Below are 72089 nucleotides of genomic sequence, written 5' to 3' on the forward strand. Positions count from 1 at the left end.
AAACATTGATATTATATGATGTGCCAGATACAGTAGTACAATGGGGAACTTTATGGAAAGTAATACTATCCTTAAAAAGTGTATAAAAAGTAAGTCAACTTTAAGTGATACAGCTTTGGGCAAAATATTGTCAACTTTAATGACAGGGTGCATCTCATGGGCAATTCTATTAGGAAAGACAGGGTTGTGTTCATATAGCTTTCTTTTCATTTAAATGAAGAAAGCAGCTAGTATTTGCAAAGAAGCATATTTATGCTATCAAGTTAGTGAAATGCACAAGTGCTGACAGAGGCAGTAAATAAAAGGAACCAAAAACCAAATAATGTATTTATATGGATCCTTGACCCCAGAGTGGAATAATCAATAATGTAACTGTTTGATGAATAGTGCACAGACTCGTCTCAGCTATATACACCAAAATTCCACCATTGTTAAAATAAAGAGAACAGAAATGGAAGATTACATCACTGTTCCAGCCAGCTGGATAACAGTAGTTCTTGAAATGACTTTGTGTTGTATAATGGACTGTTAAAACAAGTTAAAGTGCATCAAACAATATGGAGAGACTTGTATATTATTTTAAACTGGACATTCCAGCAATCAACAGTGGGAAAACTGCAACTTCAGCAAGAATAACTGCAACTGGCCAAGGAATGATCCACAAAGGGGTCCAGAGAAAAGTGACTTGTGGAGGTAAGATGCTAAGCAGAGCAAAGCAGTCAGTGTTCCAGGTATGTCCCAAGATGGTTGTACCAACAGCTTTGGCATAATTTATGTTACACAAGTTGGTGTGACAAGATGTGTTGCTCACAGAGATTGGAAAATTCCAGTCTCAGTTGGAAGAACTCAAAAGCTGATATCCTGTTCTCTGATTGGATGGTGAAAGAACTACACTCATTTTGGCTGGACATTTCAAATCTTCAGAAGAAGTATGGGTCACCATCTGCTTAGTCCATCCCAACATCTTCAAGGAGAGGAACCAAGACAGATAACTCAGCAGAAACAGTGTAAAACAACCTGGAAGCTGAAAACCCATGAAAGAGAGACGACTGAGGTCCTGAGCTGGCCACTTGGTGACAACAAGTACCTATCTCGAATAAGCATCTTAACTGTCTCTTTTTTATTTTTCAGCAATTCAGGTTGCTCGCTAATGCATTGGGAAAAGACTACAGTCATGTCTTCCCTTTCTAGGGTGAACAGATACCAAGTGGGAAATTCGGGACACATTTTTTTGGGAGGGAGAGAGAGTGGTATAGTTGTGTATATAAGACAAAGCCCCTAATGTCTAGTCACCCTAGCCTTTTGCTCCATCTCTGTTTGCAGCATCAACTCCATCTGTGAATGATAACTGACCTGAAAGCTGAGGCTGAGCAAAGTTCTGGTGATAAGTAACACACAGACTTTGTCCCTTGGGAGATGGCCCAAATTAGTCAATTGGCCACTTCCTGAAGCGGAGTACCTAATTAGTAAGGAAGTGTACATACTTGTGTATGCATTTTAAAAAGACTGTAAGGGGAACAGTTTGTGTTTTTGTTTTGTAACAGTTTCCAATCAACAATGCAGCAAAGTTGCTTTAAAACAGGATAAGCTATTGTTCTTAACTAGGATTGTAGAACACACTACATGTGTGTACCACAGTCAGTGCTTAATTTGTGCCAGAGTTTGTCAGGGCTGAGCCTCAGCACCCCTAAGCTTGGTAGTTCATAGCCCCGGCACCTCTGGGCTCGCCATATCAGTTATGAAAGCAAAAATATTGCTTGAGCCCCGGCACCTCTTTCATTACAAATTAAGCACTTAACATAGTTAGTGGTTTAAAACCACCTTTCAATTTCTAGGTGTATATAGACAGGAAAATGTTTATTGGCATAGCAATGAGCAGTGCTGCTGATGGTCTTCATGGGCAGTGAATATTACACACCAAGAGCAAATCCAGTTGCCAGATAAGTTAAACCCATTATTTGTTCCTTCAGTGCTGTGTTAAACTGACAAGTTTTGAATGCAGTTCTGTGCTGCCATGTTTATATATGCTTGTATCTTTCCTGGACATCAAGTCAGGTGAAATAAAAAATGGCTTGGAATGAAAAAAAACATTCTAGCCACCCACTCTTCTTTGGAAGAGTTCAAACAGAAAGGGATCCCCATCTAATTAGGTGGCTGATTTTATAACTAGGCGCCAATGTGCTAGACTCTTCAATTGCTGTAAACAAAACTGGTGTTGTCAGAGAGAGATGTTGTAAGGGAGGGACTGATTCTAATTTGTTATAAACTACTGGTGCAGCCCTGCATACCCACAGACACCAGTTCAGGGCTATACGCACATACACACACGCCATCTGATCTTTTTGGAACTAGTAAATGGCCCCATATTATGACAGTATTTCATTTACAATTAGAAGTATCAGGACACATGTAAAAGCCAGCATTCCTAGAATTCATATATCTAACAGTGAAATACTAGTAATTCTATCAATGGCTCTTTGACACATGGGTTTTAAAGCTTGCTTTTTCCTATTTCTCCATGATCTACAGGTTTCCAAAGAGGGAAAGAGATGTATAGAAACCAGGTTCTGAACAGTAAAATCTCCAACTACCATCCATCTGTATGCAGTGGACAAAGCACAGAGTACTAGATAAGGGTCAAGCTCCTGGACAAATAGATATTAGCAGAATATTTGAATGGCTAGGATGAAACCCTGGGAAATAAGGACCATACACACACACACACACACACACACACACTTCAGAACAAAATGCAAGACTTGTCTCTTCAAGTTAGCCTCACCTCAGTACACTTTTCACATGCCCATCAACACAAAACTAAACCCTAATCAAGCATTTTTCCAATAGGCTGGAAATGAAGAGAAGGGTTGTTAAGGTTAGTTCTATTTTTAAATACTTGTGAGGAACTTGGATACTATAGTGATGAGGGCTGTATAACTTTTTTCAGTAGACAGCCCTCCACATGTCATGAGAAGACTGTGGGGAAGAGGGTGTAGTAGAGGGCTATGCTGACTGGGGACTCCTGGGTGGCACAAAGTAGTGGAACAGGGCAAAGAGCTTGTTCTAAACATCAGCTGCAGCCCCTTGACCTTTGTGAAAAAATTATATTCATACCTCAAGTTGCAAATTGTGTCCATACCTCACCTTGGGCATGACCGAAAGATAGCTTCTCTTTCTTGGCTAATCATTCCAAGTGTGGTCTGATAATACTCCCTTTTTTAATATTTCCAACAGGCTGGGGCATACGATTATTGCAGGTCCACAAAACAAGTCACCAGATGATCAGGAATAAGGGAAGCAATGAGCTGTGCTACACAGGGTCTGTGTAACTCCTTGTGCGGCCTCTGCACAGACTTTCTTCCAGCATAGTGGAATCATGTTCTTTGCACTGATATTCAGACCTTGAGAACCCATACAAAATTTGCCTCTGTACTAGCTACATAAATGGCATGTGCATCTTTGTTTATTTTCACATTTGCAGATTTCAGAGAATATTTTGTTATCTGTCTTCAGTATGTAATTTTCAAATGGTCATGTCTTTAGTAAAACAGACTTTTGCCTCCAAACTACATGAAGATACTTATCTCTACTGCCTTAAAGTGAAGACAATATTCATGCCAGTTTTCACGCCCAAATCATATTTGCTGTAATCCTGGTAAAAGAAAATATTGTTGGTGGTATTTGTTTTATTTTACACAATGGGAACAGTGATTCCCCACTGCCCATTAAACCAAAACTTCTAAAGAAATTTTGCTTACCTGGAGGCAGAGCCCAAGTGTGAAAGGTTTCAGCCTAAAAGGTGAAAGTTAACGAGGAAGCTTGGTCTTTTAAAATCTGGTTTCAATTTTCAGCTCTGTCGAAGATTTCCTGTGTGACCTTGGGCATGTCTCAATCTCTGTGCCTCAGTTCTCCATCAGTACAATGAGACTAGTAATACTCGCTCTCTCACACCTTCCATCTGTCTTGTCTATTTAAACTGTAAGCTCATCAGAGCAGGGACTGTCTCTTATTCTGCACAGTACCCAGCTTTGTGGGGCCTCAATCTCAGCTGCAATACAAATTAATAATTAAGTTTCAGACAGTTATGTGCATGTGAAAAGAGAAGGTTAAAATGTCCTCCATCAATATCTATAGCAGTGACTACTAGCATGATCTTACAGAAGAGTAATGAAAAGCAGTGGTTTTATTACTGAACTTTCCTGGACTGCAGTGTGATTAGTTTAAGCTTTAAGTAAAGGTTCAGTTTATTTCTTAATTCACCTGATTACATGCTCCTTAGAAATTATGGTGACAGAAACACTGCTGCAAAATGCTCACAATCAAAATTAAAATTGTTTGAACAAATAGAAAAACTTTTTCAGCACACTTGCTAGTGTCTGTTCATTAGTCACTTGTGCAACCACTCAATGTTTCAGATAAGAAGAAGAAAGCAGAAAGAAATCTAGATTTTCCATTCCTGATGCACTGGCATTATATTTAGCTGCCTAACGCCAATGGTCCACATATCCAACATGAACATGTATAGTAACTATGGCATAAATCATTTCCATGGTGATCAAAATAAAAAATACTGAAAAAAAATCATATTTCTCATGAAAAGAAAAAACCTCATTTTTTATTGAAATAACCCTCCTTTGCTGAAGAGGGGAATTGACTTTTAGAGGTCATCATGAGTCTAATGATTAAATCAATATGGACGTGTCAGAGACTTAATAGAACTGATAGTGAAACATTATCCACATTTTGAAACGCAGCTCCAGCTATCCCCAGCATTCCAGCGCACATATAAAACCTAGGTAGAATAAACTTATTCTACTTATCAATTAAGTAATGGTTAATATTGTGAATAATGGATGAAAAGGGTCTGGAATGTATCTTAGGTAATCAAAGCCAAATAGATGCACTATAGCAATAATGAACAACTGTAGGTAGGATTACTGTTCTAATACATTACTCAATATCATAATACAACTGTTCAGTGTCTTTGGATGCATTGTCATAGATTATTTTGCGAAAATAATCATTCTAGAATTAACTTGTGACTGGCATAATTATTTATTTCTAGGGCATTCACAAATGAATGAATCTTCTGATTATATGCTATTTTACTCAACTCCATTAACTAAACATTTTAAGCTGTGTCTGTCCCCAGTAAATCCAACATGGGACTAGATGACCCCTTGAGGTCCCTTCCAGCCTCACATTTCTATGATTCTATGAGAGTATTGTTTTTGTTCTGCTTCTTGAAGTCAGCTCTACTATAATTTCTCTAATGTCCATTCTACTTATTAGCAGCTATGAAAAAGAAAAGGTGGGAATGGTTAGGGGAAAACAGCATCAGCTTGTTTTAAGATGTGTTGTTGTAAATACAGCTCAAATGTTGAGGACTGTACAAAATTCATTACATTTTCTTCCTTCTGTAAAGAATTAAAGCAATGTAATCAACTTGTCTTAGTTCTGTCATATCAAGTGATTATGTTACACCAAATGAAGATGGTGAGCAGGCCTTGGTCAGACAGAGACTAAAAATCAATTATACTATTGGCCTGGTCTGTTATTTGTATTCACAGAACTCTAGTTAGCTAATGTATTACGTTTAAGACTCATGATACTTGATTCTTGAAAGTAGTTTCTTCAGTTCCTGCTGATTCAGGGCCTAGTGTTGCAATATTTACTAAGGAATATCTGCTATTAAATTCATAGAAAATTTTGCTTGACTTTACGACTACATTCTGAGTCAGCAGGATCTACACTAAGGAGTTCAGAAAATAGTGAATAAAGAATACTCTGAGTGGGCATCCATCCATTGCATAAATTGTTGAACTTTTGAAAGTAAAACTGAGATGGACCCAAGACATTTACCACAAGAGAGACACTCTGCTTCCTCATAAAATTACTAGAACTCTCAACATTCCTTAGCTCAAAAAAGCAAACCAGGATGAGAAACCCCCCCTCTGTCCATACATTTTTCATACCCAAAGTTCAGAAACCCTTTGCCCTAGCTCAAAACCTCTCCCAGTCCTGATCCCCCACTTTCCAGCTCCCGATCAGGCTCATAACTTTTCCTCCTCCCATCTAACTTACTTGATCTTGAAAAACTTCCACCAGATCTTTCTCGTCCAGATCTTTCTCAAACTTACCCCATCCCCTCCAGTTTAGAACCCCCCATTGCTGAGCCTGGAGAAGCCAGAATACACCCTGGCTGCAAGCAGTAGGAAAAGTTTGAGATGCTCCATACCCTCCTGGTAGTTTAAATTAGTCCAGTATTGGTCTGGAATCACAGCTCTGCAGCTTCTCCCCCCAGCTACATGCTGCAGAGAGTCCTGGTAAGCACTGTAACAGCTTCAACCCCTCCAAGGTATTACTGCACCCTAAATTACAGTAGCAACACTACAGATAGTGATTAGGCTTTGTTGGTGGGGTGTAGCTCCGCTAGCTCCTAATGAACAAACAATCCTGCTCAGGACCTTACAGGATAGGTTTAAGACTGTGTTCGTTTAAGAAGTATTTTTTTTTATAATCAGTGCAGACAACACCTCTATCTATAGATGGTGCTATATCTTTATCTTAGTGATAAGTTATTGTCTTGTTTTGATTGTTGTTGTTGTGTTGGTTCAGGGAAGTGGGGGACACTAGAAGGAAGTTAAATTCTGCCTGTGTTTGCTGGAGTTGTTATTTGCAGCATTCCAATAAATCCTTTGATTGCTATAAGCAAATATTACAGAATTTTATGTTCTTTCCCCTAATATATACTATCCTGCATATGGCTATACTTTTTTCCAATGCTCTAATATGTCTTTACATTATCTTTCTGTATATATTCATATTGAATAGGTGAATAGGAAAGCCTACAATATATGAATCTGTCCAATCTAGTGTGCACTGTATTTGTTTTATCTGATGCTGGCTGTTCTGCTGTGTGATGAGATTAAATTGTTGTCATTCTTATTTTCTAGGATATGATTTTAAGTTTATGTTGGAAACACTATTTCTGTCTTTTCCCCCATCCTTTACAGTTCAGTGGTAAATGTTTTTCCGTCAGTTTTGCAAGGGCTCTACAAACTTTTTCATTTAAATTTTCACTTTAATTGAAAATAAAAAACAAATGTACTTCAGTGTTTGATTTGTCTTTCATAAAAAGTGAAAGTATGAAGTGGTTCAAGCAGCCATTAATGTGCTTGTAGCAAGAATGGTCATTTTGACATCCAGAGTTCTTGATACAAATTTCAAAGATATATTATAAAAATATAAGATGTTCACAGATTTAAAAGAGAATAATTCAGTAGGAAAAACAATAGATAAAGATATTTCTCTTTTAATTAAGCAATAATGATCAAGGACCAGATAATTCCTTGGGGATTAATAACTGGCTTGCGGAAGCTGGTTGCCTGAGACACATAATACCCTGTGCCAAGGCATCTACTGCTAATATAAACTGAAAATTAATGAGAAACAAGCATATGGAGTTTTTTTCTTCTGGGTGATGCACTTACAATCGGTATGCAGAGGGCATTTACAGAATTAATACCCTGAAAATTAGCCAATGAAATTGATTGAAATCAGCCCTCAACATTCCACACAACTTCTAGTATTAAAGAAGAAATGTCCTGAAGGTTTGCTAAATGATTTTAAAACATAAAAAATTTCATTCTAATGTCAAAGTATGACATGCAAATGACTTCCAAGTGCTTTGAAAATGGAGAGAAATTGAGGTGCTTGCTGGAGCATTAAGCAAGTATACTGACATTCAGTCCACTTTTTTCAGTAGATGTGGTATTTTTTTCTAAAAAAGTGTGATGTTGAGTAATAAAATTTAAAAATAATGACAGTAAGTGGTCACTAGAAGTTTGACTAATAGTTGTTCATCCTGAAATATAAAGAGGAAGCATCATTTAGCAAATACTGGTAATATCTCTGCCACTCAGCAACACCTTTGGGACGTAAGCAAAACAAGGTCAGTACATCTGTAATGTACAATGGAGTCAGAACACATCAAAGAAATGTGAGGCATAATAGGTGTGTGTTTTCTAATGGGGGCATGCTAGCTGTAAGTGCAAATAAAGTAAAGTGAGAGGATTGGTTTATTATCTCAATCTAAACCCACTAACGCTAGCATGATAGACTTTCTACTTTTTAGATTAAAAATAAAATTCTTCCACCCTTCTATGTCAGCCACTCAGTGATGCTGTGAATTCTATGTAGCTTCAGTTTTTTTTTCTTGTGTGTGTACACTTAATTTTTTTTAAAAAAATATTACTCTTAGTGGTCACCAAAATGACTCCCACATCTCCTGCAATTAAAAAGATAGATCTACTAGGAGAAATAGGAGATATTACAATATACAGATTGTGTAAACTTATTTTACACAAATATACATATGTATAAACATGAGCTAGAGGACTGTACAGAAATATACAAAAATATTCCAGAGGATTTTGATTGCATCATGTAATCCACAAAACTGAGGCTCAGAGGATCATTGTGATTCTCCCCAAGCTAATGTCTCACTTTTTTTGTGAAAATAAATTCCACTAAAAAAAAAGTTTTAAGAAACACAAAACAGATGCTGAACTACGTGATTCATTTTGTAAGCTTGTTCATACCACATAAAAAGATATTCTCCAGAATGAATGCTTGTAATGTTGAAAGTAAAACACAAGAAAAAAATAATCAACTTGCCAGTCTACTAACTAGTTAGGCTTACTATTCTTCTGTATCTACCCTTAGATGTAAACGAATGGTAAGCTACTCTAACCAGTTTAACTGCTTTTTCAGTATCTAGTATATTATGAAATTCTGACCAGGCCAATCTAAATGTACTAAAATATAACTGATGGCTGAGGTGACTACAGTGCAATGTAGGTCTTTTAAAAACTGACAAAACTCTGAATTCAACTGTCCAGTCTTCTATGACTTAACTTACACTATTTCTCACCATTTTAATGCAGCAAACTGTGGTACAACTTCCTTTGCAAACTCTTTAGGGGTAGAAATCTAATTCTGAATGTTATAAAAGACATGAAGAATAAACAAATATACACCTCTACCTCGATATAACGCTGTCCTCGGGAGCCAAAAAATCTTACTACGTTATAGGTGAAACTGCATTATATCGAACTTGCTTTGATCCATCAGAGTGCGCAGCCCCGCTCCCCCCGAGCACTGCTTTACCGCGTTATATCCGAATTCGTGTTATATCGGGTCATGTTATATCGAGGTAGAGGTGTATTGCATTAACTGTAACCACTTTGTTCTTGATTTAACCTCTGATCTCTTCATTTGGAATCACTCATGTTCGCTAGGAAATGGATAGGTTGCATAGCTTCTCTGAATCATTTTTTTCAGTTTTCTCTTTAAATCATTCCATTTCTTTGTTGTGAATTAAATCAAGCCAGATTACCACTGAAATTGCAACAGTAGATCAGCAGGCCAAAATTGATCAAGCGCATTCAAAAACTCGTTCAATTGTTTTTGTAAGCTTAATGCCTCTTTATAGAGCCCATCTTTGCTATGTTTTGAACAAAGTCTCCCAAAGTGCTCAGATATCATGGTGATGGATGTAACAGAAGAACCAGAAACTTTAAACAATGAAGATTTCAACATACTCATCAGTTATGTAAACCGGATACCACAAAAATTGCTCCTTGGGTCAAGAGGCCATTTTCTGTGTCTCTTTTCTGTAAACATGCATAGTATATAAAGGGATGTGATTCTGGGGACTAGTTGGAAGAGTCCAGTGCTGCTAGCTGCTGCCCAGATTGGTTTGGTATGTGTAACCTTTCTGTCAGTCTTGTGCTGTGTACATTTTTGATGAATATTCTTTGATACATTCCAATTGAGCCAGTTATCTGACAGCTTGAATTATTATTAATTATTAAAATTGAAACAACACTCTGTGCAACTGACCTGTTTTCATTATTTACAAGTCTACCAATTCTCGTGTCATCTGAAAACTTATAGCCCCATCTTCTCCATCCCTGGACAACTTCATCATCAATGATTTTTTTTTATTTTTTTTTTATATATATATATAATATATTGTGACAAAGTTCCTCCTCTATCTTGGTGGGTCCTGCGCTTATTGGCGGATTTTCTTGCCTCAGAGATTCACCATGTGGATTGGGGAACAGCCCAGAGACCTTCCCCTCTGGAAGAACCCACAGTCCAGGTCAATTGGGAGGTTTGGGGGGAACCCGGGCCCGCTCTCTACTCCGGGTTCCAGCCCAGGGCTCTGTGGACTGCAGCTGTCTATAGTGCCTCCTGTAACAGCCGCATGACAGCTACAATTCCCTGGGCTACTTCCCCATGGCCTCCTCCAAACACCTTCCTCATTCTCACCACAGGACCTTCCTCCTGCTGTCTGATAACGCTTGTGCTCCTCAGTCCTCCAGCAGCACACCCTCTCACTCTCAGCTCCTTGTGCCTCTTGCTCCCAGCTCCTCACACTCGCACCACAAACTGAAGTGAGCTCCTTTTTTAAAACCCAGGTGCCCTGTTTAGCATGCCTTAATTGATTCTAGCAGTTTCTTCTTAATTGGCTCCAGGTGTCCTAATTAGCCTGCCTGCCTTAACTGGTTCTAGCAGGTTCCTGATTACTCTAGTGCAGCCCCTGCTCTGGTCACTCAGGGAACAGAAAACTACTCATCCAGTGACCAGTATATTTGCCCTCTACCAGACTCCTGTACCCCACTGGTCTGGGTCTGTCACTATATATATATATATATATATATATATATATATATATATATATATATATATATATATATATATATATATATATATATATATATATATATATATATATATATATATATATATATATGTGACAAAGCTGTCCTTGTCTCCATGGGTCCCGCGTTTTCCGATGATCCCACTTCTAACACCAGTCATGACAAAGCTCTGTCCTTGTCTCCGTGGGTCCCAGGTTTCCTGGCGGATTTCGCTAGCCTCAGAGGCTCACTGTGACCCTCCACGTAGCCCTTCTCTCTCTAGAGGCAAGGGTCACAACCTACTGAATCATTTTCATCATAAGCCAGCGAGGGAGGTGAGGAGAAACTATCCTCCCTTGCACAGTCTCTGTTGTCTCCCAGTCTCAGTGATTAGTCAGGGGGCAAAGTGGGGAGCCCGGGTCTGCCCTCTACTCCGGGCTCCAGCCCAGGGACCCTAATAGTATCAGCTATGGTAGCTGACCTTTTAGAAACAGGACGCGTACAATTTCCTGGGCTACTTCCCCATAGCAGCCCCCACTTCCTCAAGCTCCACTTCACCCTTACCTCGGGGCCTCCTTCCTTGTGCCTGATATGGTGTGTACAGCGCAACTTCCTCCCACACCTCCTGATATGCGCCCACCTGACTAACTGGGAGGTTTCTAACTAGTGTCAGCCAGCCCCTGATTGGCTTCAGGTGTCCCAATCAACCTAGCTGTCTCCACTACTTTCTGGAAGGATCTTAATTGGCCCCAGGTGTCTTGATTAACCGGGAGCAACTGCCATTTGGGTACCATGGTAACAGGGATTTGTTTAGCCTGGGGCTAACATACCTGTTTCTCACTACTTTCCTATAGCCATCTGGCCTTGCCCCGTCACAATATATATATACACACACACAATTGCTAAAGATATTGAATATCACTAAGCCAAGATCCGCTATCTGTGGGACACTATTAAAGCGCCTCATTTTGATGACTAGTCACTGTTACCATTACTTTGAGATCTATCAAGTTGCCAGTTTTAAATCAATTTAATATTAGCTTCATGAATTTTGCATAATTTTTAAATTCAGATTATAGTTAGAGACGTCTGAAGTTAAGAATTTCAAAAGTACCTAGGTCTCATTTTCAAAAGACATATAGGATCTTAAGTCCTGTTGATTTTCAATGCGGCTTAGGGTAATATTTTCAAAAGCATCTATGTTACTTAAAAGCTCAAAGACTTGAGAAGTCTAAGTGCCTAAGTCACTTTTGAAAAATAGACAAACTCATAAGTGATCGACCAGAGAGCATTCTGCTATCGATTTAGCGGGTCTTCACTAGACCCACTAAATTGACCCCTGCTGCAGTGTCAATCTTCCTGTAGTGAAGACCAGCTCATAGAAATGAATATGCTAATGCCCAGCTTAAGCCTCTGAATAGGGTCAGTGTTTCTAGAAAAGAGCTGGTTGTTCCCAAAGGCTTGAGGAAACTCAGACAAAGCTGAATGCTCATGTATTTAACATAAATGTTTTCTTTTCTGAAAAACCTAACTTTTGAGTGCTTGTTAAACAACAACAAAATGTCATGTTATACTGAACCAAAGTTTGAGCAATTACTTCCTTGCAAAAGATTAGCATCAACATAAGCAATTACTTTACATTTTTTAATCATGGGACTGTAGAGAAAGCATCTAAAGGGCTAGCTCTCAAATTTCTCCACAGAGATGCAGAATAGTTGAAGATATTTGATTATTTTATATAGGACAAAAGAGAAGACAAATTTAATCATCCGCTATGATAAATTGTCTAAGGCTACGTCTACACTACGGGTGGGGGGGATCGATTTCAGATACGCAAAGTCAGCTACGGGAATAGCGTAGCTGAATTCGACGTATCTGATCCAACTTACCCCGCTGTGAGGACGGCAGCAAATCGACCGCCGCGGCTCCCCCGTCGACGGCGCTTACTCCTACCTGGGCTGGTGGAGTACGCGCGTCGATTCAGGGATCGATTATCGCGTCCCGACGAGACGCGATAAATCGATACCCGAGAGATCGATTTTCTACCGCCGATCCGGGCGGGTAGTGAAGACCAGCCCTCAGAGGCATGGTAACCCCTAAAGCCCATTTTGAGACTTTGACGTTTTTATTCATAAATCAAGAGCTTTACAAAAAAGTAGATGTATGAGTTAGAGCTCAAATGTGTGACTTTGGGTAACCATGTCACTTCTTTAGTAAAAGAGAGACTCAAATTTGGAGTCCAAAGTGAACTTGTGAGGTGCAGACTGCTGCAGGAAACATGTTTTAACCTTCAAGGCATTGACATTTTTAGAGGCAGTGAAATTAATGAAATGTAGATGTGTGCTTTAAGTGACATAGTACAAAATGAACAGCTACTTAATGTGGCATCATTTCAAAGAGAAAATGAAGAAAAGAAAAATAACAAAATAGGGATAAAATATTTTCTGACAGAGAAAAATTCCTATGCACTTGCCATCATAGAGAATAAAATCCAAGAAATTACCTACCATTTGGTCAAATTATGAATACAATGGATTTTCCCCCCAAACACAAGTTGCACAGTTAAAGCCAAGAGTGTGCATTTGATTGGAATACAGCAAAACAGTGATATAGATTTTCACATTTAACTAAAAAAACCTCTAATGTACCTAAGGGATTTCCAATTCTAATTGATCAACACAAATTCACTCCAGGAAGTTTCTTCTCTAACCACAGCAGTACACACATTTCCTGTGTGCTTGCCGCTAAATTCTACAGTCAACAACTGAGGTCCCAATGTGTGGGAGATCAAAAACAGCAGATGTATATGTCATGGAGAACAAAGATATAAATTGTAGAAGAGAAACATGGTAGACAACATTTAATTTGCATAGCTTTTAGATAGGCTTGGTAGAATTCTATATTTTTAATGATTTGGATGTACAATATTGATGTTTATTTTTAAGCATTTTTTTATTTATCAATTTTCACAGCAGCAGGAAACTATGTGGGTCAGACAATAGAGGTGGAAGCAGGGCCGGCTCTGGCTTTTTTGCCGCCCCAGGCAAAAAAGCCTCTGGCCGCCCCCCTCCCCCCCCCCGCGGGGGGGGGGGCGGCGAGCCCCGGCGGGGGCTCCGCTCTCCCGCCGGGGGGAGGGCGGCCGGAGCCCCGGGCCGAGGGTGGCGAGCCCCGGTGGGGGCTCCGCTCTCCCCCCGCGGCCGGGGGCAGGGCGCCAGGGGGGAGGGCGGCGCGCCCCGGCGGGTGCGGTCAGAGCTCCGGCGGGGGCAGGGTGGCGAGCCCCGGCGGGGGCTCGGCTCTCCCCCCGGCGGCCAGAGCGCCGGGGGCAGGGTGGCGAGAGGGCGGCGAGCCGCGGCTCTCCCCCCGGCGGCCGGGGGGAGGGCGCGGGGGGGGGGAGGGCGGCCAGAGCGCCGGGGGGAGGGCGGCGAGCCCGGCTGTGGCCCCGCTCTCCCCGGCGGCCCGAGCGCCGCGCCGCCCCCCTCCAGGTGCCGCCCCAAGCACCAGCTTGGTTGCCTGGTGCCTGGAGCCGGCCCTGGGTGGAAGGTCAGACAATTATTGAATGACAGTAGAGGTTGAGATTCATAAAGCTTTATAGTTATTAAAACACCAATTGACAACATCACATGTCAAAATATACAAAGTAAATATCCTTAAATCAAACACTAATAAGTTCTCAGGCAGCATTTTTGTTGTGTTATTTTGTCTATCTGTAAATTTCAATCACCAATGGCAGTATTTTTTGTGTACACAGCAAAGTTGAGGTTTACTGACATTTACCCCAAAAGATCTAATCCTTCCAAGCCTAGTTTTAGAGTAACTATACCAGTTATTATTGGAAAGCCTGCCAACCAGATCACTGAACTGTTTTGTTCAAGGCAAATGTTAAATAGGTCTGTGCCAAAAATTTAATCTGGTCTGTTCCAGATGCCTCTGCCTCAGTTCAAATGTGAAAGATGGGGTGGGGTGGGGGGGAGGGGGAGATGCTAGAATGCTGGTTCAACCAGGAATGAGTTTAAACCAGGGTGATCACTTATTGTGCATCAGCTGAGCAAAGTATGCACTGGCTCCCTGAATATTTCCAAAACTGAGCCAAGTGTATGAAAATGCCTACTTGAAATCTGAGAGACAAGGTGGGTGAGCTAATATCTTTTATTGGACCCAATGTCTGTTGGTGAAAGAAACAAGCTTTCAAGCTATACAGAGCTCCTCTTCAGCCCTGAAAAAGAAGAGCTTTGAGTAGTTTGAAAGCTTGTGCCTTTCACCAACAGAAGTTGCTCCAATAAAAGCCATTACCTCACCAACCCTGTCTCTGATATTCTGGGACCAACACAGCTAGAACACCATTGCAAACAGCGACCTGAAATCTATTTCATTGATGTCAAGAGCATTATTGATTTAATTAAATGTATAGAAATATTTATTACAAATAGACAAAATGCCTAAAATGCTGGGGACTCTGGAACTGTCAGTTCTATTTACATTTGAAAATACATATTTAGCAGAGGCACATCATCACAGCTGATATGGCTAACTTGGCATCCTGCAACCTTGTTCCACAGTAGCACTGCTATGGAAAGTTTTCCATAACAAATCTCAGAACTTGGAAGACGTTTGCATCTGCAGCAACTCATAAGGATCATTCCTGAAGACCTTTGAACTCTTTCTCTGAGCAACCCATGTGTAGTGAAGTGACGACTCACCAGTGTGGCGTCTCCTGCTGATCGTCCTGGGAATTAGTTCTTTTCCAGTTCCGGAGCACCTCTGCCGGCTGATGTCTCGTCTGCCTCAGGCCCTGTGTCCCTCCCGGACCCCGGTGTCCTTTACCTTGGGGTTCTGCCCCAGCAGTACCCCACCACGCTCTGGGTCTCCCCTCCCAGGGGAACCCCCAGCCCTCTCACCCACCTTGCCTCAGTAGCTACTGCCAGTCATCATCTAGCCCCTGCTCACTGGGGCAAACTGCAGTCTGTAAAGGCCACTCATCACTGGCAAGGGGATCGGACCAGCTGCCTCTGCCTAAGCCCGGGCTGCAGCCTCTGCAACCCCAGTACCTGTTTTGGCCTTTTAGCAAGGCCCACAGCCTGGGGATTTACCAGGCTGGAGCTCCCCAGCTCCTCTTGTCTTTCCCCAGCCCTGCTCTGTTCCCTGTACCCTGAGCTCCCAGGCAGCCGGGTCCTTCTCCCTCTATGCCTGGAGAGAGCCTGTCCCAGCTCCTTCCTCAGCCCTTATAACAGGGCCAGGTGTGGCCTGACTAGGGCATGGCCCCAGCTGTGGCTGCTTCCCCAATCAGCCTAGCTTTTGTTCTAGGAGTGGGGTAACTTGGCCTGGGCTCCCCAAATCTGGCCCGCCAGGGCCACCCCTCCAGGTTTGCACGCTTCCTCTCTGAAGCCTCCCAGCTGCTGGCCATCTCCCGAGTGTGAGCCTCCGCCTTCCAGCGGGCCTGCTCTGCGGCCTCGAGCTATGCCCGTAGGTCCGCATCCCCTAGACCCTCCATCCTCAGGGTCCAGGTCCATTTGGTGGCCTGTTCCTTGACCATCTGGGTCCCGGCTTCTTGCTGGGCCCACTCAGTCTCAGTTTCTTTATTTATAACTGGCTCGGCGATGGTCTGGGTCCCAACCTCCCACTGGGTCCCCTCCGTCCCGGTTGCTGCCTCTGCTACCTCTTGTGGTTGGCCCAATTGCCGGTCAGCCATTAGTCCTGCCGCCTCCACCTTGTCCAGTTTTGCCCCTTCTGGGCCCCCAGGCACCTCCTTCGGCCACCCCTCAATTCCTTTGAGGGGGCAGTGCCTTCTAATGTGGCCCAGTGTATCGCAGCCCCAGCAGGTTCCCCACCTCTTTGCTCCCTTGGGTCTTTCACGGTCCCTCCTGGGTCCCACCCTTTCACCAGGGCAGACCTGGACCCTTCACTTCGGGCTTGGGCACACCCACTGCATGTGCCTTCGTCACCCACAGGCCCAACATGTCTGCAGCTGCCTGGGTTTCATCACCCAGCAGATTGTCTTAGGGACTTGCCCCTGTCCCTCCTCTGGGTGAGGCGCCCTGCTCCCATCCCAGTAGGGACAATCCCTTTTTAAATGTCCACTCCACCCGCAGACATAGCAAGCCCTGTGCTCTGCCAGAGGCCTCCTGGCCCTGGTGCTCAGCTTCTCACACCCTTCTCCACGATTCCTCCGAAACTCTTGTCTGAGGAGTTTTACCAGGGCCCGCTGTTCCCTTGCCAACTGCCCCAACTGTTCCTGTAGGGCACATTGTGCCTCACAATGCCTCTGCTGAGTCTCCCCAAGCTTTTGCACAAGTCTCTCAAGCCTCTCAGGCTGTTGGACTGCCCCTTTCCTCAGGGGACCAGACCCTGGAGCCCAGCCTGGAAGGGCGCAGGAACCCTCTGCGAAGAACACCTCCGTGTAAACTGGATCCATTATCCCTTTCTTTTCTGCTCGGCAATACTCCCAGTCCTTGCCTTGCCCCTTGTATCAGGGGCGGACCGCATGTGCCCGCATTCTCCACCACCTGTAGTGAAACAAGACTCACCAGTGTGGCGCCTCCTCCTGGTTATCCTGGGAATTAACTCTTTTCCAGCTCCGGAGCACCCTCTGCCAGCTGATGTCTCACCTGCCTACGGTCCCGTGTCCCTCCCGGACCCCGGTGCACTTTACCTTGGGGTTCCCCAGAAGTAGTTCAAACAGTCTTTCTGAGTACAAATAGCCTTATGGGGTTAATTTATTACCAAAGAAAGCCCCATACACAAACCATAACCCACTTCCGATAACCACAGTAAAGGCAGTACACAAAGTAGAGCCCTGGCATCTCTCACCATGCCTCAGCTCCCCACTACAGCTCCAGTGTCCCTCAACAGTACTCAGTTCTCCAGTATGGCTCTGGTGTCCCTCACAATGCTTTACTCCTAGCCTTCAGCCTTCTCTGGCCATCCAGCATCACCTTTCCAAGTTCAAGAGCCAGCAGTCATCTCTCTCTGTTGCTTTCAGCCTTCAGCTTTCTCCCACATTCTCTGGCATAGGAGGGTCAGCAGGCTAGCCCAACCACTCACATCCTGCTAATTCCTTCCAAGTTCCAGGGAGAGCCTTCAGAGAGCATTGTGATCTCTGCAGCTTACCCCCGAGACCTCCTCCAGTCTCCGGACTCCCAAGCAGCAATCACCTGCCCCTTTTCCTGACTAACTCACACTCTCTGCTCCTCACCTGTTTGCTTCCAACTCAGGGCTAGTCTACACTACACAGTTTTGTTGACATAAGGCAGCTTACATTGACCTAATTATGTCAGTGTCTACACTACAGCTTTCCTCCCACCCATGTAAATGTCCTACTACATTGAAATCATAACTCCATGTCCACGAGAGGCATAAGGCTTATGTTGTTATAGTTAGAGCAATTATGAAATTGATAAGAAAGTCCCTGCTCCCCAGGAGAGCTGGGTGGCTGGAACCCAATCCCAGTTCGGAGCTGGGACGAGAAGCCTGGAGCTGCTTCGGACCCCGATCCCAGCTGGGATCTGGGGTGAAAAGCCAGGATAGCTTTGGATCCTGATACCAGCTGGGACAAGAAGCCCACGGGACACCACCCAGGAGCCGATCAGCCTTGTCAATTTTACAGCTCAATTAGCTGTGAAATTGGCTAGGCTGCCGAGCTCCCTGAGGAGAGTGGTCGGGAGGGGGGACTGAGAAGCCCTGGGTGGCTTCTCCCCCTGCTCCCAGCAGGGAACTGGGGGTGAGAAGCCCCAGGCGGTTTCCCCCCACAACCAGTGGAGAACAGAGAGCAGGGGGGCAGGCTTTCCTGAGCCTGGGCGCGTGTGGGGCAACCAAGCTCCTGGCAGGGAGCTGCCAGCAGAGCTGAGAGCCCAGGCTCTCAGTTCCCCACACTGCCCCTCTTAGGTTACTGGAAGTGCTCCTGATGCAATGGCTGTAAGTTGACCTAATATAGGGTGATTTAGGTTTGTAGTGTTGACATACCCTTTGATTCTGTCTGATCCTTTATGGCCACAGGTGCTGCTCAGCACTCTTAATTGGCCAAACTAGAAGCACCTGTTCTGGGTCAGGGGAGTTGGACCTGCTTCATTTACAGAGGTCATCACCCTGTAACAGGTGACAATTATAACTTAGTGTGGTGCTGGTTTTTGTGATGTATACTCGTCCAGTTACCAGTGAAGAGACCTACCAACTCATTTTATATACACTCAGTTTTGCCAACTCCATGAATTTAAAAACTATGATATTAGCTTGGAATCATAATAACTGAAAAATAATACATTTTGTGTTCCTTTTATTTGCCTTGTGGTGTTTGAGACTTTAGGATCCACATTTTCAAGCTTTTCTCCACACCCATGAAAACTAGAAACTTACTTTCAAAACAAAACTACAAGCCCTGAGACACTCATGTAATCACCTTACCCCAGAAACTGGGGCTTTAAGAAAAACAACAAAACATCAAGATATTGGTAACATGGTGCTGGATGTCAGTGACAATTGATGAGATGGTGAACTTCCAATCATACTAAATTAGAATGGATTTAAACTAGCCATCTAGAGGTACCCATCTTATCAGACATCCAGCTAGTCCCTTTTTTTCTCATTTTAAGAAGAACATAAATGACTTTGTACAGTACCGAGACATGTTTATTGTTGCAATTTTGTAGAATGAGAAAAACAGATTTTTTTTATTCACTCTTAAATCACCCTACAAAATCAGAATTTCCCAAGTTTGAAATTATTTTTGTTCAATATCATTTAGAGAACAAAGCCGTAACCATAGTATTTGATCAGCTGGTTAAAATATGCTGCGCTATTAACACTAAATATTACTATCAAGAAAAAAAAAACCTTTGTTAAATGAAAGCTAAAGTTGCATTAATGCCGTTACTGAAATATAACTGTTAGACTTTACAAGAGTGTCAGCTTTTATCTATAGCATGTACAATTTATACTCCAGAAAAGTATTATTAGAGTCAGATCACTGAGAGGCTAATGGAAAAAGCCATCTGCACAGACGGGGGTTTTCATTTTAAAGGAAATCACAAAGATGACAACCACGGAAGGGGCTTTGTATGTATCAAGAGTTATTGCAGCCATGTTCAATTATGCTCTGTGATACAGAAAAATGTACTCGTTTTTATATGAAATAGTTTAAGTTCTATGACTTGTGTTTAACTCTCATTTTAAAAGGTACTAAAGCAGAGCCAATCATTATACATAACATAAAATGGCGGCTTATGAGGAGAATTTGATGAAATAGTAACCAAAAAAAGGCCCTTTACTAAAAAGAACTTTGTAAAAGAAATAGTTGAACAAGAAAACAGATCAAATTGTCAAAGCTAAATTACAAAAGCAATTGAACTGGGAAATCATATACATGGCTGATACTACATATTCAGAGATGTTTAGGAAAACAGTATCCTCTACTAAGGCCATGTCTACACTACAAAATTATGTCAAAATAAGTTGCATCAGTATACAGCTGCTGCAGTTATTACATCGCTTGTGCGTATGCACGCTTTGCTCCTTGTGTTAGCAGTATGCATCCTCACTGGGAGCACTTGTATTGATGCAGAATGCAGTGCACCATCTAGAACAGAGTGTTTGGGGCAGTTTTTGCAATGCCTAATGGGGCTGAAATGAATCACAGGTGTGACAGAGCCTGGAGTCAAATTCCCATAATGCAGTGTTCTCCATCCCATAATTTCATCTGCAGCACAATTTGCACTTTTGTAATGAGCATTGCAATCACAGTGTGAATGATCGTGCAGTATTTGCAGAACTGCAATAGGAGCCACAGGGAACAGGATGAGTCCTTGGAGGACGGATTGCTGTGGGACACAGAAAGAAACAATTCAAAAAGTTGTTGGTGGCATTCATGGAGCAGCTGGATATGGTGGAGCACCAGTTCTGAGCCCAAGAAACAAGCACTGAATGGTGGGATTGCACTGTCATGCAGGTTCAGGAAAAATAGCAGTGGCTGCAGAACTTTCAGATGCACAAGGCCACATTTCTGGATCTCTGCACCGAACTTGCCCCAACCCTCCAGCTCAGGGACAACAAGATGGGAGCCTCACTGCGACGTGAGCAGCGAGTGGTGATTGCACTGTGGAAACTTGCAATGTCAGTTGGGAATCAATTTGGAGTCAAGAAATCAACCGCAGGGGTTGTTGTCATGCTACACAGGATTGTGACTCTGGGCAACATGTGGGAAATAGCGGATGATTTTGCAGCAATGAGCTTCCTGAACTGTGGTGGGGTGAAACATGGCACACATATCCCTATTTTAGCACCAGACCACCTTGCCACAGAGATCATCAACAGAAAGGGCTACTTTTCTATGGTAATGTATACGCTGGTAGATCACCAGGGATGCTTTACCAACATCACTGTGGGCTGGTCAGGGAATGTGCATGACCCGTGCATCTTTAAGAACACAGGACTGTTCAGAAAGCTGCAAGCAGGGACTTTCCCAATAAGCGGATTACCACTGGGAATGTTGAAATGTCAGTAGTGATCCTTGGAGACCTAGCCTACCCCTTGCTCCCATGGCTCATGAAGCCGTACACAGACCACCTCAACAGCAGCCAGGAGTCCTTCAACTACAGGCTCAGCAGGCTGAATCATAGAATCATAGAATATCAGGGTTGGAAGGGACCTCAGGAGGTCATCTAGTCCAACCCCCTGCTCAAGAAGGACCTAATCCCCAACTAAATCATCCCAGCCAGGACTTTGTCAAACCTTACCTTAAAAACCTATAAGGAAGGAGACAACTGAATATGCTTTTAATCATTTGAAGGGTCACTGGCATTGTTTGCTTACAATATTGGACCTCAATGAGAAAAATATCCCAATAGTTATAGCTGCCTGCTGTGTCCTGCATAATATCTGTGAAGCAAAGAGGAAACATTTTGCAGAGGTGGAGGGACTGTCTGCTGAATTTGACCAGGCAGATACAAAGGCTATTAGAAGAGCTCAACGCAGAGCTATATGGCTCAGGGAGGCTTTGAAAGAACATTTTAATGGTGAGCCTGAGCAGTGTGTCTTGCTGTAGTGTGCCCTACCCAGCCTTGCTCTTTTGCAGTCCAGCATGAACCTTGGAGTGATGGCTGTGTATGTGGGACTGCAACATTGTCAATGCATCTATTAATATTGACTGTGAATGATGTTATGGATTCTGTATGGATTCAAAATAAAGTAATAGGAAATTGGTGGCTGTCATAACTGCTCAGCACCAGTTATGAACTAAAAAAAATGAACTTTGGTTAAAATATTCTGTCACATTAATGAGGTAATTAAATAATTTTTTAAAACTTAATAAATTAAGGGAACAGAACTTATGAAGGGGAAAGAACACTCCATTTCAGGTACACATACAACAACTAGGACTTTCATAGGTCAGCGTATGTGCAACTATGATGGTCTTCAATATCCCCCTGGGTGGAGTGGTAAGGGTAGTGCACAGACCCCAGATGCCACATGGAATGTTGAGGGGGAGGGATAGAGGGAGATCTCGATATCGAGTTCTCTATGGGCTGCAGAGGGAGGCGAGCATGGGATTGCTGACCCTGCAGGTCTACCAAAGTCTGCAGCATCTCAATTTGCTGTCAGACAAGCACAAGAATCTCCTGCTGCATGTCCCTCTCCTTTTTCTGCACCTTTCGTCTCTCCACTCTTTCCTTCTCCATGCTGTCTGCAAGGGTGATCCTCCGGGCCCTGGTCTCGTTCTGTGATATAGCATTGGCCAGCAGGATTTCCTGGAACATGTGATCCTGAGTCCTTTTCTTTTTCCTCCTTATCTGGCTCAGGCATTCTGTGGGTGTGGAGCGATGACCCCGAATGCCACAATGGCAGCAGCTGCAGGCACACAGAGGTACCATTGTCAGAGTATTCACGATGGAAATCGAAACTTAAATACCGAACTAACTCCCCTTCCGCCTCAAAAGCTGTAAGAATCACATTATCACAGCTGCTGGGGATTGACAGAGCACAGGGCCAGTCACAGCACCAACCATGGTAACCATGAAGGGGACTGGGGAAATGAGGGGTCATAGCTTGCTGGCATGATTCTAGTTGTACAGGGCAATGGAAATGAATACTTGCACGATTCTCCATAGGCAGTGGTGATTTTAGCTGATATCTCACTCCTGAAGGTAACAGAGGCAGAGAGAGCACAGATGCTGCTGGTGTTCTAATGCTGCCCAGGCCTGTATGCCGCAAGCATGGGTACTACAATGGTGCCCGCTGAAGTAATTGCTGAGTGGCATTGGAAAGTGTCCTACTGTGGTGGAAGAAATGTGGCGGAAGAAATAAGGCAGCCCTCCCCAGAAACCTTTGGCAGAGGATTGCAGAATACCTCCAAGAGGTCTCTGGAGGATTCGCAGAACATCCCAGGGCATACACAAACTGCTCTGTGTGGCCCCTTCTGCCCAACTCTAGAGAGGAATGAAAAGTAGATAGCAACTCTCCCTCTTGGTTGTTTCACTACCTCTTCTAGCACAAAAAAGGTAAATTAACAGATGTGTCCTGCTACTTTGGGGGCTCCATCCCCGTAATTTCAAAACCAACTGCCTGCTTACCAGAGGTTCCTTCCCCTGCATCAGGCTCACCTATGCTCACCTGTTGGGACTGGCTGGACTGTGGTGGAGTCAAAAACACATCCTGGCTCATGGCACAGATGGATCTCCTAGTCGCCTGTCCGCCATGCATCGCCTCTTGCTCATCCACCTCCTCCTCCTTGCTGTTCATGGCAGGTGCCTGTGACTCAGGCTTCCATAGGAGTTGTGGGGTCTCCGCCGAGGATGGCTTGCAGGTCTTTGTAAAAGCAGGTAGTCTATGGTTTTCCACTGGATTTATTGTTGATGTCCCTGGTCTTCTTGACACAGTTCCTGGGCTTTCACGCAGGACTGCTGCTGGTCCCTATTGTAGCCCTTCTCCTGCATCCCCTAAGCAATCTGCTCGTAGATGTCCACATTTCTATCAGGAGCTGTGCCTGCGCAGCCTCTTCTCCCCACAGACCCAGGAGAGCCAACACCGCCTGTGCACTCCAGGCAGGAGCACATCTACAGCATTTAGACTGCATGGTCAGCCGTGGAAAGCTCCTAGGTGTGCTTGCCAAGCCAGGCAACCAGGAAAAGGAATTTTAAAAATTCATGGGGCTGTAAATGGGAGGGTCAGCTTCCTGTCTACCTGTCCCTTGTGCAGTGGAGTTCACAGTAACAGTCAATGAAAGTAATGCATTGTCTACACTAACACTGCATTGACCAAGCTACATCAACCATGACTCTACACTGCTCAGGAAGGAGGTGTTTATAAGTCAGCATAGCGAGCACTTATGTTGGTGGAAGCCAAATTTACATGAAGACACATTCACAGTTAGGTTGACATAAGCTGCTTTCCGTCGACCTAACTGTGTAGGTGTGACCAGGCCTCAAATTACTGGAGTTACACCATAACTTCCGCTTTTTAGCAATGTATTAAATGAAGTTTCACTGTTTAGTGCATCATCACTGGAGATAGTAGAAAGATGAAGTAGTAGTAGCAGCTCAAACCTCTCTGATAGGGTTTTTTTTTATTACTATATAAGCTTCCAAACTTCATCAGCAGATTTTAGTCTCACAAGAACAGGTAGTAGTGAGCAGGTTGTTGTGGCTAAAGCACAGGTTTTATTTCCAGCTCTGTCACAAACTTCCCCTGTGATCGTGGGCACATCAGTTAAGCCTTTTATGCCTTGTTTTCTCCATCCATAAAACAGAGTCAATAACGTTTCTCCATTCTCAGCCGATTCCATAGATCCCCCTACACTTTAGGGACTGAGTGTCTTGAGCTTCAAATCATGTAAAAAACTGAGCTATAAACTTACTCCTTCATGAACCCAAATACTCAGTGCTAGGCTGTATAAGCATTGTAGCCCAAAATACCATCAGTTCTTTATGAGGGTCTTTGGACTATCATTTCATTTCAGAGCTTCTACACTGCAGGATCTTGAACATTTTCTTCCCTTTAGTAATTCTTAATCACTTTGTGCCAGTTAACAGGCACAAGTTGATCCTCAATCTAGTTTCAGGAGGTGATGTAAAGGTGGCTTAAAGACATAAGGTGCTTGCATGCAACCAAGTACCTGGCATCTGAGTCTCTTCTTCTCACCTGTTATACTAAAAAAAATTATAAAATTAATCATGAATTACTTTTTAAACAATTTTAATAATTATTCAATTAATTAATGGTAAATGTGCTAAACTGATTAAATGTTGGCACTGTTTCATAAAGGGATTCTTCTATGTACTCTCCAATCCTGTTAAATATTTATCTTTTAAATAACTGTGTCACGTTCATATCAAGATACCTGTGGTTATTCCAAATTTTCTGGACTTTATGCCTTTGATTTAGAAAGGGGTCACATTTACCCTTAATAAGAAATCAGATATGAAATATCTTTAAAGAAATAACTTCTCCTTTAAACAATTTTTTGCACTAAATATGGTAAAACTTCACTGGATTTATATACAGGTAAAGGTTTCATCTGCAACTGACCAAATACAAAGGGTATGGCTACATAGCAAAAAAAATAACCCACAACAGCGAGACTTGGGCTTGTGCTATGGTACTAATAGGCATGTAAGCATTCTGGCTTGGGCTTTCAAACCCAGGGGCATGGTAAAACAGGAAAATCAGCCTAAGCGGGTGAGTGAGAGAGAGAGAGAGAGAGAGAGAGAGATTGGGGGACAAAGATACAATGTGCTCCCTTCCAATCCAGTGGTCCCCGAAGTGGGAGTGGAAAGATAACCACCATAGAATTGGAGTAAATTCTGTGCTGCATTAGGCTCAAAATATTCTGATATGTCACGAGTGCAATTGTATCAATTTCAGTTTTTATAATACCCCCAACTTTTTTTGTTTTAAGTTCCTTTTACAAGTGAAGTTGTAGCACATATAAGCAGACTTGAAAAGCTATAGTTAGGAACTCCTCTGAGTATTTTAAAATGCAAGACTATCAATCATTTAAGGACCATGAAAAAAACAAGTGTCACTTAATATAGGGTTATGCAACAGGAAACAAATTTAAGGACTCAAAGCCACTTTCTCTGTCAGCTAGGAACAGTGCTGCTGATAGTTCATTACCAACACTGCCTGGACTGCCAGGAAATCCAATACCCTTTGTAACCTGAGGTAGCTTGTTGCAAGATTAGATATGATTTCTGTACCTTGAAAACCACAGATGGGGAAAAAGATTTAACTGGAACCTGATTTTCAGTCTAACTTGCAAATCTTTTCAAATTACAGGTAAATATGACCCATTGTGAAAACACAGTAACCACACAGAAACCACACCCACCACTCCATCACACCATGGATCTAAATTGATCATTTTAGATGCTTCAAATAGCTGTTGCCTTTCCAAGGGTTATTATACTGAGGTTTAATAATGTAGCTGGAAGTCCAGATGCCTAATTTCAGGGGGTGTATAACACAAAGCTAGTAATAATGAATAATGAATAGTGCAATACCTTTGATGGTCACACACACAAGCTCTACACATTTCAACTACTGTAAGTCCTTCTCTTTATTTTTTTTCTTATTAGCCGGAATGAATACATTCACACATTCCAGTAAACCAACATAGCTATGCAATGAATATCTTAATAGCGAGGTCATCTATTCATAACATTTTACTCATCAACCCTACATTCTCTACATTCCCTAGACCAAGCTGGCCAAGGTGGTGGTGCTGTGGGCCAGCTACATGAGCTCTACACCACCTAAACACAACCCTTGGTTGGGGATTCTTCAGGTAGCCTGCTAAACTGGCATTGTGCTTGTGGACTGGCACAAAGTACCCACATCAGGGACCAGAATCTGGCCAAACGTGAGAGCATAGGATGTACATTTTAAGTGCATGTATAGATGCTTTTCAAACTTAAGTTTAAGTGTCATTAAATATTGATGTATTATCTCATCTTGTTCCTAGACACATTATTCTTTGTGTGTACATGTATACATACAGTATTACCTCACATTTCTGTAAAACCCTGTCCAGAGTATTTTTTTTTTCAAAAACATTTGTCATGGTTAATGTGTTTAAAAATCTCCTGTACTACTCCCCCCCCACCCAAATACGTTCAGGAACAATGGCAAATTGAAATTTCCATGGATTTTCCTCTATGTACATACCCATTAATATATTGCCTTGGAGTTTCAAAGCTCGATCTGTCCTGTCCTGGAAAGTCAATTCCATGAAATAACAATGAGTTCCAGTAAAAACAGATATATTTTTCCTGCAGAACAGGAATTTTAAAGGCTTTAAGGTTGTAAATCTTAAATTATTGTTTTAACTCCCTCCATTGTTCATCAATATTTCAAGTGAGAGAAATTCAGTTTTTCCATTTGGTTTTAGTGTTAATCTCAGTCAGCACTGAGATGGCAAAATTGTTATAGAGATTCTGTATAGATTTTTGTACAGATTTACATTACCACCCTCTTTTACAGAGATTTTGAAGCAACACTGTCACCACTAATGACTGCCCTACACCTTTAAGTTTGTGCGTGGGGTGGGGTAGGCTGGCTGGCCGAGTGAAGGAAACAGTGCTTTATGGCTGGGGTGGGGGCAGGGGGAGGAGAGGTAAAATTGCTGCAAAAAAGGGTCAGTATGGTCACTGAGGGCAGGTCTTCACTACAGCGGGGGGTCGATTTAAGATACGCAAATTCAGCTACGCGAATAGCGTAACTGAATTCGACGTATCGGAGCCGACTTACCCCGCTGTGAGGACGGCGGCAAAATCGACCTCCGCGGCTCCCAGTCGACGGCGCTTACTCCCACCTCCGCTGGTGGAGTAAGAGCATCGATTCGGGGATCGATTGTCGCGTCCCGACGAGACGCGATAATTCGATCCCCGAGAGATCGATTTCTACCCGCCGATTCAGGCGGGTAGTGTAGACCTAGCCTGAGATATCCCCTAGGAATGCAGGGTTTAAAAGGGGCAGCTCTACATGTCCAGGTTGCCTGAGGGTTTGCAGCTGGACTTTGGCCGTGCATGGAAGGAGGTGCATGTTATTGGATCAACTAATACTGCTGCTGTATGCTGTGCAAGCCGGTCAGCGGCCACCAGATACAATTGTGGTGCATCTTGGGGGGAAAATGATTTGGGAATGCTTAAAGGGGTGGAACTAATCCTCAGAGCAAGGAGGGACTCCGTGTGCTGAAGCATGTCTTACCAAACAATGCTAACTCCTGGAAAAAGTTCAAGGATCAGCACTGTCTGGTGGGGACCCATGAACCCCCACCCCACCCCCCTGGGTGGACAAGGCAAGGATGTATGTGAACAGGGAGGTGGAACCTGACTGGGTGTGGTGAGGATGCAGCCAAGCTAATTGCTGGTGCCTATGTCCAGTGCAGGTACCCCATAGGAAAGATATACAGTGGCCGTATAAATAGCTTGGAAAACGACTTAAAAAGAGGTGTTCATTAAAGGAACAAATCGGGGGGGGGGGTTGGGGACTCCTATGATTGGTACAGCAGAGAGCCAAACCCAAATGCTTATAGCCCACCTTAACTCTCCTACGAGGGGGGTGGGGGGGTGGATGGTAAGGTCCCGGCAATGGATTTGCTGCAGGGATCTGAATGGAAAAGTAGGAGGAGCCGGTAAAAGCCCCCAGGGCAATTACAGAATAAAACAAACAGGTTACCTGCATTGTAAACGGTTATCTGCTGGGTAGTCCCAGACATCTAATAATAAAGTTGTGGCCTCATTAAACCCATGTCAGTATGTCCGCTGTCTTTCTTTCGGCATAGTCAGACAATGGCTGCATAGTAATGGAGCACTTTCACTAACACAGACAATGCCTTTATACTATTTATTAAAGAGCTGCCTCATGATGGTGCTGTTCTTGCTTTACATCTCTTGCTTATTCTTGTTCCCTTATTTCCTCTGCAAGTGCCTTCCCTGTACTATACTGTTTCCTGTAAGATCACTTAAGGATTTAGCGTGCAACAGTGTAGCCCAATACAACAAAAATCAACTGATTTTATAACAACTTGGGTTCATAAAACACATTTGTGTAACAAAATGAAACTTGAGACAGCATGTGGGGTTCCTTCCCCACTCTGAACTCTGGGGTACAGATGTGGGGACTCACATGAAAGACCCCCCAAGCTTACTTTTACCAGCTTCAGTTAAAAACTTTCCCAAGGCACAACTTCCACCTTGAATAGGATGCTGCCACCACCAAGTGATTTAAACAAGCATTCAGGGAGGGCCACTTGGAGCCCTACCTTCCCCAAATATCCCCCCAAACGCCTACACGCCCTTTCCTGGGGAGGCTTGAGAATAATATCCTCACCAATTGCTACAGGTGAACACAGACACAAACCCTTGGATCTTAAGAACAATAAAAAATCAATCAGGCTCTTAAAAGAAGAATTTTAATTAAAGAAAAGGTAAAATAATTGCCTCTGTAAAATCAGGATAGTAAGTACTTTACAGAATAACAAAAGACTCAAGAACACAGAAGATTTCCCCTCTAGGCAAAACCTCAATGCATGAGAGAAAAAGAGAGGGATATATTTTCCTTTAAAACTAATTGCAGCCTGAAGTGTTTGATGGCTTAAAATGCCAATAGTAAACAAAGTATTAATTTTCACCAAAGTTACTATAGTGAAATAAAATTGCTGTATGATTGGTACAATAAGGAAGGTTTTCAAACAAAATAAATCAATCAGCAATATTGGCAGCCAAAGAAACATTGCAGGGATCATTGTTAGCGACTAGGGAAACAATCATTTTTAGAGGATTTAGAAACACTTAGAAGAGTAAATGAGGATAGCTTTGGAAGACTGCTGATGGGAATTCATCATAATGAAAGCTTGAGTTATATAAACTGCATCTATTCCCCTTAATTTGATAACTCTCCAGGGAGAGGACGTTTAAAAAAAATCATCAAACAGTGTAAATTGCTGAGAGCAGTGCATGTGGGGTTCAATAAAGCACTTTCAGTTTACAGTAACTCACACTCAGGGGAAAGAGGTTAGTACAGTACATATAACTTCATAACCATAAAAAATGTTTTGGTTAGAGTTGTGCCTGAATCAAACCCACAAACACACAAAGTCTGCAAACAGCCTCTAATTTTGTAATGGGCTGAAACAAAACCATAGATTGGAACACTTGGAAGGTTGGGGATGCTCTCAAAATCTGAATCCAAATTTCCAGGCTTAGGCCCACTTTTAATTCCAAAAGAGCTGGGGTCTATTTTTGGCTCTGCTGCTGACTACTGTGTGACCTTAGGCAAGTAACTTAATCCCTGTGCCTCCATTTCTCCAAGTGTAAATGTGAATAATAATACTTACCTTTTTTTGTAAAACACTTTAGTATCTATAAATAAGAAGTACTTTATAAAAGAGATACATATTTAATGTTATAAGAGGCAAGAGCAAAAAGAAATAGAGCAAATTATAGATGAGCTCAAATCAAGACTAGGTTTCAACTCCCTCTCCCCCCTCAAAAAGCTTTGGGGAAAATTAAATCCAGATTTGAATTTTGCAACTCTAATTATAGCACCTACTAAATTTATGAAAACAAATATAGCTGAAGTACTGAATCTGTGAAGATGAATAAGTAGACTAGTGTCTTTTAGCCTGATTGAGATCTCATATCTGTGTAAACCAGAATTATACTTAAGTCACTAGGGACTTAGAGTAGGATAAAACTAGTGTAAATGAGATCAGAATCAGGACTTTGTTCTTCATGTGAAACAACTATTACAGATCCACCACAAAAAGCTCCTTGCTTTTGACAAAACAACAAATATGAATTCTAGGATGTATGTGCTGACATTTCCAACAGCCATATATGACCTCTCGTACAGCCATTGTATTACATGCGTGGGAAGGGTTATGGTAAGTGATCTATCAGGTGGCTATAGTAGGACAGGTATTATAAAAAGACTCAAGTAAGTCTTCTGTAATTTTCACAGAATAAGCATACAACTATGTTACAGAAAGAAAAGATATTGACTAACTGCAGAATTTCCATATTTCTGAAGAAAGACAGGTTACTTAAAACAGTTCCTAGTCTCAAATAAAAGGCAAAGCTTCTAAAGGCTTGTTTCACTTTTTAAATAAACGTTTGTTAAAATGGGGCACAATATCTGGCATCTACAATATGTTAAAATGTGCTACTTTTCTGGTCTGTCCTTTTCCTCATTACAGGTCTGATCCAAAGCCCAGTGAAGTCAATGGGAAGGCTGACTTCTGTTGACTTCAGTGTGCTTTCGTATCAGGTTGTAAAATCATGCCATTGTAGCATGCCTAGTGGAATTTTCCTGCATAATTATTTCTTTCACTTTTTTTCACTATTCATCTCTCCCAGATTCATACAAAAGGAGAAGAAAAACTTTTGTAGTTCATGTCTCATTATAAGTGAAATTCACTTGTGTGCAGAAGACCTGCATAAAATCTACCCACCATTTAGTCCCTCAAATTAGTTTTTAAATAACATAGACCTTTTGCTGGCCTCCTCGAGTAAGTGAATGTTACACTTCGTACATTTTGTACCTACTTACGAATTGTGCTTTGGTTCCTATATAGCCCACAATTGCTATAGTAGTCAGGGGAGGCTGCAGTATGGTAACACATTGGGAAGTAGTTTGGGTACTCCCCTGTAGTTCCCTGGGTGCAGGAACAAGGTATGGGAGTCCAGGAGCAGGAAGGGGGGGAGGGATAGCTCAGTGGTTTGAGCATTGGCCTACTAAACCCAGGGTTGTGAGTTCAATCCTTGAGGGGGCCACTGAGGTATCTGGGGCAAAATCAGTACTTGGTCCTGCTAGTGAAGGCAGGGGGCTGGACTCAATGACGTTTCAGGGTCCCTTTCAGTTCTATGAGATAGGTATATCTCTATATTAAAGGGGGGGCACTGGACAAAAATACTTTCTCCATTTAAGCTTGAGGTGTTATGTGTGTTCCTTTGGGATTACCCTAACAAGATAGACAAGTTGTAAGGGTTTACTTGGGGGTTTAGGATACCATACTTGGGGGAAAGAAATCATGTAATGTCCAAAAATGTTAAGTCCTTAGTAGGGTTAGGTCATATCATCATGAAAAAGATTGTACAATAAATAAAGGCCAATAGAGAAGCAGAACCGTTCAGTCATGTACCTGTGAAGAAATTGCAGGTTTCTCCCTTAGGCTTGGTTCCTAAGAAGGCCTTAGAGTGAGTACCCCTGGATACGTTCCCGGATTTCCACCTCTTAGGTTTCCACCACAACTTCAATCACCACCACCCATCCATCAAGCTCTCTCCAGAATACTCCCGCACCATCACCAACTACCTGGACACCGTGATCCCTTCAACAATGGAACTCTACAAACAACTACACCTGACCCCCACTAGAACACAGGGTTTTGGATCCATCCAAACTATACTGTGCATTATTTAAAAGGCAATTTAAAAAAAGAATTATATACTAAAGGCTAAATTTAAAATGTTAATGTTGTGCCATAATCTAGCAAGATTAAAGACATGCAAATTTAAGTTAAGACATATGACAGCTCTTCCAATGCACTGCCATATAACGTGCCATATCCTACTAGGACCTCGATCTTGTGAGGTGACAAATGCCCCCAATTCCTAGAGATTTCTATTTCTATTTCTAGGATTTCTATTTTCTACTCAGCACTCACAGGCATACCAATGTCCTCTCCTAATACATATTTTACTAATCTTAACCAAGCATTCAGTTTATGCTACATCCTGTTCTTTTTATGCTGTTTTTGATGAGTGAATTTTGATAATGACCTTTCAAGTCAATATTGTGCATGAAACAAAGAGAGGGAGTGAGAATGAGTAAAAGGGACATTAAATTGCTGCCAATGCAGATTACACCATGTTGAGAGAGTGATGTGAAAATGGAAAGATCCACTCTTTATAACTTGTTTCACTTTTCTCACTGGCATTCAGGTTCTACCCCTTAATCTGTCAGTCCAAATACCACTTGCCAAAAAATCTGTCTGTAAAAACCCTAAATTTCAGATCTGAAAAGATTACACTTCACGTTGTCCACCTGCTAATGGCATTTAAAGCTCACTTGCACATTACAGGAAGCAATAACTCTCTCAAAATAAAGAAATGCTCACCCCAGAGATTTGCTTCTGGATAACAACTTGACATAAAAAGGTTACAGACCAAGATAATTGTCTGTAATAAACATTCACCAAAACAAAACAAACAAACAAAAAACCCCACCTCTTTTGAAAAGAGAAGTTCCATTCATTCATATGACCTGATTTTTAATTTTTTTTTTGGTAGTGAAGATTATGGGTTTGAGTAGGAGGAATTGGGGTGCAATGGATAGGGCTAATAGACACAAGACTGGGATCCTACTCTGCCACTGACTGATTATGTGACACTGAGTTAGTGATGCAAATTTTCAAGTATTTGCTTTTCATTTCGGGTGCCCAACTGAGATACCTTGTGCTTCAGCATCTACTGGCCACTGTTGATTTCAAATGGAGTTGTGGGTGCTCAGCACCTCTGAAAATCAGACCCCAGGCAGCTCAAGCTGGGCACCCCAAAAAAAAAAAAAAAAAAAAAACAAAGCAGCCAAAATCAGAAGCCACTTTTGAAAAAAACTGGCCTGAACATCTCCGAACCTGAGTTTCACCAACTGTAAAATTGGGATAACGCTAACTCATCATTATAAAGAACTTTGAGTTCTATTGATGAAGAGTGTTATTTAAGCATCATTATCACTGTTCAGTATGCTTGTGCAGAGGTGGAATTATGCTGAAGAGAAGAGCAGGTATATCAACCAAGGCGCAGTGCCAGGAATGGGACAGAAATGGTGTGCAGTGGGATGTGGTTATCCTTGCTAAGATGTATCCAGTAATCCCCCAGGTGTTGTCTAGTGCTCTGGAGAGGCAGGTCCGTGTCCCTGGTCTGCTCCATTTTAAATTGCAAGCAATACAAAATTAAATTACCAAAATCTTCTAATGTGGATTTTCATAAAAGCTTGGCAAATAATTCATAAAGCATTTTTTGAAAATTTAAATGAATTTGTTTCAACAATCCTCATGCCCTTTTGTGTTCATTTTCTGCAAATATTTTAGTAAGTTTCTTTATTGGCAGGAATAATTTCAGAAACAGCTAATTTAAATTAATATTAGCTTAATATTTGTGGAAAGTAAATTTTAAATTTGCAAGTATTCACCCTGGGAAAAAAATATTTTAATAGTTACACTTATCCAATTGAGGAACAGAATACCAAGTGTCCTGGATCCTAGCAGAATTATTGTTGGGGACCATGTTTGTTGTCTGGATGCAGACATGAGATATTAAAATACTGTAGTCTCTTGGCAGTCATGCAACAGTTGAGTGGGGATTGTGAAGGTCTTTGGTATGCATAAGAGGCTCAATCCAACATTCATTGACGGGAACAGAAGTCTACCTATTTGGATCATTCCCTTGGAGAGAAAGAAATAAGTATTGCCGCTGCCTTTTTTGAAAGAAAGAAAGAAAGAAAGAAAGAAAGAAAGAAAGAAAGAAAGAAAGAAAGAATGAATGAATGAATTGGAGGAAGATATCGTTGGATAGATGGCCATTATAGTGTGTATGAAATTGGACAGTACAGTGTGGGTATGTGTTTCATCCTGGAAATGTGAAAGATGCATAGTGTATGACTTAAAGGGTGTATCTGGAATATAAAGGCAAAGGGATTAAGAACAGAGAAGGGCAGCGTTAAGGTTGTTTGTGGCACTATAACTCTGAATTTCCTGCCTTTCAAACATTTTGTTTTTAAATTTATGTTATAAAGTTCTAATGTGATTATTTTTGTGTCAGGTATTCTTATTTATTATCTTAATCATAAGTTAGTGAAGTTTTGTCAGTGGGGATATTACTATATTTTGACGACCAACTGTAAATGTACACCTCTTGGTTATTAATGACCATGTCAGTAAATCAGCCTCCTGGTAGTTACACACAGAAATTACTATATTATCACAAGAATTATTACTTTCTGACTTGATTTGCAGAGCTGACGGGGGGCTGACTTTCTAAATCACCTATTATCAAACAGAAGGTATTGCAGGAGGAACAAAGTGATAGCATTTTAAAGTGAGGAAATGGTAATAGTCCTTTACCCAAAAAAGGATGGTTTGGACATCTTCAATTATATCAGTGTATGAAAAAGTTCCAGTGCAGTTTACTAATATGTCAAAGCCCAAACCACTTTATTCTCATTTAAAATATGTGATGACTGTGTAAATACTGATAAGAGCCTAGACAAGGCTTTATTGTGATTACCCAATTCATTTGTGTACCATATCTAAAGGGCAAGCATTGCAAGTATATGTAAAACTGGAGTTTGCCATGGCAGAAATGATTAAATGCTACTAGTTAATTCACATGGTGGTTTTGTTTTTAAATTGAAAGATACCAAAACCTTTGCATCGGAAATGGTATCACTATAATCTCATAAATTTAAAAAAAATCTGAGAAGATTAAATTACAGTAAATTTTCCATCTTTTCTATTCCATATTATTTCCAGTTTACAGTTCCCAACAGTCTTAAAGGAGCATGGGGCTGGTACTGAGAGATTGAGGCCTGTATCAAACTGTATCTAGAGCTCAGATGCATGTAGAAAAAATCCCTCTGATGTGTAAATGGCATGGGGAGAGGAAAGCAATCAGCCTCTGCTAGTATCACTCAGATAACCTCAGGGGTATAACTCTCAGCAGAAGTTCTACAGGTTCATCAAAGTTCTTGCTGCTCTGCCAAGGTGTAGACTGTCAGAGGGAGAAAAAAAAATTGGTACCAAGATGCTGATATTGACAAAGTGTTTTTTAACCCATAAATTATACAATTTGAGCCTCAGGGTAAAATTGACAGCATCTTTTCTTAGATAGAAATCTAATCTCTAAGGGGGTGTGCGCGCACACACACAGAGCGAGAGCAAGAGAGAGAGAGAGAAAAATAGAGAGAACATTTATTGATAGAGACCAGTGGAAGCCCCTTGGGGGCATATATACAGCATGCAAAGTATTAAAAGTATATATAAACTGAGTGATCTTATTAAAATCAACCAGTAACCAAAGTACTGTGTTCAGAGGAAATTAAATTTTATCCACATACTACAGCTCAATATTTTTTAAAAGGCAAAATGATGTAATCTGAAAAAGAATATGCAACACCGACTGATGAATTTCTAGACAGGTATATATACTGTGCATAATATATACACACAGAATATAAGTGGCCAGTGTCAATTAAAACAGAACTATTCACAACAGTAAAAAACAAACAAACAAAACTAAAGAGTATTAGCCTGCCTACATTAAATATTTTATTAATGTAATGTTATCAGTTGCAAAAATACTTTCTATACTATATAGTAATATCTCTTCATTAGAATTTTTTTGACAATGCACAAAAAGGTATTAAAATATGAAAATATGAAACATTTCTTTCTAAAATGTGGCCACTGAGTCTTCTTAGTGGCAGAGCTATGCAAAGCTATGCAAAGCAATCTGATTTCATATTCAGCAGCTTGTTTTTCCTACATACCTTCAAATGTTAAATCCTACTTATACTATGCAATGAAAACTTTATTGACTCTGGTGGGACTTCTTGATGTGCAAGGAATGCAGGAACAGCACAAATAGCTTACCTCACAAAGGTCTCTGGGAAATAGTTTAATTGAGAAAAATATCTCAATTAGAGATACAGAAGAACATTCTTTCTGAAAATCAAAGCAACTAACATTTCTTTTTCATGTTAATAGAAAAAAGGAAACCTAAACTAGAGTATAAGATATTTCAAATGTCTCCTTTTAATTTGCCTGAACCGCCATGGATATGTTCAATCAGAGAAAGCTGGGGAATCAGGGTCCTTTACAGTGATTGCAATAGATACTGTACAGTGTGTTTCTCTGAGACATAGTACTCCATGTATAACAAAGAGAGTAGGGTCTTCTTCCATCCCTGGCTAGCAAGGAGACTATACTAATTCCTTTCTGACACTTACCTGACTTCTGAAATTACCACCAACTAGGTAGGAGTAGTTAGGAAATTTATGAGGCAGCTGCAGTTTGTACAGTAGGAATGGACTGCTCTCTGAAGATAGACAAGGCAAACAAAATCCACTGGTAATTTCACAGCCTGCATAGGCTTCTCATTCAGTAATGCATGGACTACAGGGTTCTGGTTTTGATCCAGAAAGTCCTTAAGAGATGGAGACCTGAAGAGCAGCTCTGTGAAAATTCAAAGCTTGTCTCTCTGACCAACAGAAGTTGGTCCAATTAAAGATGTTACCTCTCCCACCTCGTGTCTGTAATATCTTGAGACCAACATGATTATAACTATGCTGCATACTTAAGGGATTGGTTAAAGAGTCTCCTCTCCTCAAATGAACCACCACAGCAGCTGCAATCACTTGGCATGCTACAACTAAACAGAGCCCAGACATAAGCCAGAGGAACCCAGAATTAAAACTTTTTCAACAGCAGGACCAAGACCTTGGAACAGCCTCCCGGAGGAAATCAGGATGAGTTCAACCCTTTTCCAGGTCATGCTGCAATCAAAGCATTTCCCAAATAACCAGAGCAGGAAAAAACAAACAAACAGAACCAAAAAACAAACCAGCAGTACTCTCAAAAGATAGAAGCTGGTGGCAAAATTCAAGAGTAGAATGAAGAGATGACAGTCACTTTTGGACAAATTTCACTGGTTTGCTGTAATCAAAGTACAGTACCTGGACAATATGGTGACAGGTGTTTTAAAAATAGAGGCGGAAGTGGAGGTGGCAGAAAGGAGGCAGAAACTTCTCACTTTCCTGATCCCATCAAATTAGTGACATCATATCCTAATGTATAATAGGCAGAAAAGAGCTGTGACACAATTTCCCTGTCAATTCTGCTGCTGTGATGGCATCCCAATGTCTCCATGCATCTGAAGAAGTGGGTTTTTTACCCATGAAAGCTTATGCCCAAATAAATCTGTTAGTCTTTAAGGTGCCACCGGACTGCTCATTGATTTTATCCCGGTGTAGAGTGAGTAATAATATGATTAAACTGCCGCCTAATATCCTCTAGAAATGTTACAGTAGGAGGCATATGAATAAAGTGCAACATCTCTCTCATAATGACATTAGAATGTGAATTATCAAAGAGTTATTATACTGTAATTTTGACTTCACACTTTCAAATTAAATAAATGTCAGAAGCCCAGTGAGATAGGAAAGAAACTTCATCTTAGTTTCACCCTCAATTTTTCAACAAGAGGCATGTTTTGTTTTTTTTCATGTCCCCCTTGTTGCATTACAGCATTTGACATTTTGTGTCAAGTTTCATCAGCACATTGACATATATCTGATATCAATAGTCCTACAACAATTTATCCTGGAAAAAAAAGGACTGTTAACAGTTCCAATGCTTTTCTTCTCTCCTTCCTTAATTTTAGATCATCAATATTAACTGAAAAATGATTGAGTTTGCATGACTTTATATTTAATAGGACGGGGAATCCCAAGATTGAACTACTCATGAAACAAGGATATTTTCAGAAAAGAGGCAATAAGAATTTATTATCTGACTAGTAATGGATGAATTTCAAGAGATTTAGAGGTTTGGTTCAGTGGAGTTCAATCGGACTTTCCAAATGCAACTACAAATTCACTCAGGTTTGCTGATCATCCTAGGCTTCTTTTCCCAATAAGTTCAGTCCCATACTTGTTCAAGGCTCACTCTTCTATCACAGCCATAACTATTTAATGGAGTCCTGCAATGTCAACTTCCCAGTCTGACACAAATATAAAATATGGGTCTCATTCGGCTCTGTATCTATGTTTTAAATAGCCTCCTGTTTATATCAGTTAATAAGGACTAACTGTTCCAACAGTAATGGAAGCACCATGATAGGTACATACTGAGTGACTCAGCGAAACAACTAAGTCAAAGATGATTATAGGTACAGGATTCATTTTTACAGTCTAACACACCTAAGTATGCTTGAACAGTGGAATGAATGATGCAGTGCCTGCAAGTGTGTTTGGAGATTATATGATGTTGAGTTGGTTAATCTAGATTAGATTGATGTGATGCTGGGCTGAAACAACCAGGAAAATTGGCAAGCATTATATTAGCACCCTTGGCAAGAGTGCAGCCACCATTATTAAATATGGCTCCTAAGGTCTGATAACCTTGACACAGCTACTCAATATTTGTGTAACAGCTGTCATCAGGAGCACTTTCCCCTTTTTCTGCCTGGCAAAAAGAGTGCAACTGTTTCTTTCATGTACATTGTTACAATTATCCAGTCCTCTGTTCTGTTTATGTAATATGACCTCTAATCTACATCCTAATCACAGGATTTACATAGGTGAGACCGTCTCCTCACATGCACTTATAGCTGAGAGAATAACTCATTTTTCAATTTTCTGACAGTTCTAAAAAAAAAAAAAAAAAAAAAAGGAAAAGGAAAAAAATCGGTTCAGGTTGAACTGAATCCAAAAATTGTGAAAAGCCTGGATGAATCACAAAAGAGCATTTTGGATTAAATTAAACATGTTTGTTTGACCCCTGCCACTACAGCAGGCAGAGAAGGTTTTCGAACCTGGGTCTCCCATATCCTCGAGGAGTGCCCTAACCACGGGGCTAGAAGAAGTTATAAAAACATCATATTTTGTGACTGGCATCCAAGTCCTAGAAAAAATAAATTAGCCCATACCTTTCAGGGAATTAATGGTAAATTCAAAAATAATTTTGCATTGACCAAAACCACATTTGTCAGCAAATAAGCTATTTGCTGAAAAAAGAAATATTTAGCACTACATGGGCAGGAAAACTAGGGTTCGTTTTATTGTAAAACGGGTCACCCTAAAAGTTGCGGTGCAGCAGTCTGGCTAGAGCACCCTTCTTTAGCAGCAGATACAATTCTTCTGAGTCACCACCACCAATTGTGGTGCCTGAGAACAAGGCAGCACACTCACAATCATTGTAGACAGTCGACTACGGAATTTTAAGTCTAATGTTAAACAAAAGTGGACTACTTGGTTTATTTATGAGAGAATGGGCTCAATTCAATACTGCCTTGCACCTTATCTACATGCCAACATCTGGGAAAAGACTGAATAAAGTAGGAGTAAAATGCTGCCACTGGTGTAAGCGAATGAGGCATTTTGATTTGGAAGTGATCTATATCCACTTTGCATTCACATTGTACAGACGTAAAAAAACACAAAATGCAAAACAGTGAATTTTCAGGTAATATACCTGCCACCAAGAAATCAAAACAATAAGTACTGTAACACTGCAATACACATTTGGTAGATATGAGAATTCTCAATGAGAAAAGCCTACCTAATATGAATTAAGTGAAATCTGATTTTTTTTTAATATTGTGTCCCTTAATGGAAAGTTTTGACATGAAATATGACTGTGTGCAGAAATGCTTTAGAAATTTTCATTTATTTTCCTTTTGTTTGTCTAACTTGAGCTTCTTCCATGTGTGTAAACAGCTCAAAGTGTGCTGTTAATGAAATTCTCAAAAACCTTCACTGTAGGAAGCAGTACACTGCAAGGTACATAGGCTTCCTGAATGTCCTGAATAGTAGCAAAAATGCTTCAATACAGCACGTTCCTTTGAACTGCTGCCACCGCAACTGAAACCCAATACCAGCAATGGCAGATATCATGTAAGGTGATGGGCAAGGGCCAGCTATGATTTCCCCTCCATAATAAATACTGACTTTATTAGTGGTAACCTCAAGGTTTTTATTAGCATAGGATGTGCCCAAAAAATCAAAGCTGAACTATTTTAATATTTCTCTGCTCTCTAGCAATGAATGATTCCCCTTATACTTTGTTCCAGATTTTCCAAGATGTCTATGCCTAATTTGTGCCTCCAAATACCATCACTGATCATGCACTCGTGGCAAGCTAGGCACCTAACCAGCCAAATACATATGCAAATACCAGATTTGTAATTGCAATCATGGTGCTTTCATGCACAGATAAGACACATATAATTATGTGCTTGCAAATGCTTGCACATATCTTTGAAAATCAGGCCCATATTGTTTGTATTCACAATACCCTATGCTGCAATATCAGCGCTCACATGCTATCACTGTCTTGTCTAGTTTGTAAATAGTGTATATAGCAGATCACTCAGAGAAACTCAGAATACTTCAGGAAATGTATTCAATATGTAGTGCTCCTCCACAAGGAGTCAGTATTGAACCAAACCACCACCAGAGGAATTAAAAGTCACTATACTGTTGAAGATGCTGCCTCCCAGATGAAGTACAGAAACCAAGGTCCTACTGACTCACAGTTGTGAAAAATCTCATGACACGTTTTACAACAGTTGTAAAGCCCTGATCTGCCCAAACTCTAACTGACTAATACTTTATACATTCCTCCCTGCAGTTACAACTAGGTATAATATATTTTTATTTATGTCTTCAATAGTTGTGTGGTGTTACACCTAAGCAACTGTTTCACTCCACACCAAAGACAGCTGCATTTCAGTGAAAGATGAATTGATTCCTGTCCATAAAATTGATTTGGATCATTTGGGAGGAAAAATAGCAACATATATTGTTACATTCCAGCTGCCCATATATGGCCTTAAAATAGGCAGCAAACTTAAGTTGATACTAACTACTAACAGGTATAACTATTCTCTGTTCTTTGTCATATACATATAGTGGTTGTAAAACTAAGGTGCATGCTGGATGGTAAGTTACAAGGCACAAAATAGGTTACACCCCCCAGCATGCCTCTGGTCTTAGAACTGTGCAGGGAAGACACCTCTCACTCTAGGGCAGTAGGACCCAGAGGGTGCTTCCCGCTATACACAATGTGGCCTTGGAGAAAAACTGCAGAGAGGAACCAGTCAGAGTGTCCAGCTGGAAGGAGAAGAAAGAGTCAAAGCAGGAACTTTCAGACAGGTAGGGTATGTCTACATTGCAATAAAACATGCACGGCCCCCCCAGGTCAGCTGACTCAGGCTGTGGGGCTATGAAATGCAATATAGATGGACAAGCTCTGGCTGAAGCTGGGGCTATGAGACACCACAAGGCTGGGGGAAGGGTCCCAGAGTCTGGGCCCCAGCCCAAGCCAGAACAGCTATGCTACAGTTTCATAGCCTGGCAGCCTGAGTCAGCTGATATGGACTGGTTGTGGGTGTTTTATTGCAATGTAGAAATACCCTCAGAGAACTTTCAAAAGTTTTGACTGTACATTCTGTGCCCTGTGCTGATCAGTTGTTTACTTCAGCCCTCCCCTCCCAATTTAAATTTCACTCAACACATATGCCTTATGCTTTCTTTGCCCCATCCTGCTTAATCTTCCTTTCCTTTCTATTTAGCTTGTTTCCCTCTTAAATAAATCCACCTAAGTAAATAAATACAATAAATAAAATGTGGAACTAACATGATGTCTACTGCCACCACATTGTGCACTTGGCTTGTGTGTTACCCCTACAGCTGGGCAAAAAATTTTGGCCATTTTTTTTTCTTTTCCATAAAAAAAGCCAGTTTGAGCCAACCAAAACACTTCATGAATTCAGTCAATTTCAGCCAAAATAATCCTAACAATAGTTAGAAAAAGTCTAAGTGATACAATTTGGGGATTCAAAACAACTATTTTGACATTTCCTTCAATTTCATTAAAATAAAATAATAAAAAAGCCCCTCATTAAAAGCAAACATTTCATTGCTGGTCAAAGGAAACATTTTGTTCAATCTTTTTTTTTTTTTTTACATTTCAATTTGCCAAAAGATTCTTGTTTCAGGTTAACCTGAAATTATTTATTTTGGAACTGCCAGCAAAGTGAAAAATCAGTTATACATATAGCTGTGGTTATACCACTTTCCACACCCAGTGTCTATCTTGACTATTTGGATTGTAAGTTTTTCAGGGCAGGGACCTCTACTCTGTTTGTGACGTGCCTAGCACAATGGTCCTTAGGGTATTACCATAATAAACGTTTATTAATAATTTAGTAAATGCTCTTCACTTACATAATAAATATGAAGATATTCAGAAATACACATAGTTACATATTGGTTCGCATTAATATATTGACAATAATTACCACACAACCACTGTTGTATCTGGAAATACCAGTTTTCCCCACATACTTAGAACAGAAAATAATGATGGTTACTGTATGAAGTACCTGTTGACAAATACTGCCTTTTTAAGTCATAAAAAAAGTTTTTATTTGATTAAAAGGTCGCTGCTATGCTTCTACATCACTTGCAGATAGTATGATAGGGAAAAATGGTAACTTGTCTGTAGTGAATGAATTCCCAATATTTACTATATGAACAACATAGCTAATATGCTATATGAAGAGAACTTGCATACTTTTTGTACCTGGTAATTTTGCTTTGACTACCAGATCTCCCTTGAATCCTTAAATTAACAAAAAATCTTGGATTTATGTGCATTATGTGGAACTTGGTGAATGTCACCCATCCTCTTACAGAGTGCTCAAACTAGTAAAATACTAATGAGGAAGCAAGTCATGTCGAACAATATGAGATATCAGGCTCTGTATCAAATGAAGGTTAAACAGATGATGAATAAATATCTTCAAGCTTAACATCCTTATAGTGCCTCTTTAAGGAACTATCACCAAACACATTACAATCTGTGCATTATTAACCAACTATTTCCTGGGAGTCATGCAATTTTCATATGCTATACAACATACCTTTAAGGACTGACTGCCTTATATGGCAGATTTTGTGGGTCTTTACATCTTTTAATTCCAAAATACAATTGGCACTGTGTGAAAAGCTATTTTTGTAATGCCAAGACATTTGCATGCCAATGCAAGGTGCCAGTTCTATATTAAAAGGGCATGTATACCATTGTAAGCCAGCTGCCTCATCTAGCTGTTTGCAGTTTTAAAATATAGTAAAGCTCTTTATTAGACATGCAAAAATTAAATTTGAATCTGGAAGGTTTTATATCTCAACGGGTCTTTCCAATATTTGTAGACAAGCCATGTATTTCCAAGTATTCCCATCCAGAGAACTGCCTAGCAAGTTCATTGCAAAAATAGATTATTTACATGTCTGTGCTTGGTTTTAAATGTAAATTTTATCTATTCTGGGATTTTTATTAGATTTTGGGTGTGGCAGGGGATGCTAAGGGTAACACCACAATGTATGGCAGGAGAAGCCACACACATCCAAGGAGGAGGATAGAAGGGTAACTAAAGAGTCTCTTAATGAGTCTGGGAATCAACATTTTTTTGGAAAAACAAACAAACAAATGTTCAGATGAAAATGAATATTATGGCTCTCTGAAAATTCAAAATGGACAGAAAAGGACCAGATGTCATAATGCCATAAGATTATCTATTACAAAGATATTACATTATAAACAGCTGTACCCTATAAATGCCAGTTTTTAGGTCTGACTCTACCATGTGGTACCATATGGTTTTAGCATCTGGTCAAATCTCATTTTGCTGCCTGAACACATGATGTAATCTAGAATACACATATCCGTAATTATTCAACTAGTGTATGTGAAGCCCAAGCAGATGCTATGGATTCATTTGGTATTATCTGGGATATGGAAATAAACATCATGTTTATGTGAGTGCAGGGGTTCCAGAGGTCTTCCAGTGTTGCAGATATTTGCCCAGCCCTTATTTTTATTGCTGTCTGTAGGATGTTTTCCTTTTGGATTGTGGATGATGCCACGTAGGATTTTGATCACAGTAAGTACAGTTCCAATATTATTTACATTTTGATGGTAGTCACAGTTTAATGAAGGAAAGGCAAGAGATCTAACAATAGTTCCACTTGTGATCAAATATGGTAACAGTAGAGTCCGTTAGCGATACATTATCTTAATGTACCCATGGGAACCTCTGCATGGGAGCCCCCTCCCACACTCTGAACTCTAAACTCCTTGGCCCCAGCCTGAAGCCCGCACCACAGCCCAGAGTCCATACCCTCCCACACCCCAATCCACTGCCTCAGCCTGGAGCCTCCACATCCCTCATTCCCAACCCCACCCTAGAGCCCGCACTCCCAGTCGGAGCCCTCACCCCACCCCGCATCCTAAACCCATGCCCCAGCACAGAGCCCTCTCCCGCACCTTGAACCCCTCATTTATGGCCCCACCTCAGAGCCTGCACCCCAGCTGGAGCCCTCACCCCCTCCCACACCCCAAGCCCCTGCCTCAGCCTGGTGAAAATGAGCGAGTGAGTGAGGGTGGGGGAGAGCGAGCGATGGAGGGAGGGAGATGGAGTGAGTGGGGGCAGGGCCTCAGGAAAGGGGCAGGGCAGGGGCAAGGGTGTTCGGTTTTCTGCAAGTAGAAAGTTGGCAACCCTAGAGAGAAAGGATGTGATGCTAAGCAACTGTGGATGACTGATGCAATAGTAAGCCCAATACATGCAAGAAGAATGCACAAAGATAGAAGTGAGGAATACTGAAAGTTACACAAACAAATAAAAAAAACATGCAAAGAGGGAAAGTAGAATCAATAGAATAAAGATGTGATGAAATTGAAGGATCTGAAACCAGAAACAATCACAAAAAATCATTGCACAGTAAAAAGAACTACAAATAGATACAGAGCTAATTATTACAGACTATCCCTGACAGACCCATAGCATAGTTTACTGAACACTAAATATTCAATTATTACAGCACATTAAATCCATATCATATGCCTAGGTACCATCCACCACAGTATCCCTATCAGGAAGGCCCTAGGCTTACAGATCCCAAATATTACAATGCTGTTAGTACAATGAGAGCAGATTATTAGGCTATTCAAGGCTCTAGTCTGAACTTTTAATTAATTAATTAATGAGAAAAAATTACATTTAGCAATTCTCATTAAAATTACTGTTGTATTTTTGAAAAACTTAGTAAAAGTAATAAGTGTCATTTCACTAAGTAAAAACTCCCTTTAGTGGTGGACTGGCCATTCATGACAATGATGGCCCAATCAAGGAGAAGCAACAAATACTTTACATTTTTATAGGTCCCCTAAACTTGCTATCATTGATGCACACATTAGTCTCCTGCAGATTAGTTTTATAGAGGTATGTCTAATTTTGCAGCAAGCCACATTTTGCAGATGTTTCCACAAACCTGAGTTGAGTGCTTGTGAAGTTAAACAACGTGTCATGTAGGACAAACCAAATTTCTCCTGAGTATTTGGTAAATATTACATCCCCAAAAATGCATCAGATGAAAAGAATTACCCTATTTTGGGTTGAGACATAGTAGCACTGGGCCTGATGAGCTTTTCACAATCTCACTGTTGCAGAAATAGGGGTGGATCCACCACTAGTCTTCCAGAAGGTATTGCAGTAATAAAATTCTGATTGGAATCAGATGCAAAAATTACTTTGAATTTAATAGGCTGTTCCACTCATTAGCGAGAGAGAGAGAGAAAGAGAAAGAGAGAGAGAGATGAATTCCAAACTTTAATTTCAACATCCCCAAAATTCTTGAATGGTGGATTTTTTTACGTGGTGCTCTGGTTCAGTCCTTTCTCCAGAAAATGCCATGATCCCTTGCCAGCTTGCAGAAGATTCAAGTTGATGGTAACTTAAGCAGCCTAACCAGTTACTCACTGAACACATCAGGAAGTGAAGTGGGTACCATTACACTGGCTCTGACCACAACAGATGGCTAAAGATGGGTAGAGGAGTCCAGGACTGCTGGAAAAGAGGAAATTATTGAGAAAATGGTTTCTGGCTAACCCTAAAAAGACTTGAGTCTTCAAGAGTCTCACAACTAAGTTTTAGGTCTGCAGCAAAACCCAAAACATGGTGAGATTATAGTAAACCCTAATACCAAAGTAGGAATTGCAACTCTGCTTTATGCTTCTACAAGAAGGTTTTGATTGTGCTGGATAATCAGCAACCTCAAATGTCCTAGGTGGGAGTTTTGGCTTTCACAAAATATTATGCTAGTACATAGTATTGTGTACCTGCATTTTTTAGCCATCTATTAAGAAGGCATTGTGCCTGAGTACTACTTGGTATGCCAATTTCACTAGGGCTTCACTGCCAAATAAAGATAACTTTAGGTGGGCAAGCTGCATACATAACCCAAGTGCCATCGATTCTGCACAAAATAATGTATTTATTTCAGCAGTTCAAGATGTAATCTATGCCTATTTAAACTATATTTCTACATATATGCCATATGAACAAACAAATCCCTGAGATGGGGAGGAAAGAAAAAAAATCAAGGTTTACAGGGTCACTTGTGACTATCAAGACAAGTTGCATTGTAAGTATCACCTGGAAAATCTGTTAAAACCACATAGATTATTAAAATATATGCTCCCCAACTTTTCAAACAATTCACTGCATTGGTATTAGATGATACTTTGAGCTGTTTATCAGGTAGCTCCTCTACCATCCAGATTTACCAGTCCCAGGTCCTCCTGTGCATTGATCTCTGAAGGGACTCACATTAAAAGGTCATCCAACAAAGGGTAGATGTGAACCAGATTGTGCCTGACGGTCACCACCAGTACTACAATGATCTTCATAAAGATCCTTGTTGCACTGATAGTTTTAAGCACAAAACTTGTACTAGAAGTGTCTTGGCTCAAATACTGTGTGAATCCTGTTTTGGGGGATGCATATATGACGCATGAAATTGACAGAAGAGAGGAACTCTACCAGTTAGAATTCCATTAAGGTTTTCATTATCAATTTCAGTTTTTTGACATGCCCAAAGATTTCAGCTCTGTGGCTGCTGTGTCACCTCCTGACCTCTATTTAGTACTAGGAATTGAATGGAATATAATTTTTCTTTTTGGCGCTATGGGATGCTCTTCAGCCATTATGTGAAATAGCCTGCTTACTATTAGTGGGGGTGTTTTGTGCAAAAAGCCAGTATAAATCTATCCCAGGGAGTTCTGAATGGTTCTATCACATTCCTACTCCTGATGATTTCCAGAATCCATCTCTTCAATGTTGTGAACAATCATTTGTTTTTGAGGTGCAGTAGCATGCTATCCGACATTGTTCCTCGCTTCAGATGCAGCGCTCTTATAGTCATGCAAATGTGTTACGTGGAAATGACGTGACTGTTTATTCCCTGGACCATCCTCTGACTGTTCCATCTTCCTCTTTTCCATTAGCTTCTGCCTCTTTTGTATTTGAGGACTGCTCAACTTTGCTGAATGCTTGTATTCTTAGCCTTTTTGCAGAACTTTGCCACTATTTTGTTTGCTGGTTTCCTGAAAAAATTTCTTCTTGCACGGACTGAAGTAGCCAATAGATGAATGCGTTGAAATAGGTGTTCCAGTTCCCTACCCTGATAAGACTGCATTGCAGGCCACTGTCCTAGAAACATTGCATCAAGGGATGCATAAGAAACAGTGGTGCAAGTGGAATCCATTCCTTACTGGTATGGGGGGCAGCAGCTAACAGGGGAGCATCTGATCACCTCACGTGACCCTCCATATGACTCCTCCCCACTCTGCCCCCAGCCCCGGCCCCCACGCTCTCCCCATCCCTTCCCCATGATCCACCCCCCTTACCTGGGGATGGGGGGACTCTGTCCTCCTTCTGCTGTGCCGGAGACTGTGGAACCACAGCAGCGAAAGGAGCAGAATGCCGGCAGCTCCTCTGGAGGCTGTACTGCCCCTCAGCTCCACCACAACCCTGTCCTCCGGTGGGGCTGCTGCTGTACAGACAGAACCGGAGGAGAGACGGCTCCGTGGAAGGGCAGGGGGTGGGGCTGAGGGTTCTGCTTCTTTCCCCGCTGAGGGGGCAGTGGGAAAAGGAGCAGAACAACGGTAGGTCCTCCGACAGTTGTATCGCTCCCAGCCCTGCCCCCCCAGCCCTGTCCTCCAGTGGGACTGCTGCTATAGAGACGGAGCTGGAGGAGCGGGTCTTGGGGTTCTGCTCCTTTCCCTGCTGTGGTTCCTGGAAGAGCTCTCCCGGGAACTGCAGGGGTGAAAGCAGCAGAACATGGGGCCACCAGTTGGCTCCACACCGGCAGCTCCCCCAGGGTGGCTGTACTGGCCCCAGCCCTGTCCTCCAGCGGGGCTGCTGTACAGACTGAGGAGACCCCTACCTGGAAGGGCTGGGAGTGGTACAGCTGCACCAGCGGCCCCACATTCTGCTCCTCCTGTGTCTTTCCGGTACGCCGTACCAGCTATAAATATCTTGCTGGTCGGGCGTACTGGACTGGACTGCCCTACTTGCACTGCTGATCAGAAATGAAGGAGACTTCTTTCATAAGGTTTACCCAAGACTCTTAATTTTACAAGGCAGAGATTCTGATAGGGGATCTGTTCATAGCGCTTGTAAAACCTGCTGAAACTCTCAAGGCTGCAGAGGCTACTTTATACTTCTATGCAAGTGAAGACTTGACTCACCTGTCTGTGGGTTCCTTTGGGAGAAAGTCTCCTTAAATGGGAATGAGCACATCCTTGATCAGAGTGCTTAGTTTGTGAATTTATTTCTGAAAAATTAACATTTTATAAAATATAGCCAGTTCAATGGCAAACCTCAAAGTGTGGTTATGCTAAAACACTGAGTGTAAAAATAGTGCTTTGTACATATATTTTCTCCCTCTCACTCATTATATTTGATTCATTTGCGGGGAAAATATTTCTTTTAGCAAGGCATGGAAATAAGATCTGCATAATAATGTACCTTATACATCATCAAGAAGATTTCAATCTTTGTGATTGTTAACAGCTTTTGACAATAACTTAAGTAGTAAAAAGATTGCCGCTTTGTTTTTCCATATAATAGATTGTGCTTGCAATAAACTGAGGAATTTTGATATGGAAATCATTGAGAGGGAATAAGAAACACCAATGCTATTCTGTGCCACTTTTCTGCTTATCACCACAAATTAATGTAATTGTACTAGTTATTTGTAAAATTCTCTGATTTCCACTGTTCTGTCATTGTAACCCTGAACTGTGTGACTGGATCAGTGATGTATAACCTTGTGACCTTATGTTCATGTTTATCATGTGTTCATGCTTCTACTTTGTTGTGTGAAGATTTTCCTTTCATATTTTCAAGGCTTCTACCTTTGAAGTGGCTGGATAGTATTGTGACTTAATTTCTTGCTTTGTTCTGTGTCACTTATCTAGAAATTGCCAGAGCAATTTTCTAAGAGTACAGTAAAGGTTTGTAGACCAAAAACAGACCCCAGATATTATATCCACAGAAAATATTAATGTAGGTTTAAGCACGCCCAGGTGCATTTTCTATAAATACAAATACTAAAAATCAATGAAATCATAGTTAAGACATTAATATCCAAAATTAAGTAACTGTGATATGCTTTAAAATATAAGTTTAACAATATGTATTAAAACAGAACACGATCCAAAATTACACACCACTGGCATTTTGTCTCAAAACCATAATAATAATCATGTCTCTACCAAGTCTAGAAAGCTTTACAATAGGGTCCAATTTTAAAAAGTGAATGTTGACAGGTTTTGTATTGATTCAGTTACCATTACAGCCAAACCTCTTTGTTGCTTCATTTGAAATTTACCTTACCAAAACCTATAAAAAAGGAGGTCCATATATATTTTTGGCACTACCTAGTGACTTTTCTAAGTTTTAAAATTCATACACAATGTAACCCAGGGCTGTGATAACATTTATGTTTCTAAGACCTGGGTGACAAATATTCATGTGTATGAATGATGATTGGGTTGATTCTCTTTTGGTGGAACTTTTGTTCTCAGTTCTGTTTTTGTTTGGGCAGTATTCCTGAGCAAAAAATAAAACCCAGAACAATGCTTAACACTAGCAGCATGGGCCCTTGAAATGGAAAATCTACCATAAATTACATGCAGTAAGCAAAGGGAATCATACATTACAACAAATCCTCCTGGGTCTAGGTAAGTGGTCTTTCTAAATAAATGTGTAAGTAAATGCTGGGTCAAGGCTACCAGCCAAACATCTACATTATTTCTGCTGCACTGCATATACACTGACAAGCTCCATTTATTAACAGGTTATTTAAATATCATGCCCTTTAGCAAGTACTGCAAATGACTGCTTGCTCTGAATGGTAGTGTAGAAAAAACTCCCACAAAACCCACAGCTCCCTCTTCTACCTCCATACAGAGATCAGAAATGGTAGAAAGATAAATACATAAGATGTGGTGCTACAGGAAGAAAACTGGGATCATCAGAGTTGTAAAATACCATCCTAAACTTTATACCACTACCAATATCTTGGGTAAAATATTATTAAGTCAACATTAAAAATTGTTTGTAGGGAAAAGCTCTTCATCTCAAAGGATATAAAGAAAGCCATTGTTAAAGGAGAAGGCTCCTGGCAGAAGAACAAGGCAACAAAAAGCTTTGGTGAGTGGTTCAAGGTCAAAGTGTTAGTTTAAGCATTTCATATGTACACAAACTTATTTACTATTTTGTGCATTCCTCTGCCTATCCATCTCTCAAATGTCAAATCTCCCAATCTGTGACATTCCACCAAAATGTTTGACAAATGACGAAAAGGTGACACTTCGTTTGCTTTATGTCATACCATAATTGAAGAAGGAGCGTTTTAAAAATAATCCCTCTTTTAATGATGTTTTCTCACTGTATGAATCAAGTAGACTAGTATTTTGTGTGTCTTCCTCTTCTTCGGTTTATTGTAAGGGGTTCTCTCAACTGCCCCCCCGCCCCCCCAAAAAAGACTAGTAGTTTACTTGATTAAGGTATTGAGGTATTGAGAAAACATTCTTAACCATTATAATGTATTACCTATAGCATGATGTGTAACAGAATGTGTGTGAAATGTTTTGATAATTTGGGGGCCAGGGCCCAGGCACAAGGAAAATCCCTGCCTGAGTTTCTCATTGGGTGCCAAGAAGGGGGAGTTTAGACAATGAGGGAATAGTCCCTGACCAGGCTGCCCATAAATACAAGTAATGAGGCTCCCAGTTAACCTAGTCCCAATACAATTTGTGCCACACTATACGTATTCCATTAATAACAGCTTGTTCCGCCAAACAGTGCTGGTTACCCACTCTTATTGCAGTCTCCTAATTAATAATGGTCACTCACCACTAATATTAATACTGGCTTTTCATAATTAAGACATCTGTCTACGAATAAAGAATCGCTGGATATGTCCACTAACTTTAGGACTGCTGCTGCCACCACTTGCTGCTTGCCTGGGGCCTAATCACTTCCAGCGGTTTGCTTCACCTGCTGCGCCACTGCATCCAATGCTCTCCCCCCCCCCCCACTTCCTTCCCAGCAGCTGAAAGACACCTGGGAAGAAAGGAGGGGAGGGCCCCAGAAGCAGACAGTACATTTCAGACAGAGAAAAGGCAAAGAAGAAGCGAGGAACTCTGTTGGGCTGGCACATTATTCACAAGAGGGGAGGTAGGAACGGAAAGAGTCCAGGAGCTCAGAGCTGGATTTACTCCTTGCAACCATATCCCTCTTGTAAGTAATGTGTTAGCTTAGCAGATCTGCTCACTCTTTCCTCACCCTTCTTTTCTTCAGGAGATAGGGCCATGCTCCCTTCCCACACACTGGCCCATAGAGCAAAGCAGACACCTTGCATACTAGGGTACTTAGGGACAGTTTTTTTTTTAAATCTCCTGCTGTACTACTACCAGTGCTACATTCCTAGTGGTAGCAGTGATGGGACCACTTGTACAGACAGGGTACCAGTGATGTTTTTATTTAGTCCTGCTCTGAGCAGAGAGAGAGAACATGTTGGCAAAAATTCTGGTGCCCTGTCTACAGATAGCACTTTTGTTGTCATCTTCATTGGTGGAGCTACACCAATGGAAGCACAATGGAGAAGTCTAGCATAGATTACACAGCGGCACTGTCCATCACCTAGCTATGCAGCTCCACACCACCCTTATAAAATGCCCGTTCCTTGAAGGTGCAGTCCAACCCTAAGAAAATGTATGTTTTAATTTAGTTCATTCAAAAGGGCTATGGGTGTCTTAAGAAAAAAATTGTGCTTTGCCTTCACTCTTTGAATTTTCTAAGTGAACACAGAAACAATTCAAATCGATTGGTGAGTCCATCTGAGTTAAGATTTTTTTTTTTTTTTAAAAAGGAAACATTGAGGTGACTGATCAGAGACATCCATCACTATTTTACTTTTAACAAGGCAGTAATGATCTGCCTATGGTTAACAAACCTGAATATTAAGATACTTGCAAGTTAAAGCATGACGTGTTTTTACCTCTTCTCTATATGGATCAGTTAGCTGTGTTAAAAGCCTTGAAGTAGTTGACATCTCCGCATAAAAACTATGTCATAGATTAAGCTCCAGTGCTTGCTGTGATTCTTCAGCAACTGTGTTGTTATTCCCAGAAAGTTCTTTAAATCTGATTAAACAGAAATTCTTGGTTTGTATAGATCCTTAATAAATTTGGCCTGAATGTCATTCAGCAATCCTTTTATTACTGTTAAAAAGTGGATGCAACAACGTGTCTGGTTAGTAACCCAGAGAGCCTGATGGTTCTATTAAACAAAGAAGAAAAACCAGTTTTGTGTTGAGTGGGCTGGCTAGAGTGGCGGCCAATCAGGCTTTTCTGGTTTTCTGACTTTTACCAAAATCAATAGGGTTCTACCTATTGATGCTTAGAAAGTTCTCTGAAATTTTGGAGTTGATCAGATGTGGTTTTCAAAAAATAATCACATTACGTACATACAAACACAGAAATGAAATTAAGTGGAGTGTAAGATCTTGTTTTACTTAACCACTTATTCCATCAGGGAGGATGTGTGCACCCCATGAGAGAGAAAATAGGTTATATTAACCAGCTTGAATAGGTTATTAAGAGAAAGCAGAAAGCCCACAAAGAATAGAAAATGGGAAGGATCAGCAAGGAAAGGTACTTCTTGGAAGTCAGACAGTGCAGGGGGAAAAAGCCAAGCAGAGTTGGACCTTGCAAAGAAAATTGAAACCTTTAGTAAAAGCTTATAAAGCCATATAAATGAAAATAAAAAGAAATGGGAATACTAGACACTGAGGACAGGGTGGAGATTAAAGATAATTTAGGCAGGGCCCAACACCTAAACAAAACTTTGCCTCAGTGTTAAATAAGGGCAACGAGGAGCTTAGCAGTAGTGGCAGAGTGGCTAATGGAAATGAGGATATGGAAGTAGAAATTACCGTATCAGAGGTGGAAGTCCTACTCAAACAGTTTCCCGGGAGCAAATTGGAAGGCCCAGATAATCTCCAACCAAGAATATTAAAGAACTGACATACAAAATTGCAAGACCAACAGCAAAGATTTTTAATGAATCCATAAACTCAGGGGCTGTATGCTATGACTAGGGAATTGCTAATATAGCACCTATTTTTAAGAAAGGGAAAAAAAGTGATCCAGGAAACTATTGGCCTGTTAGTTTGACCTCTATTGTATGCAACAAATTTTGAAAGAGAAAGTAGTTAAGGACACAGAGGTAAACGGTAATTGGAATAAAATACAACATGGTTTTACAAACGGTAAATCATGCCAGACCAATCTCAGCTCTTTCTTCAGGAAGATAACAGATTTTTTAGACAAAAGACATGCAGTAGATCGAATCTAACTGGAATTCAATAAGGCATCTGATACAGTTCCACAAGGGAAATTGTTAGTTACATTGGCGAAGATGGGGATTAATATGAGAATTGAAAGGTGAATAAGGAACTGGGTAAAGGGGAGACTACAGTGGGTCATACTGAAAGATTAACTTCAGGCTGGAGGGAGGTTACTAGTGGAGTTCCCCAGGGATCAGTGTTGGGCATAGGTGCTGGAACTAGGGATTCTGCCACAGCCCCTGATTTGAAGTGGTTTCCATCATATCCAGGGTTTACAGTTTGGTTCAATGTCTCTCAGCACCCCCACTATACAAATCATTCCAGTGCACCTAGTCTTGGGACCAATTTTATTTAACCTTTTCATTTATGATCTTGGCACAAAAAGTCCGAGTGTGCTAATAAAATGTGTGGACCATGCAAAGTTCAGAGGTAGTGCCAATATGGAGGAGGACCTTGTAAACTGGAGTAATAGAAATGGGATGAAATTGAACAGTGAAAAGTGCAAGGACATACACTTGGGGACTAACAACAAGAATTTTTCATATAAGCTGGGGATGTATCAGTTGGAAGCAACAGAGGCGAAGAAAGACCTGAGTGTATTGATTGATGACAGGAAGACAATGAGCTGTGAATGTGATGTGGCTGTGAAAAAAGCAAATGCAGTCCTACGATGCATCAGGTGGGGTATTTCCAATAGAGATAGGGAAGTGTTATTGCCATTATACAAGGTGGTGGTGAGATCTCATCTGGAATAGTGTGTGCAATTCTGTTCTCCCATGTTTAAGAAAGAGTAATTCAAACTGGAACAGGAGCAGAGAAGGGCTATTAGGATGATCAGAGGAATGGAAAACCTACCTTAGGAGAGGAGACTCAAAGAGCTTGTCTTGTTTAGCCTAATGAAAAGAAGGCCGAGGGGAGATATGATTGCTCCCTATAAATACATCAGAGTGATAAATACCAGGGAGGGAAAGGAGTTACTTAAATTAAGAGCCAATGCTGACAAGAACAAATGGATATAAACTGGTCATCAACAGTTTTAGAGTTGAAATTAGATTAAAGTTCCAAACTCTCAGAGAAGTCAAGTTCTGGAATAGCTTTGCAAGGGGAGCAGTGGGAGCAAAAAAACAATTTTTTATGAGACTGAGCTTGGCAAGGGGATGGTAAGACGAAATTTCACATGGCCCATCTGTGACAGCTAGTAGGAAAAAAATCCCCAATGCCAAAGATGGGGCATTAGATGGGAAGGGTTCTGAGTTAGTATAAAAAATTCTCTCTCAGGTGGCTGGCTGGTGGGTCTTACTCACATGCTCAGGGTTCAGATGATCACCATATTTGGGGTCTCCCCAGTCAGATTGGCAAAGACCCTTTTTTTGGTGGGGGTGGGTCATCTTCCTCTGCAGCATGGGGCACTTGTTGATTTAAACTAGAGTAAATGGTGGATTCTCTGTAAATTGAATCATGAGTTGAGGACTTCAATAACTCAGCTAGAGGTTATAGGTCTACTATAGCAGGGAGTGGGTGAGGTTGTGTGACCTGCGATGTGCAGGAGGTCAGATTAGATGATTGTGATGGGACTTAAAGTCTATAATTATATGAATACATTTTCTTCAAACACTATCATCTTCGGAACTAAAGTAAACATTTTCATATATTGCAAAATCTCTCTACAGTGGCAGTTGCTACACTGTCATGGTTCCTCAAATCTAAGGGACATATCTATGTATCTTAAATCATTTAAGACCTAGGGCAAAATTCAACCCAAATGTCCTCCTCAAATCTCTCTCCAACAGTCCAAATTACTATTCTACCCCATGGACCTTTAATTGTGGACTATTCTCTTAGGCTGTTCTATTACTCCAAATTATCATGTGACATTCAGAAGATCATGTTTTGTTAGCAACAGTTGGTCAGAAATATTCACTCAGAGTTTTGCAATGTTTAGTTATGGATATTTCAGACAAGACATCTTGTCCTGTATCAGCATGTGTGAGGTTGGGAGGGACAGAAGTTACAAAAAGCTCTCCTTAGTCTTAGAAATCCTGATCAGAAGTCAGCTAAAACCTTGTTCCCTTGAATTCCCAGCAAGCAAGGACTGTGAGATGTGTGCACTGGAAGTGATACTGGAAACCAACAGGACTGAAGTGCTCTGGGTGAACAGTTTTAGGCTGGTGCAAGGGGAGTACACACTGCATTCTTAAAAAGGAAGTAACATTGCCACACTATTATTGATGCACTGTGTTCACCCAAGTCCTCCCTGGGATTTTGTACCAGCTTCTGGCACAATGCCTACAGGAGGAGATTCTTCTCATCATTCATTTCTATGCCATATTGCAGTGTAAATCCACAATCTAATTGTTGGTCCCTAAGCCACATGTACAACTGTGGGGCTTGGATTTAATTTTGAAGGCTAGACCTCACATGCAGCTGACAAATTATTTGACAAAATGTCTAGAGCTAGAGTTCTATGAAATGGTCAAAGCACTCCTTGATCTGCTCCTCAAACTCAGGATTAGAGAATCACAAGTTTTTCTGGAACTCAGAGAAAGAAGCATGTACAGCTGAGATATTAACAAACACCTTCCCATCCTCCCCACCAAGCCCCATGACTTCTTAACTTACCATTGGTGTTTGGGGGGTATATAAATGGTGCTCTCCTCACTCCTACTGTCCTATATGTGGATGTCCCCTTTCCTAGTTTTTTTTAGGAGGCACCAACTAGCCATTCACTCCACCCAACCCTCACCCCTCAATATCTATCTTCAAGCAGCCGATAATCAGAACTGCAGCTCTCCTGAAATCCAAGGTGCTTTCAGGGGGCAGGCAATGGCTTAGCTACACCACAATCACCAATATCTCAATGCTAAGCCTTACAGGGAAGTACCTCATAAAGTCTGGAATGTCAGCTAGGGAATCCTCAGAGTTTACATAGCAACTATATCATAGCAATTATGGTGCTTTTTGAGGTACTTCCTGCCCCAGGCTTAGCGCAGAGACAACTTACATTGGGGGCAGATATCGTGTGTGTGTGTGTGTGTGTGTGTGTGTGTGTGTGTGTGTGTGTGTGTGTTAATCAGATAGTTCCTGTCCCCTCCAAAATAGCCCTGGGCTTATAAAGAAATTGTTCCCATGATAACCCCTGAACAAACAGAGATGGGGAGCAGCCAACTACTGCACAGAAGCACTACTGGGAGAAAGTCACTCAGAGAAAGGAGAGAGGCTGGCAGTCCTTTCAAGACAAGAAGAGTAAGCAGGGGTGAAAGTAATATGAAACACTTACCGGTACAGGAAGGGGCTGGGCCTCAAGTGGAAGGGGCAGGACTGGGGGTCAGTCTCCCTCAGCCAGCCCATCTGCATTGCCTGGCCCATGCCGCCCGGGGCTCTGACAGTGATTTAAAAGGGCCCGGGTCTCCAGTCGCTGCTGTGGCAGCCGGGAGCCCCAGGCCCTTTTAAATTGGTGGCCCTGGGGCAGCTTCCCCTTTTGCCGCCCCTGTCGGCAGCCCTGCCAGTAGTCCCTACTGGTAGGGCCACCGACGGGGTGGGAGGTGGGGAGCAAAAGGGGCAGTGACATTAAAGCGCTGCTGTGGCAGTGGCTGCATATGGGCTGGTACCGGCATCTTACCGGTACACCATACCGGCCCGTACCAGCCTACTTTCACCCCTGAGAGTAAGTAGTGGTGATCTGAGGAGTGAAGACAGGAAGTAGTAGTCAGAGAGCTTCTAAAGGGGTAATATATTCCCTGGAAGGATTTTTATTTATTCAAAATTTTGAAATAGATTTATAGGTGTGCATCCAATGCTCTGGTCACCTGTCCTATGAATTAAAAGTTACAACATAAACACAGTCAAGAAGGATTGCTATTGTGCTTATAGTACTTACAAATTTACCCTATACTTAATTGTAAATAACATGTGAAAGTTCATAAGATGTTAGAATGACCATGAAAAATAGGCCAAGTTGTTTATGATGATGAATGTTGTAATACGTGCAATAAAACCAAACAGAGAAACTGAATTAGTCCAAACAAAATGGCCAACTGATATAAGTCAAGGACTATGGTAAGATTATACTTGATAATCAAGAAAATGTGGGAATAAAGTTGCCAAGTATGTCCTTTAGGAAATAGATTTAAGTGGTTGACAAAATAATAAGGATGAAATAGGCCACCCACTTTTACTCCTTTTTGAAGTTCTTAAAAAGAGGCTTAAAATATCTTCCCCCCAGCTAATTCCCTTTCAAAATAGTTCTTATGGTCAAAAACTGAGTAGAAGATAATTATATACACTAACACAAAAGCATATTCTCCCAACCCACTGCCCAGAGAGATCACCGTGGTGTTCATATATTCTGTGACTGTAAAGGCAGGAAGGAAGAGAACTTGTGCACATAGACACAGCATACACCCACCCACTCACAAAGGCTATCAAATAAAATCCTTATCAACCAATCAGACTATTTCTCCTACGGACAGGGCAGGAAGAAAGACAATAATTGTTATTTCTTTTTATGTACTTGGGAGATGCTTTGATAAAACAATGATGGGAACTATAAAATTACTAGACAAAGGGAGGACATATTGATTTACTCAAACATTGTGCATCTGAACTGAAACAAAACGGCAACTGCCTTACAACTTCCCTTGCAGCAGGCTTGGAGACTTTTCTCAATTTGTAGGTTATAAACAGCACTAATATCTTCTTTCAGTTACATAGCAATATAAATCATAGATTATGGCCAGAAGCACCCTTTATGATCATCGCAGTCTGATCTCCTGAATAAAACAGGCCATAAAATTAAAGCCAGCAACTCACGGCTCTAGCCCAGTAAACCAGAGATTTGGAATACTTTAACTTTTTAAATTTGTGCAACTCTGTACTACCTAGTTCCACCCAGACCTCAAAGCAGTAGCACAAAAATGCTATCCTGTCAGGGATACCTGAAGGAATGAGGCAAGTCCACATTAGAAAAAAAATTCCACAAGCTTTAACACAGCTAGTGACAGGCATTACCACCCCACTCTCCCGAAATACACTCTGATCACTGAAATTGTAGAATAGTAGCCATTCTGTTAAGCAAATAGAACATATCAGTTGTAGGGACTAAAGCTTCCATCCTGTACATTCCTTTTCACATTGTCAAAACTCTCTCATAGGTCCTTTTTAACCTGTTGGCTTTGGACCAATAACTTAGTATTTATAAATTATTTGTATTTTACAAGTATTCTAGAACAGGATAAGGAGGAAAAGATTTTGCCAGAAAAGACAAAAGAGGTCTGCTTAAATTGTCATTCCTACACTATCTTCTTCTGAATATTAATAAAAATGCACAACACTTTCATTCATTAACCATTGCAGAAAGCCTCTTTCTAATACCAGAAGAGACATTAATTCTTCCTTTTTTCACCTAATGTTCTTCATACAATGTAGTTCTTTGTCCTTTATATTTAAATCTCTGGAGATCATACACAACCATCTAAGAACAAGTGACTGATTTAACCAGTCAGTGAATTTAGTGTAAGATGATTTGTGAATAAAAAAAAATACTAAATATTGTGCCAATATTTGCCTCTTTCTGATTAATAAAGAAGGCTTAAACTGTGGGGTATGGATTTTTTAATTTATTTTTTGAAAACTCCAGTCTTTTCTAGTTTATAATGCTCTATGGTTATTTCTTCACTGAAAAAAAGTGTGTTTATAGCAACCTCAATTTAACTGTATGTAAAACTTTAATGAAGATGAAACACATACTTTTTAACCTCAGTATAGCTAGTTGAGGACAACTCTGCACCCCACACTTGAGATTTTACCTTAACTAGTTACATTGAGGTAAAAACTACATGTATATGCCTTGTTTCCACTTGGATTTTTTCACATTAGTTACTATGTGTTCACTAACATGAGATAACCAATTTCCTAAAAATGACAATTTTAAAACAAGAAGGGATATTTAGTGTAACTGTTTAAAACCCTTTAAGTTTTGGGTTTACCACCACCATTCAACTCCAATGTTTAATTGACAATTTGACAAAAGGATGTCTTTGTGAAACATTTGATACCACATCCCCAACAATTAAAGGTGTACTTGCTCCCAAATTAGAGCTGGTCAGGAATTTTCCAACTTTTTTTTTTTATATAAAAAATATTGATTTGTCTAAACCAAAATTATTCACAAACCAGAGTCAGATTCAACAAGTTTGCCAGCTCAAAAAAGTGTTGATTCAGGACTTTAGAAATCTTTTTCTCATTTAGATATTTACATAAGGAAAAATTCGGACTGTTTCAAAATGACTTCTCGCTTTGAAATTTAAGCTAATTATACTGGAAATGTTTAAAAAAGAAAAGTGGTAAAATCAAAAGAAAATGTTTCAAAATTATAAAAAAAAACATTGCCAGACTAAAAAAAAATATTTATTTTGATTTGCAAATATTTTGGCTTTTTAGCCTAATTCAAGATAGGAAGAATTTTGAATTCTCCTAAATAGTCATAGGATAGGAAATCCTTTCCCTCCCCAGCTCTATTCCAAAAGCACATCTTCTGAAACTCACCTCTCCACACAAGAAATTAACCAGCAAAAATCAAGGAAGAAGTGATCCTGGTATTTCTGAGGTGAAAAACAAGCAAGGGGCAAAAATAAACACTTGAAGAAAACTCCAGGAATCCTTTATACATGACAAAAAGGCAAAAGAACAAAGGCACATGCCCACTTTTTTTTTTTAAAGGGAAAACTTCTTCAGGTCCATGTTTATAGCTCCATAATCAAATAAACTATAATAAATAAGAGCAATTAATGACAACTGTTAATGGGCTGAAAATAGCTACTGAATCTGGTAAGAGGTTGGCTTCACAGAATTCTAGTGAATTTCTTCTGCATTGCAAAGCACCTGAACAAAAGAGGAAAAACAACTTGCCTAGCCAGCAGACAGAAGCATTAGAAGCAAACTGAGGTTGAGGCATGTTCTAGACACAAAGGTGTACTGATTTAGCCATAGGTGTGATTTTGTATCTATTAAATTAAACTGATGTAATGTGTGTGTAGACTCTTATACCTGTCTAAACCTGGCTTATATTGATTTAGACTGCATTGGTAAATTTACAGGAAAAAGCTAAACTGTATAAGCAGTTTCAAATGCATATAATTCCACACACAAAAGTTGCATCAGATTTAAGTTAAATAGATGCATCTTCTCAGGGTGACCAGATGAGAGACATGAAATATCGGGACATGGGTGCTGGCAGAGCAAACAAAAAACAAAAAACCAAGAGCCGGCGGCGGAGGGGAAAAAAAAAAAAAAGAGCTGCCGGAGCATAGGAAAAATTGGTGGGGGCTGAGAACCCACCGGCAGCTCCATGCCCCGCCCCCCCCGCACCAGCTCGCCTCCATTCCGCTCCGCCTCCACCTCCCCTGAGCGGGCTGCCGCGTCCTGCTTCTCCCCCCTTCCTCCAGCTCTTGCGCCGCCATACAGCTGATTAGCTCAAGCCTGGGAGGGAGGGGGGAGGAGGAGGAATGCGGCGTGCTTGGGGAAGTGGCGGGGCCAGGGCGGGGATTTGGGGAGGGATCCAATGGGGCAGTGAGGGGGCAGGGCTGGGGGGCGGGGCCAGGGCGGGAATTTGGGGAGGGATCCAATGGGGGGAGCGGGAGGGGCCGGGGCGGAGTTGGGGTGGAGGGGCGCGAGCCCCCTCCGCCTGTGCGCTGGAGGGCAAAATATCAGGACAATTCGCGTCCTGACCGAACATCGGTCGGGACATGGGACAAACAAGTAAATATCGGGACAGTCCTGATAAAATCGGGACGTCTGGTCACCTTACATCTTCTGTGCATAGACCAGTCCTAAGTGATACCTATCAGCAGTCTGGTGATGTTGTGATTTCAGTTAACAGCCCAGACACTTGGCTTGCCATGCTAGTCTTTGCGATCCTGTGGGAGTTCATGTTTAGACCCTGCCATAAAACAGTCATTGTACGTAACACTCTTATCCTATCTACATCCTGCATAAGCAAAATTAGTTCTATAAAAAGACATCACCAGCAACTTGCCTTTGTATTAATATCATAATGTAAAACTATAACAAAGCACAAACATGTGGAACATCCTTTTTATAGGACTTTGTTACAATCCTGAAACTTGGGCCATGTTTTTTTGAGAGCTGTAAGCTTTCAGGATTACCTGAGCCGGGTTTCAAGTGAACTTGGGACAATGTGTTGGGTTTTTTTAAGTTTAGTCAATCTCCATGGGTTGTCTGTGCCAGGGAAGGTGTTTATGCATGTTCTGCTGGCACATTTAGAGTCCCTGCTGCATCGTAAGCATCACCCCCAACAGTCAGGCTTTAGGAGAAACAGGTCTACATTAGACACCATTTTGGCCATCCACTTGTTGTTGGAGATGCATTGTGAGTTCAAGAAGCCCCTGCATGTGGCATATGTCTATCTTAAAACTGTGTTTGATTCAGTTGACTGAGTTGTACTATGGAAGGCCTTAACGGATGTTGGTGCAGCATTCTGTCACATCCACAGGCATTAAGATTAGCGATCTCTCACTCTCAGGCCTCAGCTATGCAGTTGACATTCTTCTAGTATGGAGTCCCGACAAGTTTTGCAAGGCATCCCAGCAAACGGAGGAGGAGTTGGCTAGGATTGGCTTCCATGTTTATTGGCCCTAGATTTTGCAGCTTTGTCTTTGATCAGGTCCACCTGTGACCCCAGTCTCTTTGAATAATGAAACTGATGAAGTAGTCTCAAGCTTTTGTTATTTGGGTTCCATGCTCAGCAGTACCTCCAACTCTCACATGGAGGTTCTCCACAGGATTGGCATCATTGGGTCATTTACAACCAATATGGAATCAACATCACCTCAACATAAACAACCAAGTTCAGGATCTATTTGAACTGTATCCTTTCCGTACTGCTGTACAACTGCGAAACAGGGTCACTATGTTGCTCAGACTAAGCAAAACTGGAGGCTTTCTACACAAAATGCCAACATCGTATATTCGGCATAGAGTGGAATGACTTCATTTCTAAAGATGTTTACGGTCACTCTGGTCTATAGACTACTGGGGCCATTGTCCACATCTTACACTTTTTGGACATGTCACGAGAATGCCACAAGACATTCCAGCAAATGCTGTTCTGCAATGGCTTGTAACATTTGGGATAAAATTTCACCAAGCGAGGGGTGAAGGCAGCCCAGAGGCAGACCTCCTAACATTTGGGTTCTTCAAATCTGTTCTGACGTTTGACTCTCAGCTGTCAAACCCTTGGGGCTGCACAGGAATGGACCAAATGGCGAACGATCACTACAGCTGACCATTGGGCTAAGCATTGAAGGAGAAGTCAATCTCCATGGGTTTGACCCACTAACAGGAAAAATTCAACAGGCAAAACCTTCTGGTTTATGTTAGACAGGTCACTAAATTAGGCAGCAGTTTATGGCAGTCTAACTTTATTGTGGAGGTGCTTAGGAAGTCTGCACGATGACCATCACCTCCTGGAAACTCTTTCATCTTCCTAACAACTGCTACCCAATCTGCCATTGATTTACCCATCTCTCTTAACACTCCCACCAGTCTCACAATCTACCCTATGTAGAATTCCTATGACCTGCCCAGTGGAGTCTTAGGAGCTCCAGAAGAGTGTTTGCTTTTCGCCTACATGCCTCCCTTCACTCTGACCCAAACAGTAATACTCTGCCAACAATCTGCTCCCTACATCATTTCAGAGGAGATTTGGGCAGGATGATGACAGCTTTGTCCTTGCTGCTGTCCTTAGTTTGGAATATTTCCCTCTCACTACCTCCCACCACGTCCTAATAAAGGTAGCAGCATGGGAACATGTATAGGAAATTAGTCTCTGCAAAGGAAATAGCAATTCCTTGAAGTATAAAAAATAAACTAAGGCTGTATTTTCTTAACCCATCTTCCTGTGTAAATAAAGTTGTACTTTTCTGCCAGAGTTTAGATAAAATAAAGATTTTATCAGTAGTATGGATTAACTCTTGATAGAGGACATACAGTCATGTGAAAAATGTCTTAAGCAACAAGATTCATTTTTAAAAGAAATCATTGCCAATGTCAGATAAATTCCAAACCATATGGCAGCCCACCACTGCATGTATTCAGTTGCTTCTAACATTGCAAATCTTTAATAATTTGGGCTGAAGTTTTCCATGTAAGTTGTCTGCCTGAAACTAATTATTTTTGGAAAATTTCAGCCACTACAGTTCAGCCATTTCTGAGAATGAGGATAAGGAAAACTACGTTTTGCCAATATTCAATAATTCTCACTACATTTTCTTTGAATAACTCTAGCACCCTCATGCATTGCAGAAGGGACTAGAAATTTGGGGTGGGAAGGTGCAGGGTGTGTGTGTGGGGGGGATGGGTAACCTTGGATGTGCCTTTTGCAGTCCCCATGAAAGTCCACCCAAATTTGGCCAAGTTATAAGCCTTTGAAAAATCTGTTGGTTCAGATTTTTTAGAGTTTAATGGCTAAAGTTTCTGATTATTATATTCTCACTGAGTATGTTTTAGACTCTCACAGCACCTAGTGCTGACCAGACTGCACATGCATCAACCCCAGAAAGTGACTGGACATATGCCAGACCCAGGCTATGGAGGTTCAGAAAGACTTTTGCAGGCCACTCTGAGCTGGGGACTCAGACAGAGAGGCTGAAAGGGCAGACTAAGGCTGGGATCAGAAGCCTAATGGGTCAATACTGGGACTGGGAGGCAAGGAGAATGAGGCAGGGACTAGGAGCCACCAGTGGGGAAAAAGACAGGAATGGGACAGGAAGATGATATGAGGGGATAGGTCAGAAGTGGTCAAGCTCGGGGGTAACATGCAGAAGAGTCTTTACCCACACTGCTCTCCAGAGCCTGCAATGGCACTCAAGATACCTGAAACTCACTATTCCTCTGCTGTCAGCAATGTCTCAACAACCCATTGGCAAAATGTGTGTTTCCTCTCCTCCCCCTCTTGTGCCACTCCACATACAGGATAACAACCTACTACTGCTACCAGGTACTCTGCCAGTTTAGGGTCTTATGTGGTGGCTATAAAGGTTCCAACCTTGCTGATGAGCCATGTTTGTATCAATATGATGGCACATGAGAATTTGTTTTCTCAGTTTGCTTTAAAAAAAATCCTAAGAAATTACACAAAAATCAATATTGAAACATTATAAGGTGGCAAAGTCAAGCACTGAAAAGTCAGAAAGCACCAGAATTAAGGTTGCCTGTGCTCCCTTGTGCATATGCATTATGATACAGTCTTTAATTACATGATTACATACTATTTTTTTCCACAAGACCCTGCATCATTCAGTGCACAGGATGGACCTACTCTGGGGATAAATCATAGTTGTGTAATAAAATAAAATTTCTATGGGACCCCTGCCCTATTTGTTAAAAAATGTTTAAAGTCAATTTGGGGGATGGGCAAAGGTTTGAGCCACTTATTTGCCCAATTGGTTTCCCTATTTCTTGCTGTAATAATGCTGCTAGACTAGCTGGTCATTTTCGTCACTAGCCCTAAAGATGGCTATCAATTTCCACACTGCCAATAAAAAAAAAAAAAGGATATTTCTGCTTACCTGCTGTGTATGTCTACAGTAGTGTTGCCGGCCCAAAGAGCCCGAGGGGGCAACAGCAGGGTTCATTGCCTGGTGTGCTTCCCACGAATGAACACACCGAGGTGGAGAAGCAATCCAAGTTTATTCAAGAGCTCTGAATAGGCACTAGGAGACCAGCATGTCTCAAATCAAGCGCAGCACATACAAGCAAGTTTTCCCTTTTATATTCCAAGCTGTTTCTGTGTAAGCCTTTGTTCTGTTACTCCCTCTTACCCCATCTACCCCTCCCTCCTTGAGCAGTTACAGTTAGAAAGATTCCCGTCCGTATGCTTATCTTTGACCTTGTAGGTTCATGCGCAAGCAGTCTTTCCCTCCCCCTTTTCCCCCGCATTATCACTAAAAGTTTTGCTAGTGTGAACGAAACTGCAGCTGTCTGCTAGAAAAAGCTGACCATTACATTTCTGCTACAGCCTGTAAGCAGTTAGCATGGAGGTAGGTCAAAGTTCACAAGATGGAGTTACTGTGGCTCACCTAGACCCAGAGCAGGGGAGTTTCATCGGCACTTATGGCCTTCCACTCTCCCGAGTTACCTGGTAGCTATGCCTAGTGACGTCAACAGTAGGAATAAACATCCAACTATCCAAATTAGAAAGGGATACCTCTTTTAATGCAATTGTTAAATTAGAATTTGATCTTTTAGCAATTTGTGTCTTTTAAATTTAGAGATTATAAGGATTTTTATTTTTTCATGTTGCTCCGTTGAATTCTTCAATTCCCCATGAGACTATCAGCAATTTTTTCAGAAACAGAAAATGAAGAAGAAACACAAAAAGTGATGAAAGAGCCCTTCAGTCCCCAACCAGAAGGCAATACATTCTTCTCATGGAAGCCACTTGACTAATGGGCAAAATCAAAGGTGAAACAGGCCCATATCTCTCAAGCAAGCTTCTCTTCAATATGTTACAGGCAATCAAGGGATATTTCCTGTCTAAATTTATATTTATAGAAGTAAAAACTTAGTACATTGGTAAAAACGTATAGACATTGAAACTGTTGATGTTGTGTAGAAAAGCAAATATTATTTGGTTGTCATCTGTGCATCATTGCCCTAGAAGACAGATAAGACACTAGGGGCCCAACTCTCCTTTCATTTACATCAATTTTGCACCAGTATAACTCTGGCTTCAGTGAAGTTACTTGTGATGGGTAAATGAGGAGAAAAAGGCCACCTATTTTAATTTACCTACCTGAAGTAATGTCTTTAAATGGTGCTGGAGGTATTTTGTATATGTATATGAAAAATTAATCTTTTGATCAGAATGAATTAATCATTCATGTAATATAAATCTTCAAAGTATTGTCACTGTACCCATTTAATGGAGCTGATCATGAACCCAAGCTCAGACATAGAGTAATAAAGTATCCATGCACCTGAACTTCTTACAGGCCTCCAAATTCAGGTACTCACATTCCCAAATGTATTTAGGGTAAATTTGTCCAAAGTACCTAAATCCCATTTTCAAAAGTGACTAAAGCACTTAAGAACTTAAGTCCCATTAACTTTCAATGAGACTTAGGGTATGTCTACACTACGAGAGTAGTTTGATTTTACTTAAAGCGAATTTGTGGAACCGATATTACAAAGTCGAACGTGTGTATCCACACTAAGGACAGTAATTCGACTTTGTGAGTCCACACTAACGGGGCAAGTGTCGACATTGGAAGCGGTGCACTGTGGGCAGCTATCCCACAGTTCCCGCAGTCCCCGCTGCCCATTGGAATTCTGGGTCGAGCCCACAATGCCTGCTGGGGCAAAAAATGTGTCGAGGGTGGTTTTGGGTAACTGTCGTCATTCAACACTCACTCCCGCCCTCCCTCCGTGAAAGCGCCGGCGGGCAATCACTTCGCGCACTTTTCTGGTGATTGACAGCGCGGACGCCACAGCACTGCGAGCATGGAGCCCGCTGCGATCATCGCTGCAGTTATGGCCGTTGTCAACACCTCGCACCTTATCATCCACCTTTTTCAGAGGCAGATGCTGAGAAATCGGGCGAGGAGGCTATGGCAGCGCGGTGAGGACATTAAGTCTGAGAGGGGCACAGACCTCTCACAAAGCACGGGACCCCGCGCCGTGAACATCGTGGTGGCAATGGGTCATGTTGATGCTGTGGAATGGCGATTCTGGGCCCGGGAAACAAGCATGGACTGGTGGGACCGCATAGTGCTGCAGGTCTGGGATGAATCACAGTGGCTGCGTAAGGGAACTTTCCTGGAACTTTGTGAGTTGCTGTTCCCTGCCCTGAAGTGCAAGGACACCCGGATGCGAGCAGCCCTGACTGTCCAGAAGCGAGTGGCCACAGCCCTCTGGAAGCTTGCAACGCCAGACAGCTACCGGTCAGTCGCGAACCAATTTGGAGTGGGCAAATCTATCGTGGGGGTTGCTGTGATGCAAGTAGCCAACACAATCATTGAGCTACTGCTCTCAAAGGTAGTGACTCTGGGAAACGTGCAGGTGATCATAGATGGCTTCGCTGCGATGGGATTCTCAAACTGCGGTGGGGCTATAGATGGAACTCACATCCCTATCCAGGGACCGGCCCACCAGGCCAGCCAGTACATTAACCGAAAGGGCTACTTTTGAATGGTGCTGCAAGCACTGGTGGACCATAGGGGACGTTTTGCCAACATCAACGTCGGATGGCCGGGCAAGGTTCATGATGCTCGCATTTTCAGGAACTCTGGTCTGTTTAGAGGGCTGCAGGAAGGTATTTACTTCCTGGACCACAAAATAACTGTTGGGGATGTGGAGATGCCTATAGTCATCCTCAGGGACCCAGCCTACCCGCTAATGCCCTGGCTCATGAAGCCCTATACAGGCGCCCTGGACACTGAAAAAGAACTCTTCAACTACTGGCTGAGCAAGTGCAGAATGGTGGTGGAGTGTGCTATTGGACGTCTGAAGGGGAGATGGAGAAGCTTACTGACTCACTATGATCTCAGCGAAACCAATATCCCCATTGTTATTGCAGCTTGCTGTGTGCTCCACAATCTCTGGGAGAGCAAGGGGGAGACGTTTATGGCGGGGTGGGAGGTTGAGGCAAATCGCCTGGCTGCTGATTACGCCCAGCCAGACAGCCGGGCGATTAGAAGAGCCCAGCGGGACGCGTTGTGCATCCGGGAAGCTTTGAAAGCTAGGTTCCAGAGTGAGCAGGGTAATCTGTGACTATTAAGTTTGTTTAAACAGAAGCTGAACCTGCCCCCTTTTCTTTACCCAGTTAATGTTGACTATCCTCTCCAGTTACCAACCCCCTTCCCCCCCTTCCAACACACCTTTAAAAATAAAATAAATGAAACTTTGTTCATTAACACCGTTTTCTTTATTAAGGATTTCGTGATAAAGTGTTGAAACTGGGACACAGACTGTGGTGGGGAGCGGGTGTAGTGATGGAAAGGATGCTTCTAAACTCGAGGAATGACAGGCTCCTGCTCCTAGAGCGGTCCGCAGTGGTGGACTGGTTGTTTCAATGGAGCCTGCCACCCCTCCTTTTCGGGACTCTGTGTGTGGGGGCTATGTGACTTTGTGGCGGGGGAGGGCGGTTACAGATCCCCTGCTGCGTGGCTCTGTCATCCAGGCTAAGGACCGCTGCATAAGATCTCTAACCGCCCTCCCCCGCCACAAACTCACATAGCCCCCCCCCCCCAGAACATGAAAACCATCTCCCAGACTGACCAGGGTGCCTAGTGACTGCAATGTGTGTGTGACCTTCTGCTGAACCTGCCCCCATGTCTGTACCCTGGTAAAGGTGACTGTCCTCTCCAATTACCAACCCCCTTCCTCCCCTTCAAACACACTCTCCTCTAAAAGAACATGACGGAAACAGTAATTAACAGAAACATATTTTTTATTAACTACTACATAGTTAGGGGATGAAACTGGGATGGGGGCTTGGGTGAGGTGCTTTTGGAGTGAAGGAAAGGACTTATCAAATCTTTGGGAATGAGAGCCTTCTGTTACTTGAGCAGTCTGCAGGGGTGGAGTGACTGTTTTCACGGCCCCTGCTGCCCCTCCTTCTTGGGACTTTGGGTGAGGGGGGGATGGGACTTTGTGGCGGGGGAGGGCAGTTAGAGATAGAATGCAGCGGGGCTCTGTCCTCCTGCCTCCGGTCCTGCAGAACATCTACAAGGCGCCGGAGCGTGTCCGTTTGCTCCCTCATTAGTCCAAGCAGCGTTTGAGTCACCTGCTGGTCTTCCTGCCGCCACCTGTCCTCCCGTTCGCTGTGTGATCACTGGTATTGCGACATGTTCTCCCTCCACTGGGTCTGCTGTGCCGCCTCAGCTCGGAAGCAGCCCATAAGTTCTGAGAACATCTCGTCCCGTGTCCTTCTCTTTCGTCGCCTGATCTGCGCCAGCCTCTGGGAGGGGGATGCCGGGGTAGCTCGGGAGACACTCGCAGCTGTGGGATGGGAAAAAGGGAGTGAATTCCTCACAAAGATACAGTTTTGTGAACAATGAATATAGTCTTTCTCTGTGAACAAGACCATGCACAGCACCTATCACATGCACACTCAGTACAAGGTCGAATTTTCGGCCTTCCCATTGAGTGCCTGGGGTCTTGCTGTACAGATCACAGAAGCGGGGCCAGACAACGGAATTTGGCTAGCAGGCAGACATGGTAAGCCGTAGACTTTTGGCTGATTAAAGCTTAATTTATAGCAGTGCCCTCCTTTCACATTCCAAGCAATGCTCCTAGCGTTGGCCAGTTCCTGCTGCCGGCAATCCGGCCAGCATGAACTCTGCCCCTGTACCACCCCCCTCGCGGCTGACCCTGGGAAAGATCCCTGCATGCTGCCCCTGTCACGCCTCCACCACGTGGCTGTAAATGGCCGGTTACAGTTATGTAAAGGAACAGGCAATCAGTCCCAATACTAACATTCCCCTAATTCAAAGCAGGTCACCATGAGTGATATCACTCTGATGAGGATTTCGGAGACAGAGAAAGACCGCATGCTGCGTGAATGCCAGCAAGCACCAGGGCCGTATGCCGCCAGGCTTTGCGAGGCAATGATCCCAGAGTACTTGCTGCTAGCCTGGTGCGGAAAAGTTTCCTACCATGGAGGACGCAATAAGGCTGCTCTCCCCAGGAACCTGATGCAAAGGCTTTCACAATACCTCCAGGAGACCTTCATGGAGATGTCCCAGGAGGATTTCTGCTCTATCCCTGGACATATTGACAGAATTTTCCAGTAGCTGCACTGGCAAGGACTAAAAACTAAAGCGCCTAGGGCAAACTAATCATGAAAAACCAGACATGTTAACAAACTTTTCAAGTAGCTGCACTGGCAAGGACTAGAAACTAAAGCGCCTAGGGCAAACTAATCATGACAAACCCATTGCTAACATACCATGCCTATTCTATTCAAAATAAATGTTTAAAACACTTACCTACTGATCCTTCCCCGATTCACGGTCTGGGTTACCACCTTGGGAGGGTTGGTAGGGGATCTCCGTGAGGGTGATGAAGAGATCCTGGCTGTCGGGGAAATCAGCGTTGAAAGCGCTGTCGACTGCCTCGTCCTCCTCATCTCCTTCCTCATCTTCCCCGTCCGCGAACATCTCTGAGGAAGCGGCCGTCAACAATACCCCATCGTCAGAGTACACGGACAGTGGTGGGGTAGTGGTGGCGGCCGCACCTAGAATGGAATGCAGTGCCTCGTAGAAACGGCATGTCTGGGGCTGGGATCCGGAGCGTCCGTTTGACTCTTTGGTCTTCTGGTACCCTTGTCTCAGCTCCTTGATTTTCACGCGGCACTGCGTTGCATTCTGGCTGTATCCTCTCTCCGTCATGGCTTTTGAGATCTTCTCGTAGATCTTCGCACTCCGTTTTTTCGATTGCAGCTACGAAAGCACGGACTCATCGCCCCACACAGCGATCAGATCCAAGACTTCCCAATCAGTCCATGCTGGGGCCCTCTTTCTATTCTGTGATTGCATGGTCACTGCTGCTGGAGAGCTCTGCATCGTTGCCAGTGCTGCTGAGCTCGCCACGATGTCCAAACAGGAAATGAGATTCAAACTGCCCAGACAGGAAAAGGAATTCAAATTTTCCCGGGGCTTTTCCTGTGTGGCTGGTCAGAGCATCCGAGCTCGGACTGCTGTCCAGAGCATCAACAGAGTGGTACACTGTGGGATAGTTCCCGGAGCTATTAGCGTCGAATTCCATCCACACCTACCCTAATTCGACATGGCCATGTCGAATTTAGCGCTACTCCCCTCGTCGGGGAGGAGTTCAGAA

The sequence above is a fragment of the Emys orbicularis genome, chromosome 2 (genome assembly GCF_028017835.1).
Source record: "Emys orbicularis isolate rEmyOrb1 chromosome 2, rEmyOrb1.hap1, whole genome shotgun sequence".
Taxonomy (NCBI): domain Eukaryota; kingdom Metazoa; phylum Chordata; order Testudines; family Emydidae; genus Emys; species Emys orbicularis.